Consider the following 72089-nt stretch of genomic DNA (forward strand, 5'->3'; position numbering starts at 1 on the left):
ATGGCATCACTGAGGACTGCAGAAGATGATCGGGAGTAAAGCTGAAATTTCAGTCGCAGCAGAACGTGCAAATAGCCTTTCAATAAATCTAATTTGGTCAGAAATAAATCAGCCCTGACCCTATATGTGCAGTATTCCATTCTAGGAAAAGAGTCTGGTTTCATAATGGAATTAACTTTTCTGTAGTTTGTGCAAAATCTACTGGTGCCATCAGGTTTGTGTACTAGTAGAAAAGGAGAACTCCCACGGGAGTTAGTCTAGGGGTTAGGGGCTAAACCATTCTCTAATAAATACTGAACTTCTTTTTACACTTACTGACATTTAGTGGGGTTTGGGACATTGAAAAACAAGGAATTATAGTCATTGATTGACTTAATCTGTAGTATAATTCTAATATATCATATATTCATACTGAACTACAGTTTGTGAATTAATTTTAAACATTTTGTGCTCTGTTCTAAACCCACAGTCATGACTTATATGTAGTGTTAGTGCACTATGTAGGGAATGGGGAATGATTTGAGACACGCCCTAACGTGCAGCTAAATAAAAGCTCCTCACGAACTCTAAGGACGGTTACAGCTAGAGGTGGGCGATACCGGGAGTTTTGGTATTGATTCGATACCAAGTAAATACAGGGCCAGTATCGCTGAAATTGATACAGATACCAGCGATGTGTAGGTGCAGAGCACGAATATTGGGGGGGGGGGGTGGCTTTTTCCACGAGTATTTATTAATATTATATCAATATTCAGTGTTGGTATTGATATTATTGATATTTGGATCAATCCGCCCACCTCTAGTTACAGTTGAATTTCCGATGGCTTCCTCTCCACTGCTCTGTTCTGTCTTCATTTTTCTTGTTTTTGTTCTTAACCTGGCTTCGTCTCAAGTCATTTAATTAATGTCTTATTTTGTATGTGCTTAATTAAACGGTCTTTAGTGCCAGTCACTGCCCTCAATCTCCATTATATTTCAAGTTGATCTTTAGAGTTAAATGTGTTAATAACAGTGATTGAGGGTAATTGGTACGTGATTTATTTTTTTTATTTGTACTGCAGTAAACTTAAGACAGTTAATTGGTGTGAAACATGAAGTGAAGCTAATTTAACGATGAAAATGTGAAAACGACAGCTGAGCTGCAGCGTAGAGTTGTTAGTAACAGCATTCAGCCACCCTTTTAGCTTTGTGTGGTGAACAGCTGGTGGTTCCAGACTTGTAATTTTCACCTTCTGTGTCATCATTTTTTTATTTTATAAGATATATACAAGATGAAGGTGTCGTGTGAAATCTGGAACTGTTTTCTTTCACTGGAGTGGTGTAATTTATATAAAAATAGAGACAAATATTGAGGAATCTGTCTCAAGCAAACCACGTGCAATCCTTTTTTTCATAAACATTGTTCATCTGTATTATAAGGAGAATTGTACATCATGCGATACCTTTTAACGGCCACAAGACGGCACCATTGCCTTTCTTATTCAAGGTATTGGAGCACTGTTTGAAAACAATGTTTGACACTTTGGACATTTATTACCCCAACTTTTCAAAATAAAACACTGTTACACACCTAGTGAGTCCATTATTGCTTTTCAGAACCTAATATCACACAATACGCCTCGTCACGTCCCAAACATAATCCATTCCATGTGTATTTGTGGTAATTCATAAAACAGTGTTTATTTGTTTGTTTTGTTTGTTTGTTTGTTTTTCACCAAAGAACAATTTGAGGCCCAAAAGAAACACTGTGAGACATCACATGTGATCCTCTCTTTTGACTTGAATAAAAATCAAATAAATCAATTTAGAAAACTCAAAACCTTTTCTGGCAAAGTTCTACATATAAATCCACATCTGTGGATCCCAGCTGACCTGGATCACACTTAAATAGGCCTTACTTCCTCCCACAGCTAAATCAGTATGAGCCACAGGGGACCAGTGCTAAATAGTCAATTAAAAAAACATAATAAAAAACAAGATAATTTACGCCACAACACACACTCGTCCACTACTGGTCCATAACTATTCTCACAGTCATGAAGTAGACTGACTATGACAGACTCGTGAAGATAAAAATGTTTCTTTGGACCGTTCTCAAAGTATTTAAAATTTATCAACTCATGAGAAAATAACAAAAAAGGTCCAAAATACACTCTCCCTCTTCGGGGGAGGCATGTCCGTCACGAGAGAGTCGCAGACACCAGTCGAGTGAAGTTCAAAGCAAATCAAAGTATTTATTTACCAAAATACTGGATCCAGGAGAACTTACACATTGAGAACAGTCTAATACCCCTCCCAAGTGAAAATTCTGACCTCCCATGATCTGACTCCAAGTTATACCCCAGATGACGTATAGCCTGTGGTGAGGCGTTTCTGGCTGATTAGCGTATATTAATATGCATAATTTCACGTGTTAGTACTCAGCTCTTCACCTGCAATATTCAGGTGCCTGTTGTGACCCTGAAGACATTCTTTATCTGGTCAGGCTGACCATGGGCCTCTCTTCTCAGCACTTTTTCCCAAGAGACTAAAATTTAGGGAGTCAGAAATACACTTCAAGGCCACAAACAGAAGCTACAGATCAGTGCCTCCGTGCCCAACACTATGATGTCAGTGTGTTACAATCCTGGAGTGCACATCTGTTCAAGGTTAGACGTTAAGAATTAAAAATGTGTAAATATCAAGTTATCATGCCATATAGTGAAGTTAGCTTATAATATGTCTTTAGGAGTAATTATCATATGAGTTAGTAGTGCAGAATCAAGCAAAAATGTTTAACTACATGTGTAAGTAATACATAATGTAAATGCTGGTTAGTCATTCATATAAATGCATATAGGGTACAGGATTTCACACAATTATAAATGCTTAATTTTAACTAATCATTTAAGGATATTTGTCCACTAACACAAAGTAATAAAATTATTTTTCACAACAATTCCCCCTTTTGACCTGTCCAACTGACAGGTCAATACATTTAGATAAATGGTAAGCAATTAATGTTAGATTGGTCTGCCTAGGTCACCCCCGGGTTGGCGAGTGACTTAGGTAGAGCGTGATGGCAGATTGTGGTGGTAGCGGGCAATTACACCACTCCTGTTGGGAGTGGACACCTCTGTCCTACCACTCACCCTCTGGACTAAGAGATTACAATGAGCCCTATATGTGTATATGTTAAAGTGTATTCTTCATCCGTTGGTAGGGATCTGCGCTGGGGGCAAGTATAGACTTTCCTTGTCGTGCCCCTGCCTCAGGGGATTATTCTGCCCCTATGTTGGTTGAGGCTGCTTGATCAGCCTCTTCTGAGGTGTTGTTTTTCCTTCAGTGAATGTTTGATGTTAGGTGTCGGTGCGGCTCTGCACTGTGTGAGGTGATACCACTATAAGCCTTTACCCTTCAGCCGGACTACACAACTGGTTCTCTCTGTCACCTGGTAGGGTCCTGTCCAGCGAGGTTCGTACCACTTCCGCTTGATGACCTTCAGGAGGACCCAGGGTGAGACTGTCACTTCTGGATCCTTCTCCTCCGTTTTTTCTCCTTCTCTTCTTTCCTGCATCTGTATAGAGAAATCTTTACAAACAGCTTTTAGTTCTTCATATAGCTGTCAGTACTCTGCTTGAGGTGGTTTCTGTGGGGACGCAAGCGCATTGTTGGGGCCCGGAAAAGGCATGCCTCTCACTAATTCAAAAGGAGTAAATCCTATCGTTCTATTTACTGAACTACATACACTAATTAAAGCAATTGGAAGGGCCTCAAGCCAATTCATGCCCATGGCCAGTTTGATTTTTGCTAATTTGGTTTTCAAAGTTTGATTCATCCTCTCCACCTGACCTTGTGAGGCAGGATGATACACACAACCATAGCTATGGCGCAGCCCCAACGACTGCTCCACCCACTGCAGTGTTTTACTCGTGAAATGACTCCCGTTATCTGAAAAAAAAATTCCTAGGAAACCCGTGGTTCGGAATCCAACAATTAATCAGAAACTTACAGACTGATTTTACATCTTCCCTCAGAGTGGGGAGTGCCTCCACCCACCCCGAGAATCTATCTACAACGACCAGGAGATATCTATATCTCCTAATGGGGTCAATCATATCTGTGTAATCCATTTGAATCTCATGTCCATGAGAATCTGGCAATGGAAACCTTTCTGGAGCTAATCTAAATGTTTTTGCTACGTTCTGAGCGTTACAAATCTGACATTTAGTGATGTAATCAACCACTAATGCTGACATGTATGGGTGCCACCATTGTTTTAGATTCCAGTGTCTGTTTTCTTCCCACGTGTGCCACTGAGTGTGCTTCTTCTAAGACCGCTTCTGCTAATGACATTGGTAAAACTACTTGTCCTTCTTGTGACGTCCACACCTGACTGTTTGGGCTAGCCCTCTTTGCTATAAGATAGCAAAGCGGATAAGGCTTGTTTAACATCTATAAACGCCTGTTCTGACTCCACCGTCCAAGTGAGCTTACCAGACAAATTTCTCATCCCTAGAGATTTCACCATGTCCCTAAGAGGTTATGTACGTTCGACAAAGTCAAGAATCTATTGTCTGCTGTAACCAGTCAGTCCTAAAAATGCTAACATGTCTTACACAGTCTCTGGTTTTGTGTTTATATTGGTGAATCCAAATTGGTTGTGTAATATTCATACAAAAAGAGACAGGTGTCTGATTAATGTATCGTACATCATCTGGTCCTGTGGACCACAATGTGTCAGGTAGTGATGCTAATAATGCCTCCGTCTGTGGATGATCAGAGTCCTCACAACCATGGTGTCTAGGCAGCAATTGATGGTGCAATGTGACTTGGATTGATGAGTTATCAGTGATGTGGTATGTCTGTGTTGACTTTGAAAACATGACACCAGGCAGCTATGTCCGGACCCAATCCGTGGCCTCATTTGCTCTTTTTACCATAGGACCCAACTGCTTGGCCTCGTGTCCCGGATGGAGAGCTAGTGAAATGTGTGGTGCCGCCATGTCAGACAGTTTGTACCAATAATGTTGTTGTGGTGTTATTGAGACAGGAGATGCCACTCCTTCAGGACCCACATAAATCCCTGTGGTATCAACCGACCACTGTATGCCCTCTAATTCTGTTTGAAAAGCTTCATAGTAAGTTAAATCTCCCCCTACATCATAGAACAGGGTGACATGGAATGGGTCCGGCGGAGGGATGTAGGGTGCCATTGCTGTAATCCAAGGCGACCACTGTTGGAACAAGTCAATTAGTGGTGGTGACGGGTCCGTCTGTCCAGTCACTAAACCCCAGTAAATGTCTACCGACTCATCCTGTTGAGGTCTCATCAGGTGTGCGGGTAATACTGTGTTGATGGCTGACCATGTGGCTCCCGTGTCTGCCAGAAAAGTGATTTTGGAGGCCCCCACAGTTAACAACAGCATGGGTTCTGCCCTGGCCCTGCTGTCCTGGTGCTCCTCTGGGCCCCGTCAATGTCCACCCCACGGCTCCATGCTGTATTGGCCAGCAGGAAGATGTGATAGCTCCGGTTTTGGTGCCGCCTGTGGGTGTAGTACCTGGTGTGGATAGCTGGTGTCAGTAAAGATTGGTGCCCTCCATTGTGCTGCCCAGTGATCCAAAGCTCCACATCTGAGGCACGCCCCGGTCTGGTGGTGGACCCTGCCCCTCCACCTACCATTACCCCGCCACCTGCCCCCTGAGTAGGGCTGATATGGGAAATATGAAATTAGTCCATAATTATACGGTGGGTTTTGTGGTGGCCCTGTTTGGGTTGGCATATATGTTTGTGTGTTCATGTATGTTTGTGGTGGTTGAATGTTTGGTTGTGGTACTGCAGTCATAGGCATCATGGTGTCAGACTCCGTTTGCTTTTTATTATCATTAATAGATTTCCTGGCTTCTGCTAGTTGAACAGTTAGTAGGTCCCTTTGTAACTTAACGGTCTCCTTGTCTTTATTATCTAATTTTTAATGGTACATATTTATATGTTCCTGTACTAGTGGCCACTAATGGAAGCATAGTGCCGACATTAGTGTCAGTCTTATATCTGTCAGGCGGGTGTCGGGGTCTAGTGCTTCTTCTCAAAATGTCCGTTTTGTCTGAGGTGTGCATGTGCGTTCTAAAGTCTGTTGTTTTAATTCCAATTGTCTCTTTTCTTCTAATATGAGGTTTTCCATGATACACAATGTATGGTTCAAATCAGTCATCCGTCTATCACCACATCGTCCGTTTGCACTGTCCTCATCATCTGCTATATGTCCGTCATCATGGTCACAATCATCAACGGTTGTGACATGGCCCTCTAAATCTGCTTTAATCCTGATGTTTTGTTTAGTTTTTTGTGGCATTTGGTTCTTAAATGGTGTTTTTCAGTGTTTGTTTATGGTGAAGGCGCGGTTTATCCTTTTCTATATAATTTCCCGTGGTATCTATAATGTCAGAACAGTCGGTGTTAATAGTTGTGTGTGCAATTAAAATTGACTCTCGTGGCCTCCGCAATTCAAAAAGATTTTATGTGTATGCGTTTGTGTGTTTGTATCTGTGTGCTGCCTGCTCACAGAGCCCCTCCCGTCTGTGTCTGCGTTTGTGTGTGTGACTCTGTAAACTCACTGTGCCCGAGTCTACACTGAAGACAGGCAGGATGGTGTCAGCTGGTGGGATGTGGCCTAAGTTGTATGGCGGAGGCGGGGCAGTAGGCCCCTCCCCCTTGTGTTTTGTATACTTACTTTCCACTTCCGCGTTCTCGGCAGTAAGTGTTACAGCCGTCGAGTTTGACGGAGCTGGTGTTTTCAATGTAACAAGCTGTGTTGTCATGCTCAGAAAGACCAATAGTTTGAAGCTCCGCAAGGTCAGTTTTAGCTATTTTTAAACTTTTCTTTGCTTTAGCTCTTTGGAAAAGGCTAGCCCTACTAACCTCTGCTTCAGCCTGACTTAATATTTGCTCCTTTTCTCTTTTCAACTGATTAATACAGGTTATCAAAGAAGCAGTGTCCCCTGTGTGTGTTTTAACCCACGTTTCAAATCTCTGGAGCACACTTTTGTGCACAATATCCCGCTTTTTCAAATTTATTACTCCCCGTTTCAATCCCTAGTGAATCAAAACAGTTTCCCAGGGTCTCCCCCACAGAGCGCCCACGCAACACTTAGCGCTTTCCGGCTCAGTTTATATAAAAAAAGAAAAGAAAAGTTTTAAAGTCAAGTTTTCAAGCTCAGCCAAGAAAAGCAGAACCACCTCAGCCCTGTGAAGAATTTCACAGGCTGATAAGAAACGTAGTGCGTGTCTTCAAACACAGTATTGAATTAGAAGCAAGCCAAGCCTAATGTACATTAATTATCAAACCGACCCACGAACCGAAAAAGCTCTTTAGTCAGACGCAAATAACACACCAATATATGAAATAGAATTTGTAATCAACAGAAAAAACCAAAGACTATAGTTTAGATAACTGAACACGCTTATCAGTCAACAAGCCACCATCGTGCCTATTATGTAGAGTATCAATTTCCAACCGAACAAAACAAACATCATCAGCACACCATCAATAAGCAGTCAAATTACAAGATATATTATAAAAAGTCAAAACAAAATTTTGAGAACTACAAAATTAGCAAGCAAGTTACAAAATATGTTATGATGAACGAAAAGTTCAAACCGAGGCAGAAAATAAATTTTTAACACCAACTACCACAGTCAAAAAAAAAATGCAAACTGAACTGGAAAAAAAATTATTCTTAGGACAATAAGCAGTAAACAAAATACCAAATATATATTTTATCCACTACCAGTCTAAATTAATCCCAATAACAAAGAAACCAGATTCAAAATTAGAGCAAGTGTTCAAGTAACAATTTTCCCTTTAAATCCCATGTTTAAACCTTACAGTTTCCCCAATGTACCCTATTAATTCCTCAGCTTTACACCTAGCTCACCTTTCTCCTATTCTCAACCTCTAAAAACGTCTTTCTGGAGCTCATTGTCTATATTTTCTTAATGTATAGTCTCCAAGAAAGCTCATTTATTTTTACTTTATATGTTTTTACTTTAAAAACGTCTTCCGTTCAGGCTCATTGTCATAAATAAACAAACCCCTCATTTTATTGAGGTTCATATTCTTTAAATAACTGTCCTTGAACGAAGCTCATAATTTTTACCATTACAAATATCTTTCCCTATTAATTTCTAAATCTGTCATTCTTTATCACCTTTCCCCACTTTTTCTTTAAACACTCTCGAAACACTTACGAAAAGTCTCTCTCTGACACTCTCTAGGCAGAGATGTCCTTTCCCCACTTTTCTTTAAACACACCCACAAAAAATTCATGGCTTTTTCCAGCACATGGAGAAACTAGTTCTCCCCACACACAAGCAACCACAAAAGAAAGGGGGTTGATCAGTCCCCTACTTTCTCCTTTTTCTCCCCCCAAAAAAAAAAATTTTCTTTCAGCTGACACACACACAGTTACAGACAAGGGACAAAGTTATAAGATGGAAAAAGGGAGGGGGTGAGACACACACACTCAGCTGACACATACACATACACACACACAGCAAGACACTCCTCTATCGCCCTCTAGCGAGCAAAAAACATACACAACAGTCATGTAAACAGCCTCTAAGAATAACACAAGCTCTCAGAACAGACATAAAACATGAATACACAATAAAATTCCATTAAAATACACACCAAAACCAGGTGGGAACAACTTCCACCTTTATAAAACCTGCGGGAACAACATCCGCATCCGATATACCATAAATTTCATTTAAATCCACAATAACCCATGGTGGGAACAACTTCCACCTTTATAAAACCTGCGGGAAAAACATCCGCTTCCGATACACCATAAATTTTATTTAAATCCACAATAACCCATGGTGGGAACAACATCCACCTTTATAAAACCTGCGAGAATATGATTATACTTCAGGGCAGACCACGCCCACGGACGGCCTTTCCGACCGAGCAATTATCTCGACACCTCGTCAGGTCCGAGGGGGGCACGCCAGCTCCCAGTCCCAGTTTTTTAAATTCCATAATTAATTTTCCAAACAAGCAACCCCAAATGTATAAACTGATAAAAATTATAAAAACATATTTAAAATAAATTGATTTGCTCAATACCCCACTCCGGACCACCGTCGGGGCTCCACACCACTCCAATTTAAAAAGTCCAATATGCAGAATTTGAATAAAACAGGGTCTGCACACCCACCTTAGTATGTTGCGGCCGCGAGTGGAAAGAAGTCCTAAGTTGTCCGGTCTGGACCTCCCGCACGTTAGGGGTCACCAATTTGAAGATAAAAATGTTTCTTTGGACCGTTCTCAAAGTATTTAAAATTTACCAACTCATGAGAAAATAACAAAAAAGGTCCAAAATACACTCTCCCTCTTCGGGGGAGGCATGTCCGTCACGAGAGAGTCGCAGACACCAGTCGAGTGAAGTTCAAAGCAAATCAAAGTATTTATTTACCAAAATACTGGATCCAGGAGAACTTACACATTGAGAACAGTCTAATACCCCTCCCAAGTGAAAATTCTGACCTCCCATGATCTGACTCCAAGTTATACCCCAGATGACGTATAGCCTGTGGTGAGGCGTTTCTGGCTGATTAGCGTATATTAATATGCATAATTTCACATGTTAGTACTCAGCTCTTCACGTGCAATATTCAGGTGCCTGTTGTGACCCTGAAGACATTCTTTATCTGGTCAGGCTGACCATGGGCCTCTCTTCTCAGCACTTTTTCCCAAGAGACTAAAATTTAGGGAGTCAGAAATACACTTCAAGGCCACAAACAGAAGCTACAGATCAGTGCCTCCGTGCCCAACACTATGATGTCAGTGTGTTACAATCCTGGAGTGCACATCTGTTCAAGGTTAGACGTTAAGAATTAAAAATGTGTAAATCTCAAGTTATCATGCCATATAGTGAAGTTAGCTTATAATATGTCTTTAGGAGTAATTATCATATGAGTTAGTAGTGCAGAATCAAGCAAAAATGTTTAACTACATGTGTAAGGTCAATTTGACCTTCTGGATCCTATGAGTTAAAAAGTCCAAAATGCAACCAATTAAACTAGAGTCCAGTGCAAAATTACCTGCCAGCCTCTCGGCCAGTACACTGGGCTGAATAGTATTAAAAGCTGATGAAAAATCTATGAATAGTAGTCTAGCATGTTTTTATGCCCATCAAGATGTTCAAATAAATAACGGAGTAAAGCTGCAGTAGCGTCCTCCACCCCCTGTTTACCCCCTGTCTGCAAACTGCAGTGGATCTAAGTGTCTCTCTGTCTTTGCTACTATTTTTCTCTTAATCAATTCCTCAAATGCTTCCATCACTAAAGATGTTAAAGCCACAGGTCTAAAATCACCAAAGTCTGAAGGCTTAGGCACCTTAGGTAGTGGAATGAATATTGATTGCTTCCGTAAACTAGGCACACATTGTAAAATCAAGGACTGCTTAAAAAATCAAAAAAAGTCCTTTGCACAGAAATGTAACAATTTACCCCCAATTTTATCTGGACCTGAACTCTTCCTTATTTTAGTCTGTTGGAACACCCTTTCTACACATGACACGTTAAAAAACACTTGAGCTTCCGCTCTAAATGTAATTTTCTGCTCCTCTGTCCCTTCTTTGAGATCCTCGTCTACAAATCTTTAATAAAACCTATTAAAATCATTAGCCAACTCTCGATCACTTTTACCACTATCAAGTAAAATACGTCTTCCTGCTATACCAACGACACCCGCCATCATGTTCAAACCCTTCCACATAGATACTATATTATTCTTTTGCAATTCCATTTCTATTCTATCCTTATACCTTTTTTAGCAACTCTAATTTCTCTCTGTACCAGTTTACACATCTCGATTTGTTCTAATCTCGCTCCCTGTTTAAAGGCTAAATACTTTTTGTATATAAGAGCCTTCAACTCTTTTGTAATCCATGGCTTATTGTTAGGATATACTCTTATTTGTTTCACTGGTAGAACACTTTCTTCACAAAAAGCCACGTAATCACTAACCACTTCTGTCAACTCATTAATATCCTTAAATGAATCTAAAAACACATCCCAATCTGTACATGAGAAACCACCTTTCAACACCAGAACTGAATTTTCATCCCACAACCGAACTTGTTTTCTAACTACCTTCTCCCTTTTCAGCACTGATCTATAAGCTGGGACTAAATAAATGCAGTTATGATCTGCTAAGCCAAGTGGGGGTTTAACAAAAGACTTATACACATCCTTAATTGAACCATAACACAAGTCCAATGTTCTCTGTCTACGAGTAGGACATGTAACATACTGATAAAAAGTCTTTAATTTAGGCTTTAATGAAATATTATTAAAATACCCCAAAATAAAATTAGGAGCCTCAGGAGATATTGACTGCAACTTCTGTACTACCCTCTAAATTATATCAGTTGCTACATTACCAACAGCTTTAGGATGGACGTAATCAACTGTTAAAAAAGTTGTGGAAATTCTCTTGGCAAATACATTGGACGCAGTGAAACAGATAACAGTTCAATGTCCTTAGTGCAAATGCGTTCTCTCACTAGTATAGTTTTACACCACTGCCGGTTTATATAGAGACAAACTTCGCCCCCTTGCTTCTTCCCAGTTGATTCACAGTCTCTGTCCAAGCGAATCGGTTCACCGAATCCCACTTTTGACAAATCAGAGTCTGAGTCTCTTTCAGTCAGCCATGTTTCTGAAAAGGCCAACACACAGGTGTCCCTAAATTCATGTAGAAAATGCACATTTGCATGCAATTCATCGATTTTATTCCGTAATGACTGAACATTGGCCAGAAGAATCGACGGTAGGGCAAATCATGTAGTCCGCGTCCACTTTTTCAGTCTCTCACGTAACCCTCCCTGCTTCCCTCGCTTCCTCTGCTTCCTTGGTGAAAAACTTGCTGGTTTTCCCACAGTCTCGGCAACATAATACACTGTGGCACACTGTAGTCCTGAACACCAGTCAGTGAGTTTAGCCCTAGCAAAAACTCCCATCTGTATTGCAGCCGAACTGGCTTGCTCAGCTGTTCATGGTGCAGAAGACCCGCTGCCACCAGAATCAAGCATAGAATCACCAAAAGAACGTGAGAATTAGCCCCCAAACTAAACTCTTGCAGGTCAGATGGTTTGGTTCACTTCAGCTATCACAGCTTTGTAAACCTGCTCAGAGTTCATCATCAGCACCAGTGGCACATGGTTTATTGACCTAGTATTAACTATATACATATTAATAATTTTATTTTTAGTAAGAACAATGACATAGTTCTATGAAAAATAATTATGACTATTGTCTTAATGTTCTAATGAAGAAAAAAATGGTCTAACAGTGTTAATGGTGTTAATCAACAACTTAATACTATGTATCTCTTAAGGAACATTGCCAGATTAGGGGTAGAACGTTGGCAAATGTGTTAAAACATCTCTGACAGTTAACCAGTGTCTCAATATCAGGTGAGTAAATCAATATATATTTTATATTATCAATGAAATGTCCTGTAAAATCCCTGAGCACATTATTTATTAATGCTTAGAATACAGAGGGGGCGTTAGTGAGGCATAATGGCATCACTCTATACTTATAGTCTTCCATACATTTCTCTTTTTAATTCTAACCAAGCTGTAGGCACTGTGGTCTAATTTAGTGAATATTGTGACTCCTTTGAATTACTCTACGAGTTCATTATGCAGAAAGCTGGCCTCCATTTGAATGGGTTGTTATTGTGTGACTAATCTGTTTTTCCACTGGATCACCATCTAGAGCTGAAACACCCACTGGGATAGGTAACGGGAAATGTACATTTACATTTACAGCATTTAGCAGACCCTCTTATCCAGAGTGACCCACAAAAGCGCTTAGTCTTCAAACAGAATGTTTATCCTAGCTAGTACAAATAGGTTCCAGTCCAATCCCCTTTGAGCTTGAGCACGACCAGAACAAGGGCCAGTGCTGATACCTAGAAAGAACTAAACATAGTAAGTGCAATACACAGCATCTAGTCAGGGCCTGTAGTCTCTGGAGTATTCTCCTCAAAATGAAGTTACCTTCAAATCCAGAATCAATTAAGACTGAAAGAGACAGAAACATGGTGGTGGGATACTTGTATTGGAATCAGCACTGATTTATGAATCATATGGCCTGCACTGGGGGCGGCATGGTGGCGCAGCAGGTAGTGTTGCAGTCACACAGCTCCAGGGGCCTGGAGGTTGTGGGTTCGATTCCCGCTCCGGGTGACTGTCTGTGAGGTTTCCTCCGGGTGCTCCGGTTTCCTCCCACAGTCCAAAAACACACGTTGCAGGTGGATTGGCGACTCGAAAGTGTCCGTAGGTGTGAATGTGTGTGTGTCTGTGAAGGACTGGCGTCCCCTCCAGGGTGTATTCCCGCCTTGCGCCCAATGATTCCAGGTAGGCTCTGGACCCCCCCGCGACCCTAAAATTGGATAAGCGGTTACAGATAATGGATGGATGGCCTGCACTATTATGCACAGTATTAGTGCATGGATCTCTTTCCAGGTGCTTTCACCCAAAACAGCCTGATTGCCTTGTGACGAATGGAGCAGTTCTGAATGTGATTTCCTGACACCCTGTAGCAGAGGCTAAGAAACCTTTTTCACCTCCTTTGCTGCTCTGCCAGAGAAAGATGAAATGAATCACACTTCATTGTTTCTGTCTCCTCCTCAGATGTCCCAATAACTGTGGGAATTAGTCTTGAACGACAATGTTGAGAGTGACTGTGCAATAAATTATTGATGCAAATAACTAGGTTTATTAAAGCTTCAGGTCCGAAACCTTCATCTTAACAAGCCAACTCGGACACAATATCACCTTTATGAAGTGCTACTATGAGTGAAGGTTCATTCCAGCTACTTTCAGCAGCCAGAGTGGGAAATTCCAGGCCATAGTCTATTATGAGATACTTTCAATGCCTAATTTTTCTTAAATCATCAAATCAAATTTATTTGTATAGCGCTTTTTACAGCTGGAGACTTTGCTCAGTGTCAGGCTCAACTGACAGACTGAGGAAGTCATTTGTTCCCAGGGCTATTGAGCTGTTCAATGCTTCACTCAAGGGGAGAGGAGAGATGGACTTCTCTGCATAGTCTGTCTGCCCCTCCAACTCCTCCATATTTGTACATGTGTACCTAACTGGACAATAGACAAGTCAACCACTGAACAAGTCAGCCATCTCATCTACCTCATGTGTACTTTAACCTGACAGCTAAAATAGTAGTTTTATACGTAATACAGGAACATTGCACTGAACTGCCTTGCACTATTTATTTTACTATATTTATTTCTAATTCTGATACTGCACTGATATTGCACATTCCATACACTTTGCACTATCCACACTTTTTCAACTTTTAAACTATATACTGCACTCAAGAGATCATCTTCAGCTGCTCACTGTATCACAGATTCTTGCCAGGGTATGTTTGATCATTCTTAAGCACACAATGTTAACTTTTTGGTATTTGATTATTTGATATTTTCATATATGACTCAGCCTACATAGTATTTCAGACACTCTGGTGTAGTCTGACATGCCTTGATTGTTTTACAAATTGTACGCATCTGAAATTATTTTTTTCTCAAAGTGTTACACATGCATTTTTCAGAACTATCTCTGCAACAACAATGTTGAAATAGTAAGAGTGTCATACATCTATATTTTGATTAAATTTACTCTAAACTTAGACTTTCCAAAAACCTATTTTCAGAAGTGCTGATATATTGTGAAAAAACACATTCTAAACATTTCTCGCCGGGACCTTTGAGGTAAAAACTTTGTGAACACGGGTCTTGGCAACACACTGCTGATTCTACTTTTCATAAATTGTATGTAATTTTATACTTAGGTGCGAAAACCGAGGTCCCCACTGCCAAATGAATGGCCCATTAACTGTCAAAAGAGAAGAGACCAGAGGCAGATGGTCACAGTTTATTGCAAAAAAAGAACTAAACAAGCAATAAAAACAAAAAAATAAATAACTGGCATGAATTAAAATAAATGGAAAATGTGTTCACATGTAAAGATAGTGATAATATACTAAAGATAGTCATACTCTATATCCTTGTGTGTGTATATATGTATGAGTCAGTGCAACAAAAGATGCCAGTCTCTAAAACTGTTTCTGTCTGGCTGCATGCAAAGGTAGACATCACACTGTTCACACTTCCATGGGGTTTTTGTTTGCTTTTCCCTGTGCTTCCTGCAGTATGCACAGGTCTTTCGGCCAGCAGTAGCTTTTATACTTTGGTTAGTGACATCACTCCCAGGAATCGGCAAATGAAGACCACTGGAAATACTACTGGACCACTTTGCAGGGGGCTCATTTTCCATACCACACAGCTGTTCAACAAGCTCTTCCATGAATGCCTTGTGGGTCAGTTACAAACACAGTGTCTGACCCTATATGTGCAGTCTTCCATTCTAGACCAAGGAAAAGAGTCTGGTCTCATAATTGAATTAACTTTTCTGTAGTTTGTACAAAATTTACTGGTGCCATCAGGTTTGGGTACTAGTAGAAAAGGAGAACTCCCAGATCTCCTAGGGGATAGGGGCTAAACCATTCTCTAATAAATACTGAATTTCTTTTTGCATTTGCTGACATTTACATATGTGTGACTAGGTGAGTGTGTGAAACTCGCCACATTGTGAGTGTGTGTGTGACTGGGTAAGTGTGTGTGTGACTGGGTGAGTGTGTGAAACTGTCCACAGATGTGAGCGTGTGTGACTGGGTGAGTGTGTGAAACTGTCCACAGATGTGAGTGTGCGGGGACTGATGGTGCACTGCTGCTGGATTTAACAGAGCGCTCTGCAGAGACAACTTTAAGGTCTATAGAGATGATACAGGTTTATGGTTCATTATCTGAACTGTCTCTCTGTTCAGTTCACTATCGATATCTATTCTTTAATTTTTATGTGTTTGTGCAACATTTTAGAACCCCGTACTCTTCCTGAACCTGTGCAGGAGCTGCGTGCATTTGGCTCCTTGGACACTGGAGTATTACAGAGATTAAATTTTAAGCCCTCAATCATCCAAACATCATCCCAGGAATTGTAAGGTGTGTTATAATTGATGCACTGTAACTGGTGCAAGGGTGTATTCAGTATAGTCTCATGTGTTTACTCTGTGGCCTGTCGCTGTGCATGGTCGTGCACCTCCAAAGTTTTTATAACTAGTTTCATACAAAACCAACACATTTAAAGGAACTTCTACAAATCAAAACCAATTCCACAGGCATTTATCCCTCTATGAGAGACCACAGAGAGAGAGTCAAATGGCCCAAAACTTATAGAAGGAGCTTGTGTGAAGAATAAAACGCCTTTAGTTTCTGTGCAGCTTCCCCCACCAGAATTGTGCAGGGCTAACTACAGTGAACGTGCAGCACTGTGTAAATGTCTTAGGCTCTGACGGATCTAAATGACTAAAACATTGACTTCATTATTAAATATGGAATTACATCAATTAAAATAATAATAATAATGTTTAAAGTAAATACTATAATTAATAATGATGAAAGTGTAAAGCTGGTTTTCTCTGAGAGAGTTGGTCTGTGTGCTCTGTGAGGCCTGAGAAAGCTTATCAGAGACACTGAAGAAGCCCACTGTAGTTCAGCAGAATTCTGGTAAACATTACACAGACACTATTAGGTGAACAGAGGCTCTTACAAAAACTGAGTCTTATCATCAAAACACCTGCCGGATCCAAAGGCAGGGGTCTGAGACAGTGATAGTTTTAAACTTTTAATATCAATGTGTTTTATTAGCACACGGGGAAACTGTGAGAAAGGACCAGCTCAAGGTCTGAGACCTGAAGCCTGAAGTTGTTATTTGGTGAAACTTGGCTGGAAAATAATGAAAGCATTGTCTATACAGCAACCTAAAATATCATGTAGTTTGGAAATAATAATGAAGGGCTGTGATGTATTTGGGAGGACAGGGAGAAGCTAGAGGAGGATGTGAAAAAACAGAAACAATGAATGGGGAGAAAAAGGAGGATGGGAAAGAGTAAAATGGCCTTGAGTAGAGATAAGAACCTTTTCTAAGAAGCACACAAACTTTCTTTTAAACCGAATAGTAAACAATTTGAGTGAACCGGAAGTAGAAGTCCTTATATGTACTTGGGCAATAAGGTACCTTTTGATTGTAATGATCCAACTCAGCCTATGGAGTGTGTGAAAAAGGTGAAGGAATATCCTCATCACGTCTGAATACTGTATACAAATGAGAGCTTCACGTGCTTTTTTGTTTGTCTTCTTAGACTTTTCCAGGTTAATGTGTGTAAATCTTACCCTGTTTCATTAATGCTTTTTGGTGTCTCTGTTTAGACTTACCCGGGTTGATGTGATTATACTTTAACCTGTTTAAATAAAGTAATGAACCTGTTCTCTTTTAAACCTCAAACCTGTGTCTGTGACAGTTTTAGTTATTGATTTTTATAGAAATAGTGATTTTTAAATGAGGCACATACAACGCTAAGTCAGGCTTTAAAGGAGAAAGCCTTTGTGACCCGACAGCTCCTAAAATGATCATTATTTAAAATATCTTCAATGAGTGGTGCTTGTGTACAATTATAAATATAAAATAGGGGATTATTTTCTAAAACTGTGTTGTTAGCGAATGTGAAGAAAGGAGACGTTAAAGTTTAAACTGATACATTAACACACAGAATATCACTCTGTACGCAACAATGTTTGTGTTTGTTATCTGTTTTTATTTTTATTTCTTACTGCTCAGATAATAGCCTCATTTCTGCACAGTACTATGTAACTCAGCTTTAAGGCATAATCTGTCTAATGCCTCGCAATAAACTTTCCCATAAGTGAGTAAAAAATATACAGAGAATGAAACTGAAAAGTGCAGATTTGAATGCTCTTCAATAAAATTGATCTTGGCTCAGATCAGTTGTTTTCTTTCGCTTTTCTCTGTAGATTTTTAAGGCTTTTTGCTGTGGATCCTCAGTCCTAGCGCTTCCTTAAAAGGCGGTCATTTGAAATTCATGGGCGGAGCTTATGGTAATGGCATGTTAATTGTGAAGAAACCTGACTCTAAAGTATCACTACAATAGCCGCTAGGGGCGCAATTCATATTTCACAACTTGTAAAGTAAACATCTAATTCTGATTTGCTGTGTGTGTAAATTAAACGTGATCCGTGTTATACTCTGCACCCAGTCTGTTCACTTTGCAGTTACAACTGTGGTAAAAAAAAACAAAAAAAACAACAGTATTTCTTAATTGTGTAGATGTGTGAATATTGTACTTCTCCAAATAGTCTCTGAATTTTTATCCAGTCCCCAACAAATAAGTTAAAATGCAAATTTAATGAAGTGTAGGTGAATCATTAAAAGATATTACTTTCAACCGCGACCCTGAAATGGATTAAATGTCAAAGATGATGATGATGAAAATGATGATATTACTTTCAGAAAACCTGTTGCTGAAATATGTGATGTGATGAAATATGTGATGAATCCATGTGCGCAGAGCTCAGTGCTCTCTTAGGGGACAATATTATTTTGGCAGAGTTTCGTCAGTTAATGCGCCACCTAGGTGTGCAGTTGCACCAAAATGGCAATCATGTCTCCGACCCCCATAAGGAATGTGTGTGAAGTTTTGTAAAATTTGGGGAAAGCTTTCCTGAGTAACAGATTTATTTGTGTGATGTTTGGAAATAAAGCTCCGCCCATGTCCCATGTTAAATGAGCAGAGCCCACAACCCACTGCATTAAAATCCCAAGACTTTTCTGATAATCATTAAATTTGAGGTTCGTGGGATTCTCCTGAAGCCACATGTGTCCTTATTGGGTAAAAAACAGAGACCTATTCACGCTCAAAAGTGTGAGATTTTTGAAATCAGATCAAAATTGAAGGGGGGCAGATTAACACTGCTATAACACTTAAAAATGTCAGCATCTAATCGAGCAGCTCCTCACTCCATTTTGTTTTCCTGCCCTTATGTAGAAGTCCTTCACTTCAGTAAAATTTAAAGCAGTATGTTCTTATTTTTAACTTCAGTTTGCACAGAAGGTATTCAGAAGACTGTGGACTGGTTTGTGCACCTTATTTACAGCGAGGAGTAAGTCATGCTTTTAATCAGGTGTTTATTTAACCAGAAAAACATGTAAACAGTAGTGAACTGACACCTGAGTCACAGTTTACTGTGGGAATGACTTGTTACACTCCAGTAAACCACTGACAGTTTCAGACTGTAATTTACACATTCACCACTTCATAACTTTCATATTGTATAAGATTTAACACAAGATGAAGGTACCATATGAAAGCTGGGACTGTCCTCTCTCCACTGGAGTGGTGTAATTAACACTAATGAGGAATCTGTCTCAAAAACGCCATGTGCTCAATAATAAAAGAAAGAAATATGTAATGTGCTGGCCTGGCTGGAAGGTGGGCCCAAGTTGTCTTCACTTGTCTGCTGCTTTCTTTTGGACTATTGAGGCGGCCCGGAGGGCAATTCTGTTTTTCTGCCATGTCCGACGGCATCGTCGAACAAATTGCTCAGCAGCTGGGACTCCTGCATCAACCTCCTGCTCTGGAAAAATTGGAGGGTCATAACCAAACTGGCACTCAAAAGGAGACATACGCAGGGAAGTGTGCCATAAGGTATTGTGGGCATACTCTGCCCAGATCAGGTGATCAGCCCAGGAAGACGGATTGAAGGAGACAAGCCACCAGAGGGTACGTTCTAGGTCTTGATTGACCCTTTCTGTTTGGCTGTTAGACTGCGGATGAAAACCCGATGATAGACTCACCGAGGCCCCTAGTAGTTGGCAAAAGGCCTTCCAAATCCTGCTAGCAAACTGGGGGCCCCGATCAGTGACCAAATCAGTGGGGAACCCATGGACCCGGACCACGTGCTGTAGCACCAGTTTGGCAGTTTCCTTGGCTGATGGGAGCTTGGGGAGTGCCACAAATATACAGGCCTTAGAGAACCTGTCGACTATGACTAATATCAGCGTTGCCCTGGGATTTGGGCAAACCTGTTATAAAAGTCCAAGGAGAGGTGGGACCATGGACATGAAGGTATAGGAAGTGGGTGGAGTAAGCCTGTCAGTCGTGTTCTGGGCTCTATTTCGGGCACACGTCTGACAGGTGGCCACATAGGACCGGACATCTCGTTCCATGTTAGGCCACCAAAATCATCTCTGCAAAAAGTTCAGGGTACGGATAACCCCTGGATATGCAGTGAAAGGAGACGCATGTCCCAATTGTAGAACCTCCGGCCGGACTGAAGTGGGGACAGAGCCACTCTGGGGGTCCCCTACCTGGATCTGGTTCATTCTGGAGGGCATTTTGTATTGCTGTCTCCAGTCCCCAGCATAGGGGAACAATGATGCGAGTCTCAGGGATCATTGGTTCAGTTGGCTGGACAGTGGATGGAGGGTCCCACTGGCAAGAGAGGGCATCAGGCTTAGTGTTTTTAGAACCTGGTCAATATGACAAAACAAAATCAAATCTGGCAAAAAACTATGTCCATCTGGCCTGACGGGAATTCAAACGCTTGGCTTGATGGATGTAAGCCAAGTTTTTGTGATCTGTCCAGACTAGAAACTGATGCTTTGCTCCCTCCAGCCAATGCCTCCATTCATCCAAGGCCAACTTCACAGCCAAGAGTTCCCTGTCACCCACAGCATAATTCCGCTCAGCGGGCATAAGGCGATGACAAAAGAATGCGCAAGGGTGCAGTTTTTGGTCAGCTCCAGGACACTGATAACACTGCCCCAACTCCTATATCCGAAGCATCTACTTCAACCAAAAAAGGGAGATCAGGATCTGGTAGTTGTAATACTGGAACAGTGACCAGGCGATGTTTAAGCGCTTCAAAATCCTTCTGTGCTGCTTCAGTCCATAGATACCTCCCTATGTCTTTTCTTGTTAGGGAGGTTAATGGGGCAGCCACAGTGCTAAAATTTCTGATGAAACAGCAAAAGAAATTAGTGAAGCCCAGAAAGCACTGAACTTGTTTGAGAGAAGCGGGGCGTGGCCATTCAGCAACTGCTTTGATCTTAGCTGGATCCATGTGTAGTTGGCCCTTGGATACAACAAATCCAAGGAAGGACACAGATGAAGCATGGAACAGAGACTTCTCGAGTTTCACATAGAGATGGTTCTCTAGGAGTAGCTGAAGGACTCTTCTCACATGAAGTGTGTGTTCTTCCATAGATTGGCGATAGATGAGAATGTCATCCAGGTACACAAAAGCATATTGGTCTAATGCCTCCCTCAAGACCTCATTGATGTAGTGTTGGAAGACAGCCAGAGCATTCATCAATCCAAACAGCATAACAAGGTACTCGTAGTGGCCTGATGGAGTGATGAAAGCCGTTTTCCACTCATCACCTTCTCTAATGCAGATGAGGTTGTAGGCGCTGCGCAAATCCAGTTTAGTGAAAACTGAGGCTTGTTGGAGTGCTTCAAAAGCAGAGGTCGAGGGGCAAGGGGTAGCAGTCTTTCACCGTAATTTAGTTCAGACCCCGGTAGTCTATACAGGGACAAAGGCACCCATCTTTCTTTGCCACAAAGAACAACCCAGTGCCTGCTGGGGAGGTGGAAGGCCGGATGAAGCCTAGAGCTAATGCCTCTTGGATATATTCCTCCATAGCTGTCCGCTCAGGGCGGGAGAGAGAAAACAATCTTCCCCAAGGAGGACTGGTACCTGGGAGGAGGTTAATGGCACAATCATACCACCAATGAGCGGGCAGAATCTGGGCCTTTTGCTTGCTAAATACTTCCTTTAAGTTGAGGTACTCAAAAGGAACTCGAGATAGACCTGGAATGTCCGAGAGTGATGAAGTGAATCCAGGACAAGTGGGTGCTTTTGCAAACAGGAACCCTGGCACTGAGGTCCCCAGGCTGTTACTGACTGAGTTGCCCAGTCAATGCGAGGGTTATGACGCTGCAGCCAGGAAAACCCCAGTACCAGCTGCAAATGCGGGGCACTGATTAAGAACAAAGTGATCGGTTCAGTGTGTTGGCTAATTTGCAAAAAGAGTGGTCGTGTCTGTTGTGAAATGACCCCAGGCTCAAGAGACTGCCCATCAATTGCTGAAATGGGTAGAGGATGTTCTAAAGATACCAGTGGCAATTTTAAGGCTGTAGCTAAGCCAGAGTCTATAAAGTAATCTATAAATGCTCTAAGGTGTTTCTCATGGTTCTGTCCCCAGGACACTGTTGCATTAAAAAACACCCCAGAGATAGCAGGAGAAGAATTTTGGCCCATCACAGATCTCCTGTCTTGTGATGAGCCCTGGCTTTTACTGACAGCTCTGGGCAAGTTGGACGCAAGTGTCCTGGTTGCCCACAGTATAGGCATCGTCCCTCTCGCATACAGGATTCTCGCTCCTGGTGAGATAGGCAAGCATGCCCCAACTGCATAGGTTGTTCACCCTCCTCAGGTGACTCTGGAAGAAGCAGAGAAGAAGAGGAGGGGGAGGGGGATACGTAGCCCCGTTGAAGAGGAACCCAGGTTTCTCGTCTCCGCCGACGCTCTCGTAACCGGTTACCTAATTTGAGGGCTACCACAATGAGACTCTCCAGAGAGGTAGGGAGATCTCTTGGTGCTTACTCATCTTTGAGTTGCTCACTCAGCCCCTGCAAAAAGGCTGCTGTTAGTGCTGATGTATTCCAACCACTTTCAGCAGCAAGAGTACGAAACTCAATTGCATAATTGGCCACGGATCTCTTTCCCTGACTTAAGCGTAGAAGACGGGGACCAGCTTCACCCCCACAGACAGGGTGATCAAAAACGTTACGAATAGTTGTGAACTCCTTTATGGAGGCACACACAGTAGGACAATTCTCCCATATGGGAGTGGCCCAAGCAAGAGCCTGGTCTGTTAGCAGTGAATTGATAAATACCACCTTAGACTTCTCTGTGGGGAAGAGAGAGGGATGCTGCTCAAAAGGCAAGATAACACTGAAGCAGAAAACCTCTGCATTGGCCTGGATCCTCATTATTCCTTTCCGGTGGTGGCAGGTGGGGCTCCCTCTGTGAAATGAGTGTTGGGTTTGGGGCTGGAGGGAGGGCAGGTGCAGCCCTTGTGGCCACAGATGGTTCAGCCTGAAGGACTGCAGTAAGACCCTGCAGCTGAGACAGAATTTGTTGAAGGGTCTGTTCATGTCTACCAATAGCAGCACCCTGACTCAAAGCAGTTTTGAACTGCTCTATGTCTGGTGACTCTGCTGAGTCCATGGTAATGGCTCAGTCTTTATGTAATGTGGCAGCTCACCCAGGGGTGGATTGAAACAGGGCAAGCCACCAACAGAGCACTAAACAAACAGGCCTCAAGTGCAGAGACACACAAACAACCCCTCTGGATGTTAGGAATACCCAGACAAAATGAAACACGAGAGGAAAACGTAAGATGTCAGGGGAAAACTGATCAGCCCAAAATTGAGCAAAAGAAAACAAAGGCAAGAGAGTTTCCCAAAACAAAAGGGAGGGACAAGATGAGACAAAAGAAATTAAAGATAGAACACAACTTATTTCTAATTCTATTTATACCAAAAAACGGTAAAGAAAAGAAAATATTGAATCCCAAGAGAAAAACCAAAGGGAAAGCTCTGGTGGAGAAGAAGAAGAAGATAGAGAGACCCAGGAGAAAACTCAAGAGCCTTTACCAAAATACCGGCCAGGCTTGCACAGCACTCTGAAAAGAGAAACCCAAGACTGAGCACTGAGGTGTGTGTTGGCTTCCCTTAAGTAGGAGTAGCCCAGGTGGAACCAATTGCCCCAAATTAAGAGTGTTTCTGTCTCCCTCTAGTGACTGGGGGTGGCTTAGCAGGCAGCCTCGCTCCAGCCCCAGGCAGACCTCTTACAAAATATGAAAGAATATGAACATTGTTCATTTGTAGAAATAATATAAAGAATAAATGATGCAGTAAATGAAAGGCCAGGTCTCAGGATTATGAATTGTGAATTGTGTTTGTGTTAGGTTTTGTTCATGTGTTCTCTTGCTCGTTCTGTTTCCCAAATGTTTTCGTAGTCTTTGTTTCTCTAGCTCGTTTCTCGTTGTCTCCTGCCTGTTTCATGCCCCAGTCTAGTAGTGTTATTTCGTGTTTCTACTCTAGTTCGTTTGTTTTGTCATCTCTTTATTAAATTCTGTGTTGTAGCGAGTGTGTCCACCTCCCTAAATCTACTCATCACACCCCCGTGACAACTTTATTGTGAAGGATGTCAGCAGCAGGGCCCTGTGTCTATTTTTCCCTGAGAGGGTTTGTGAAATCCTTTCCATGGTCCAGGGTTATTTCAACAGGAAAATGCCAGGGTTCTCCACGTGCTCCAACAGCGTGTCTTCGTAGACACAGAGTGTGTGAGTGTGAGCGGCCTGTGACTGAGAATAATCTCCATTGATGTGTTTGAGAATATAAATGAGTTCTGCAGGAGAGGGAGAGGGTATTTGTAGGTGTGTTTCACACTGGATTACTCCCAGAAGTAATGACAGTGCTGTTTTTAGAAACTGTAGAATCTGCCGTTTCTAACGATGTGTGGATTACACCGATGTGTTCAGACATTCCTGAGTTATAAAGCTGAGAAGACGAGGTGTGCTTTTACCCACAAAATGCAGGACTCAGGGTCGTCTCTGGTGCGTCGACTTCAAGTGAAACTTGAAAAAGAAATCCACAATCTGAAATCCACACTGATCACATACTCACAAGCTCAGACAGAAACTGCACAGTGTTCGGGGCGTAGTCTTCGTCACAGCATTGATTTCAGCTGCTGCTGTGTTTCTTTAATGAAGTGACTCTACCTGAACTGATTCAGTCTGACAGAGCTCTACACTGGGAGCACTTTCAGAGGAGATTCTTCACCGCGAACAAAATAGAACGGCAGAAGAGTCTCAGTGAATGTTTGTGTGAAAGTGTGTAAGTGTGTTAGTGAGAGGATCAGAGAATGAGAGTTTTCCTCCGTTCCAGTCCAGCTTCACTCTGACCCTCTGCACCTTCTGTGACACTGAGAGGAGAGTGTCTGTCTGTGGGGTTGACCGAGCACAGTATTTACCCCTGCAATACCTCACATATCACACTCCATTCCTGGAGAATATGTTTCCTTTCCTCTGAGCCAACTCTGTCATCACTCCCACATCCCAGCGTGTATTGTCTCCAACGTCAACCCCCCAGCAGTGTGTTCCTGAGTTTAACCCCTCAGAGCCCAGGACACACGCATAATTATCAAATCTCTCTCGAAAATCAGGGAGCTGCTGATACTCATTTTGTCTCACACTGGTCAGATCATCAGACACGGTGAGAAGAGGATGAGCAGTGTTGGGGTCCAGAGTCACAGGAGCTGGAGATAAAACACACACACACACACAGTATTTACATATTATTAAACACACACACACACACACACACACACAATATTTACATAGAATTAAATACACACACACACAGTATTTACTTATGCTTAAATACACACACACACACACACACACACAATATTTACATAGAATGAAACACACACACACAATATTTACATAGAATGAAACACACACACACATTATTTACATATAATTAAACACACACACACACACACACACACACACACACACAATATTTACATATAATTAAACACACACACACACACAGTGAGACTCACTAAAGCTGATGATCTCCTGCATCTTCTCCCAGACGGTGAACTTCAGGTTGCTCAGGTGGTTGCTCACATGGAGCAGTGCTCCTGATAACCTCTCTGGATCCTGCAGTGTTCACTGAGCTCTGGAAGAACATTCAGGAGTCAGTGCTGCTGTGGCTTTGAGTTCAGAACCACAGAAAAGAGAGAGACAGGAGACACAGCACTCACCTCTCCAGAGTGGACTTGTACTTCTGTAAAACAATGAGGCCAGTGTGGGTCACTGTGGTCATTTTATTCAGAAAGAAATAGAGAATAACGTCTGTGGACAAACCCTGACTAAAGTGTCCTCACCGGCAAGAAGGAGACGTCCTCAGCGTTCATCTGCTCTTCTACGGCTCTGACCGTGTCTGAAAGAGACGAGATCTCTCTGCTGATCTTCTCGATCTTCTCCTTCATCCTCTGACTCTTCTGCTCCTCTTCCTCCCTCAGTGCAGTGATCCTGGCTGCCTCTTCATCCCGGAGAAACTGGTGGAGCTCCTCAAACTCCTCCTTAATCTGCCTCTCTGTGAGCCGAGCCTGAGTCTGGAGTCAAGGAGGAGATGGAGTGAGAGAGGATTGATGATGTGATGATGTTGACCATCGTAATCTCTGTAGTGTTTGATTCTCACCTTTATATGTTCTGCAGTCTGAACCCAGTTCAGTTTACACTCTTTAAACAGATCCAGTTTCTCCTGCAGGGGCTACAGAGCAAACCTGAGTTCCTCCTGAAACACATCAACACACACTGGATAAAGACTGTGTTAATATTTCTCCATCAACAGGAATCAGTCGCTGTGAGACAGTGTTCACTGTGTGTTATTTTATCTCCAGATGATTTAAACAGACATTCTGTGATCAAATCTCATTGATCAGAGTGATCAGCCCTTATTGATCAGAGCTGTGTAAATAAGAGCTCATATCTGACCACACTGATTTACACTGATTCTAAAAGCGTGTTCAGTCATTGGTTACTTTTAAGAACAAGGGCCATCATCCACAGAAAAGGGTGTGATATTAGTAGCTGTAAATGTACTGAAAGTCACTGTAAAGAAAACTCCTGACTCCATCTTCATAGTCTCTGCAGAACCGGAGCGGTAGAACCACTGAAGCACAACATTCCTAAGATATATTTGTTGGTTACAGCGTGTGAAGGGGAATGTGCCCTTACTCTCTTCCTTTTAAAACTGCTCAGGCTTTGGGTTCATATTTCAAATGGAAATAATCTGAATATAATCTGAACAGCACAATGTACCCCACTGTGTTATATCTACTACACTGTAATAACAGCTCTCTCACAGAAATAGATCTTCAGGTGGACTCATGAACTGCATGGTGTAGTAATAAAGAGAAGTGAGCAATAAAACACAAGAGGGAGTGGTAGACACAAGGGCACAGGCAGTGTTGAAGATCAGTCACTGGCGCCAGTATCTTATGTTACAGCATGATCCTACTGCGATTACACCACAGTTCTGTTCTCACTGTTTACTGTTAGGTTGAAGGAAAATACAATAGTTTTTAATCACCATTCTGCAAAGTAAAAGAGTTCCTGCTCAGCTTTTGAAAGAGAGCAGTGGAGAAACGTAAAAAAGCTACTCCCTGTTTTTATTTCTATGTGATTTTCTCGTTTCCAAATCAGAAAGGTTCCCTGCACACTAGCGCTGGGCGTATGATTCAATATTATATCGGTGTCAAGGTATTTGACGTGTTTTCCCCTGTTCATGACGTGTTAACCTCATTGATTGTGAGAGGAATTTCTGCAGTAGAGTGGTTAAGAGCACCCTACTCCACCGTCATGAGAATTGTACATTGTACAAAATAAACATTTCCACATTAGTTTTACATGTAATACAGGTTTGTACGGCCCCACAGTCATCATCAGTTTTCAGAGGGTGGCACTAAATTAGTGAAGGATCCTGTGGCAGGAGAGCTCCAGTGAAAATGTAGAACCTTTTATTGAACACATTTCTCAGACTACTTCAAAACTAAAGGCTAATGTTCACAACTTCTGTAACCACCTTCACTCTGTTAATGTTATCAATCTGTCACCAGTTTATTGTTGTTTTATAAACTTTACCTTCATTAAATTACAACATTTTTAAACAAATAAGAGGTATTTAGATATAAAGTAGCCAGGGCTTGTCAATGGTTGTATTGCACTGAAGAAGTCCCACATATCTTCATTAAATAACAATATTTAAACAAATAAATAATAACAATAATCAAAAATAGCAACAATGTACAACTCCCAGGATTAACACCACTACTGATACTTCAGCTCCACAGCAGTAAGTAAGTGTTTGTTTGGTCCACGTCTGATCTTTTAAACCCAAAGCACCTCCAGACAACAGACACGGCTCCTTTTTTCTGCAACGGTTCTTCTGGGTCATTATCTACTACTTCAAAGTCTGGTACAACTTCTGGTTCAGAACTTCCCCTGTCCTTTTCACCGCGATCAACAACTGCACTAATACTAGCCCTCTGTTCCATAGGTGTTTAGTGGTGCAGCAATGAAAAATGTCCCCTGTGAAACATTTTACCACCGCGCTGTGTTCTGGACATGGTTAGGCTTTTTAAAGGGGTGTGGCCTCTATATGAAACATTCATATCATACAAAAATAAAAACGTTTTTCAGTGTGAACCAGTATACCGCCCAGCACAGCTACACACTCACTCTCCTCTGTGCTCTTTCTTGAGCTCCACACGTTGATGGATGTTGTCATGGTTTGTGTTCAAGTAGCTACTATTCTTTGGTTCCAGGTGGGAACAGATAATTCTGGTTCTGAAACCTGTGCATTTTGATTGTGATGCTCAGAACCTCTTAAAATGAGGAGTGTGAACTTGAACCCAGTGAGTTACAGGTTGGTGGAAAAGGGCAATCATACCCCCCCCCCCCCACCACCTCTTTATAGTAAACAGAAAGTAATAATAATCTGACCTCAGAAGTGTGGAATAATCACAGTAAAACACTAGGGGTTTGTGCTGTAACATGAGACATTGGCTCTGGTGAGTGATATTCACCTCAGGGCTATGACCACAGTGCACCAGCTTCAATATCTCACATTATAGCACTCCCTCTCATGTGTTGTTTAATAACACACTCTAATGAACAATAACCTGACTTTTCATGTTCAAATCCATTCATGTACACAGTGTGTTTACCTTGCAGTCTGTAACAGCTTCATCCACGGGGCAGAGCTTGTGCTTGGTGTGTTTTCTGGATTTCTCACACACCACACACACCGGCTGCTGATCGTCCAGACAGAAGAGTTTGAGTTTCTCACTGTGCAGACTGCAGAGTGTTTCAGACCCTGCTGCAGCTCTCTGACTTCTCTCCTGTAAATAACACTCACACAGCTTCTTTAAAGCCAGGTTTAGAGGAGGATCCAGTGAAGATCTTCTTCTACAAACTGGACACTCTCTGGATTCTTTGGTTTCCCAGAACCTCTGCAGACAGACTTTACACACACTGTGACTACAGCGCAGAAGAACAGGATCCTTGAAGATATCACAGCACACAGGACACGAGAGATCCTCCTCTGAGAAAGGTTTGGAAGCCATTTTCTTCAGCTGTGGTTCCTTCAGTCAGAACTCTCACTCTTTCACTTTCAGTTCTGTGGAAATAACCCCACTCTGAGTTCAGATGAGTTTGAGGTTAAACAGGAGTCTTTCTAGCTGCAGTTAGTCACCAATTAGTTTCAGAACTGAAAATGTGCCTCAGAATTCTCCATAAAGCTCTTTATAAAACTAACCTGAGCACAGTGCAGTCTGTCTGTACAGGACGGGAGACACCTCACACTCAGCACTTCCTCAGTAGGAGGAACTTTAAATCATTAATAACTACTGCTCAAATTAATCTCACGCGTAACAGGAAACACAGGAGTTTAATCAGGGATTCATTAAGCAAAATCGAAGTCAATTTATTTATAAACACATTTAAAAACAAGTGTTGACCAAAGTGCTGTCCAACAAAATATAGTATAAGCAAAACACAAGACATAGATCACAGATAAAACACATACATAGCATAGCATAGCATAAAAAGGAGTACATAGCAGTGAAAGGAATTTTTCTTAAGATGGATCCTAAGGGGATCATATACAGTGAACTTAAAACTTACCCTGGAATGGAACCCTGGGGGATCCCACATGAAAGAGGTGCTAGGGAAAAAATAATAACACCAAGGCCTACAGAAGAACATCTCTCTGACAAATAAGACCTAAGCCCCTCCAGAGCAGTACCTTTATTGTCTACACAGTGCTCCAAACGAGAGATAAGGATGCTGTGGTCTACGGTGAATTAATAACACATTATTAGGACTGCAACAAGTAATTGACCACATTCAAAAAGGGTGTCCCATGCAAAACGCAGTAGTTGAATTTGGTAACATTCATGCGGTGAAGTGTTGCCAACGAAGGAAAAAAAAAGACAACGTGACAGTTCAGTTATTAAAAATAGAGCACTACACGAAAGAACAACATTTTTTCATTGTTGAGCAATACTTTAAAAATAATGATGGTTTGGCAGCAATAGTTCAGAATTTTTGTACAAAATATGGTCAGAATAGTGATTTAAATACATTGACTGTGAGGAGATTAATTAAAAATTCAGGGAAACTGGATCAATTGGTGATCTTAGACACACTGGCTTCTCCTTCAACAACTCGTTCGGCACAAAACATCAAAGCAGTTCGTGAGAGTGTTCCTAAGAGTCCAGGAACATCAATTCAGCACCATGGTCAAGAATGGAACATTTCCAGAACAGTGCCGGATGCTGGTCTTTCAAGGAGGGGAAGCTCAATTTCGGCCTACATCATAAAATGTGTCGGTTTATTTATACGTAAATTCTACCCTCCGTTCCTTTTCAAGAAAATGATCTGTGACCCTGTCGTACCAACAAGGCGTTTTTCCAGGGACTTGACTAGTGTCCTCTCAATGGCCAGCAGAGCTAACCTGCTTAAACGGCCTTGACCCATGTGAAGTGTCCGCCTTTGCTCCCACGGATCTTTACACCAAAGGATCGCTGATTGGTTCATTTCGCTGTCAATCAAAAAGGGATTCAGCCTCAGACAGATCATCCAATCATCATGCAGAAGCTGAGAGTCCGGGCCAGCCGAGGCCAGCCCACTGCCCCATAGACCCCCAGAGACGCTGAGCGTCCGATGGGTGTGACAAAGCCCAGCATTTGTTCAATGACTTGTCTCGTTTCGCTGCACTTCGCTGCTTCGCTATTGAACTCTGTGGATGCTCAGCGTCCACACTGTTTAAAGCACCTTGAGGCTGTGGGAATGATTGAGAGGAAAGACACGTCTTTATCAGTGATAAGAAGCTGATACAAAAGTTGAACAAAAGTTGAACAAAAGTTGAGCGCGTTGTAATGCATATTTATTCAGTGACATGGACACACAACAGTATACATTTGATCACTTATTTTTATTCCCTTGCAGTCTTAGAGCAATCGCCCCTGTTCCAGAAGCTCTCTACAGTGTATTCTCACGAAAGATTTGCACCTCCATGATCACGAAGTTCAATTGAGTTAAGAACTGAAACCTACTGAATGGATTTTGGAACAACAACAAGTGGATGCAGTATGATGGCATTCATACCTGTCAAAATTTTCGCATTTAGGGTTCAGAAAATCCACTAGTGATCGTCGAGAAACAAATGCATCCACAACGTGTCCCTGGTGTCACTGTTTGCAAATTTTGGGCTGGAGGCATCATCAGACCGTTCTTCTTTGTAAATGTGGCTGGTCAGGCAATAACAGTTAATGGTGCTCGTTATAGCGACGAGATAAACCAGCTTTTTGTGCCCAAATTGCAAAATATGGATGTGACATGTGGTTTCAACAAGACGGTGCCACAAGACGGTTTCCTTGAAGGAGGAAACTGAGCGCTCTATCAATGAAATTCAGCCACATTTATGCAAAACGATCATGGAAAATTTTGACAGAAGAGTGCATATGTGCCAGCAAAGTCATGAAGGCCATTTACTCGGCATACTATTTCATACATAACCCTATACTGTATACTTTATGAATTAATAAAATTTTTATTAAAAACGTGTTGTTGTTTTTTTCAGAATTACTTTTTATATAAATTTTGGGACACCCTTTAAAATATTGATTATAAAAATTTTTGGCTAAAACTGTACAGCAAAAGACAAGAAAAATAAAATAACTTAAAGTATAAAAGAAAGTATAAAAACAGTTAAAAGTCGTGTGTGTGTGTGGTGTAAAGTGTGAGCTGGATGAAGTCTGGGTTCTGTCTATTTGTCTGTCACTCTGGGCCTGTGCAGCTGTTTTGACCTGGTTCTCCAAAAGTGGGAGGTGTAAACAGACAGAGACTGGGGCTGGTACTAACGTCACTACTGTGGGCTTTCAGCGACGTGGTTGGGGGCAAGATGCCCATCCCCCTATAAATATTAATGTCTACTAACTGTAACCCTAAAACAGGCAGCGTGCACCAGGAGATAACACCTTTAATCCTGTAGGAGGCATGAGTGAATGTTTTTAACCAAATATTCTATCATTTATCAACTGTAAATATACACAGATGTAAAATATGAGATGCAAATTCATTAGAGCTTCACATAGGACCCACCCCACTCTCTTCCTACCTGCAACCACAACATTCCTGTTATCATCAATTGTCCTGTTCAACATTTAAATCTTACTCCTAACCAATAGGTTTGCTGTGGCCATTTATGATCCGATCAGCAACCAGCTACGACTAACACCTCACTGGGCCCAGCCCATATGTACCCAACAGAACCACTGCATCGCCAGGTCTTCACAGATGTCATCAGGTAGGTACCTGGTGTTTCACTGGATTAATCCCACAACACCTTAGAAAATCTGAGTAGTTAAGACCCAGCTCTCTCCAAGATGACTTTACAGCATGTGGTAGGGTTTCTCGAGTGGTAGGGAGTTATCTTATTGGATTTGGTGGTATAAAGTAGTAGGCAGGACAATAGTGGTGTGATTCCACAGTGAGATTTTATTTACTACAAACATATTTACAAATAAATGACAACAAATAAACAAAAACTACACATAATAATATTTAAACTAGTTTACAGGGCCTGGTGGCACAGTGAGTGATCAATCACTCCCACTATGCACTCTGCTTCACAAAAAGCTAATGAGCTTCCAGATAAAACTTGGTGTGAAGAATTCTCTCTCCCTTTATCACCAGGTTTCTTTTCACTTCTGTTCTTTTCCTTTTCACATTTACACTTGGATCACACTGAAATAGGCCTTAGTTCCTCCCACAGCTAAATCAATATGAGCCATAGGGGACCAGTGCTAAATAGTCAATTAAAAAAACATAAAAGATAATTTGCGTACGCTATTAACAAGTCAATACGCAGGCATGCTTTGATGTTAAAAGTAGGTATACTTAAATGACATAAATTGTATTAAACTTAACCTTGTGAGTTGTAGCTCCAGAACCCCTCTCCCACACCATGACACACTACTTAAAGACCACTGCACCACTAGTCACTTTGTTATAGCCTTGTTCATAACCCTTCACATCCTCTCTACAGCTTAGACTTCCCTGTCAAATGTGATCTATAAATGCTATTAATAGCCTTCAGAAGTTCAGCCTTTAGTCCACAACTTGCTCTGTGTCATTTACAGCTTCACTGTACCATCTACCTAAACTTTTGTAGGTCGGATGGCTTGGTTCACTTCACCTATCACAGGTTTGTAAACTTGCTCATCATCAGCACCAGTGGCATGTGGTTTATTCACCTAGTATTAACTATATAAATATTAACAATTTTATTTTTAGTAAGAACAATGACATAGTTCTATAAAAATAAGACTATTGTCTTAATATTCTCATGAAAACAAAAATGGTCTAACAGTGTTCATGGCTCTTGAGATACATTGCCAGATTAGAGGTAGAAAATTAGCAAATGTGTTAAAAACAACTCTGACAGTTAACCAGTGTCTCAATATCAGGTGAGTAAATCAAGATATATTTTATATTATCAATGATAAAATGTCCTGTAAAATCCCTGAGCATGTTATTTATTAATGCTTGGAATACAGAGGGAGTTAGTGAGGCCAAAGGGCATCACTCTAAACTTATAGTCTTCCATTCATTTCTCTTTTTATTTCTAACCAAGCTGTAGGGACTTTGGTATAATTTAGTGAAGACTGTGGCTCCTTTTAATTACTCTATGGCTGTGGGGATAAGGGGCAATAGATAAGGATATGTTTTCTTAATCACATTAAGACCTAGCTAATCTATACAGGGCCAAAGTCCCTCATATTTCCATTTTAAACATAAAAAACCTAAGGCCACAGGAGATGTCTAAGGCCAAATAATACCCTGTTGTAAAGCCTCCTGAATGTACTCCTACAATATATTTTCTTATGCCTGTGTTAATGGATATGCCCTTGCCTTGGGTAGATTAGCACCCTTAATCACATCAATGGTACAATCATGTGTTCTGTGTGAGGGTAACTTGATTTGCATTTGTCTTATTAACAACCTCAATGAAATGTTTGTATTCCTCAGGTACTTTAACAGCAATATTGCTTTCAGTGTCTTCAACAGACATGGAGTTTATAGGACTTATAATATAAACATGAGTTTAAGTGGCTTAAGACAATGTTGAAAGAAATGAAGAGACCAAGAAACTAATACTTTGTTGGAACAATATATAATAGGTACATGAGACTTCAACTATAGATCATCCCAAAATTACTGAATCAAATTCAGAGGAGTCTAAAAAAAGAAATGAGTTCATTGTGCAGAAAGCTGGCCTCTACTTGAATGGGTTGTTATTGTGTGACTAATCTCTTATTCCATTGGATCACCATCTAGAGCTGAAACACCCACTGGGAGAGGTAACGGGGAACATACATTTACATCATTTAGCAGACGCTCTTATCCAGAAAAGTTCTTAGTGTTCAAACAGAACGTTTATCCTAGCTAGTACAAATAGGTTCTTGTCCAATCTATTTTGAGCTTGAGCACTGCCATAAAAAGGGCCAGTGCTGATACCTAGAAAGAACTAAACATAGTAAGTGCAACACACAGCATCTAGTCAGGGCTTGTCTCTGGAGCATTCTCGTCAAAATGAAGTTACCTTCAAATCCAGAATCAATTAAGGCTGAAAGAGACAGAAACATGGTAGTGGGATACTTGTATTGGAATCAGCACTGATTTATGAATCATTTGGCCTGCCATATTATGCACAGCATTAGTGCATGGATTTCTTTCCAGGTGCTTTCTCCCAAGACAGTCTGATTGCCTTGTGACGAACGGAGCAGTTCTGAATGTGATTTCCTGACTCCCTGTAGTAGAGGCTAAGAAACCTTTTTCTCCTCCGTTGCTGCTCTGTCAGAGAAAGACGAAATGAATCACACTTCATTGTTTCTGTCTCCTCCTCAGATGTTCCAATAACTGTGGGAATTAGTCTGGAATGACAATGTCGAGACTGACTGTGCAATAAATTGTCGATTCAAATAACTAGGTTTATTAAAGCTTCAGGTCCGAGACCTTCATCTTTACAAGCAAACTCAGACACAATATCAACTTTATGAAGTGCTACTATGAATGCAGGTTCATTCCAGCTACCTTCAGCAGCCAGAGTGGGAAATTCCAGGCCATAGTGTATCATGGCACATTTTTCTTTCCTAATTTGTCTTAAATCATCAAATCAAATCAAATTTATTTGTATAGTGCTTTTTACAACTGATGATGTCATAAAGCAGCTTCACAGAATTCCAGTAAAGACAAAGTGTTGACATGAAATGTAAAAATGTAAAGAATGTAAAAATCCCACAGGTGACAGGGAATGGGGGCGGCAGTGGAAATGAAACACTCCCTCAGAGCTGAGGAAGAAACCTTGAGAGGAACCAAGGCTCACACTAGGGACCTACCCTCCTCTGGTCAATCTACTGATAATAATTCAGGACCCTGGCTGCAGCATTTTGAACTAGTGGTTGTTTACATAAATCTCTGCTGGTGTGTCCTGACAGTAGTATGTTACAATAGTCAAGCCTAGAATTAATAAAGACATGTTTCTGTGTCCTGCAGGGAGAAGGCATTCCTAATCGATGCTGTGAAGATATAAAAAAGCTGTCCTAGTGATTACTGCCGATTAATGCTATTTTTTGCAGCTGAACCAGGTTTAATTGGAAATTCAGCGAGATTTAAGATTAAATCTGATCATGTATTTCTTGCCAATTTTGGACCCAGAAGTAGGACCTCTGTTTTGTTGCTGTTTAGAAGGAGGAAGGTACGCGGACATCCAGCCTTTCACGTCTTTTACACAGTCCTCTATTTTCTTTAATCTGTGTTTCTCACTGGGCTAGGGCTAGGGCATGTTTAGGGTGAACAGTTAACCACAATTTCTGCCCTGAGAAGAATGTTCAAAAATGGTAGTGAATTTTCAGAAATTGGTCATAAGTCATGTTTTCAATGTGTGACCACACAGCTGTGGACCGTTCAAATGCTCTATCACTCTATCAGTCTATGGATTACAACCTCAACTGGAAGTAAAGGTGTGTCAGGAAGAGAAGGAGAAAACAACAAACAAACAAAGCTAACATAAATATAAAAAACTAACTTACCCACCAAACAAAAGAAAACCAAAATACAGGAAACAATAACTCCCTAACTAAAGCAAACAGGGAGTAAACAAACAGTAAACAAAACAAAGCCTTTTTATCTCCATAGAGGATTCATACAAAACAGTAAACTAACCCACAATATCAAGAGAGCATCCACACCAACTGCACAAACACAGTTTATCACCAGCTAAGCTGAAACATTTAGAAACAACTATAGGAACAAATAACCTTGAAACAAACAAGGCTGAAAACCAGGAACACACAGTGGCCATGTTGGAAGCAAAGCACCATCACATTTGAGATAAAATACTAATGGTTTATGGTGTGTGTAGACAACTACAGGCAGAATGTTAGAACCTAACTAAACTTTGAAATGTTACAAAGACAATAAAAGAGCTTAGGCCTTATTTTGATTGCACTATAACAGTCTGGATATTTGTTAAATTATTTTAATATTTGCTCAAGCGATCAACACCTTGACAATCTTCTGGCAGGAAAACAGCCCCAGCTCCAGATTCACTTGCATCAGCCTCTAGTTTGAAGTGTTTGGAAAAGTCAGGAGCCTTTAGGGCCAGAGAACTACAAAGAAGGGACTTAAAAGAAGTAAAAGCATAATAACCTTGTTAAGTCCAAACCATTGTTTGATGCTGTTTAAGTAAATCTCTTAAAGTGATAGTGACACTGGCACTGTTTCTACCAACCCACGATGCTGTCTAGTCATACCTAGGGGATGTCTGAACTCATGCTGTGTTTTTGGCACAGGGATTTCAGTTACTGGCTTCAAGAGGATGTATTTAACCTTGGCCGACCTGTTTACCCAAATATGATACTCATGTTTAACACACTCACATTCACCAAAGTAAAGTGTAAGTTACGTTTCCTGGAGCTGGTTAAGAACATTTCTGATGTGTGTTAAACGTTCAGTTCAACTCTGTGAATACACTACAGTGTCGCTCAAATACGCTTCATAATTCTCTACATTTGCCAAGACATGGTAGGAACACCTCCAGCACCATCACACTGAACACTGGAGCCTCCCAGGGCTGCGTGCTCAGTGCACTGCTGTTCACACTTCTGACCCATGACTATGCAGCGATGCACAGCTCAAATCATATAATCAAGTTCGCTGATGACACGGCTGTGGTGGGTCAGCATACAGAGAGGAGGTGCAGCGGCTAACTGACTGGTGTGAAGTCAACAACCTGTCTCTGAACGTGGACAAAACCAAAGAGATGGTTGTAGACTTCAGAAAAACAAAGGGTGAGCACTCGCCGCTGAACATCGACAACTCTGCTGTGGAGATTGTCAAGAATATATAATTCCTTGGTGTTTACCTAGCGGATGATCTCACCTGGTCCACTAACACCAGTAAAATCAGAAAGAAAGCCCAGCAATGCCTCTACTTCCTGCGAAGGCTGAAGAAGGTTCATCTACCAGCTCCTATCCTCACCACTTTCTACAGAGGAGTCATCGAGAGCATCATGACCAGCTGCATAACTGTCTGGTTTGGGAACTGCACTGTGGCAGATCGCAAGTCCCTCCAGCGGATCGTGAGGACAGCTGAGAAGACTATCGGTGTGTCTCTTCCCTCCATCACAGACATTTACACCACTCGCTGCACCTGCAAAGCACTCAGCGTTGTAGGAGATCACACACACACCCTTCACACACACTCTTCAACTTACTGCCATCTGGAAAAAGGTATTGAAGCATTTGAGCCCTCACATCCAGACTCCGTAACAGCTTCTTCCCTCATGCTATCAGATTCCCAAACACCTAGAGACTGTGACTGGGCTGAAGAAGCGCACCCACACACCTTCACAAAACGGTGGTTTGTTGGACTGAAAATGAAAACAAGGAAGACAAGGAAAACAAGTGTACTGTTTACACATATCCTGTTTACATCATGGTTACATCCAGTTACTGTTTACAGCACAAATACACTTTAAATTGCAGTGTCTCTCCCCCTCAGCCCCCCCGTCTTGTATTGTATTGTATTGTATGGATATTTTTGTGTATTTTCTTAACCATGTCTTTTGCACTTTAATGTGTATGCACTAGCTTTGCAGTAGTTGCACTTTAATGTTGTGTATTGTTTTATGTAGCACCTTGGTCCTGGAGGAACGCTATTTTGTTTCACTGTGTACTGTAAACACTGTATACTGCTGAAATGACAATAAACTTCTTGAACTTGAACTTTCCTCATCAGCCTTTGGAATGGTGCAGGTGCATGTTGTAACCCAAATGGCATCACTGAGGACTGCAGAAGATGATTGGGAGTAGAGCTGAAATTTCAGCAGCAGCAGAACGTGCCAATAGCCTTTCAATAAATCTAATTTGGTCAGAAATAAATCAGCCCTGACCCTATATGTGCAGTCGTCCATTCTAGACAAAGGAAAAGAGTCTGGTTTCATAATGGAATTAACCTTTCTGTAGTTTGTACAAAATCTACTGGTACATCAGGTTTGGGTACTAGTAGAAAAGGAGAACTCCCAGATCCCCTAGGGGTTAGGGGCTAAACCATTCTCTAATAAATACTGAACTTCTTTTTACATTTGCTGACATTTAGTGGGGTTTACACTGTATACACACTGCTTCATAGATTAATGTGTCTTTTAATCTAAACATGTTTCAGGTGGAGAGTCAAATCACTTAAAATCACAGAATATAGCAGTCTGGGAATAAAAAGAGGACCACCGTAAAAAGGGAGCAGTTCTGAATGCAGCATTAGAGATAATAAATAGCTTCAGATGCTTCCCTCCAGATTTCTAAATGTTTTTCTCTGTAAAATCACATCTAACCTCATCCCCAGTCACCTGTATCTGAGAGTGAATTGCGGGTCTCTGCTGCATAACATTTTCAGTGCTTCTGAGCTCAGGGATATTCAGTAAATATTAGAATGTGGAGTGTGGGGAGTGGTGACAGTTGTGTAGTTGTCATTCCGAAAATCTGCATCTGGAGCTTGCTGTAAACTCCCAAACTCCAGGCTGCGCTGTGTGTCACAGTGTGGCTTTAATAACTAGCCTCCCTCACTAACCTGTGCACACACTGCCACTAAGGGCACAGTGTGAGTGATCTGTGTTTGTGTGTTAGACTGTTACAGGCATCTTTCTTACAAGAACTTTCCTGTTGAGTGTTTAAGTTATCAATAATTTACATTTATACAATAAATTTACATGTATGCATTTGGCAGACGCTTTTATCCAAAGCGACTTACAAAAGAGGATTTAACATTCGAACTACAGCACAAATTATACAAATATAAATAAATTAATAAATAAAAAATGACATTAATGAAAAAATAATTAATTAATAAATAAATAAATATCTGAATCAAAAAAATTAGATCTAAATACACCACCAGTGAAAGAATATTTGAATACTTCAGGTGTAAAGAGGAGTGACTGGGTGAGTGTGTGTGTGTGTGACTGGGTGAGTGTGTGAAACTCTCCACATTGTGAGTGTGTGTGTGACTGGGTGAGTGTGTGAAACTCTCCACATTGTGAGTGTGTGTGTGACTGGGTGAGTGTGTGAAACTGTCCACAGATGTGAGTATTTCAGTGACTGGGTGAGTGTGTGGGGACTGATGGTGCACTGCTGCTGGATTTAACAGAGCGCTCTGCAGAGACAACTTTAAGAGTTCTTACATCTATAGAGATGATACAGGTTCATTATCTGAACTGTCTCTCTGTTTAGTTCACTATCGAGATCTATTCTTTATTTTTTTTGTGTTTGTGCAACATTTTAGAACCCCGTACTGTTCCTGAACCTGTTCAGGGGCTGCCTGCGATTGGCTCCTTGGACACTGGAGCATTACAGAGATGAAATTTTAAGCCCTCAATCATCCAAACATCATCCCAGGAATTCTAAGGTGTGTTATAATTGATGCTCTGTAACTGGCACGAGGGTGTATTCAGTGTAGTCTCATGTGTTTACTCTGTGGCCTGTCGCTGTGCGCGGTCGTGCACCTCCGAAGTTTTATAACTAGCTTCATACAAAACCAACACATTTAAAGGAACTTCTACAAATCAAAACCCATCCCACAGGCATGAGAAACCACAGAGAGAGAGAGTCAAATGGCCCAAAACTTATAGAAGGAGCTCGTGTGAAGAATAAACTCCTTTAGCTTCTGTGCAGCTTCCCCCACCAGAATTGTGCAGGGCTAACTACAGTGAACGTGCAGCACTGTGTAAGTGTCTTAGGCTCTGACGGATCTAAATGACTAAAACATTGACTTCATTATTAAATATGGAATTACATCAATTAAAAGAATAATGATGTTTGAAGTAAAATACTATAATTAATAATGATGAAAGTGTAAAGCTGGTTCTCTCTGAGACAGTTGGTCTGTGTGCTCTGTGAGGCCTGAGAAAGCTTATCAGAGACACTGAAGAAGCCCACTGTAGTTCAGCAGAATTCTGGTAAACATTACACAGACACTATTAGGTGAACAGAGTTACAAAAACTTATCAGTTTTACAAGAGTCTTATCATCAAAACACCTGCTGGATCCAAAGGCAGGGGCCTGAGACAGTGATCGTTTTAAACTTTTAATATCAATGTGTTTTATTAGCACACAGGGAAACTGTGAGAAAGGACCAGCTCAAGGTCTGAGACCTGAAGCCTGAGGTTGTTATTTGGTGAAACTTGGCTGGAAAATAATGAAAGCATTGTCTGTACAGCAAACTAAAATATCATTCATTCATTCATTCATTATCTGTAACCGCTTATCCAATTCAGGGTCGCGGGGGGTCCAGAGCCTACCTGGAATCATTGGGCGCAAGGCGGGAATACACCCTGGAGGGGTCGCCAGTCCTTCACAGGGCAACACAGACACACACACACATTCACTCACACACTCACACCCACGGACACTTTTTTGAGTCGCCTATCCACCTACCATCGTGAGTTTTTGGACTGTGGGAGGAAACCGGAGCACCCGGAGGAAACCCATGCGGACACGGGGAGAACACACCAACTCCTCACAGACAGTCACCCGGAGCGGGAATTGAACCCACAACTTCCAGGTCCCTGGAGCTGTGTGATTGTGACAATACCTGCTGCGCGACCGTGCCGCCCTCCTAAAATATCATGTAGTTTGGAAATAATAATGAAGGGCTGTGATGTATTTGGGAGGACAGGGAGAAGCTAGAGGAGGATGTGAAAAAACAGAAACAATGAATGGGGAGAAAAAGGAGGATGGGAAAGAGTAAAATGGCCTTGAGTAGAGATAAGAACCTTTTCTAAGAAGCACACAAACTTTCTTTTAAACCGAATAGTAAACCATTTCTGAGTGAACCGGAAGTAGAAGTCCTTATATGTACTTGGGGAATAAGGTAACTTTTGATTGTAATGGGATCCAACTCAGCCAATGGAGTGTGTGAAAAAGGTGGGGGAATATCCTCATCACGTCTGAATACTGTATAAAAATGAGAGCTTCACATGTGATTTTTTGTTTGTCTTCTTAGACTTTTCCAGGTTAATGTGTGTAAACCTTACCCTGTTTCATTAATGCTTTTTGGTGTCTTTTTTTAGACTTACCCGGGTTGATCTGATTATACTTTAACCTGTTTAAATAAAGTAATGAACCTGTCCTCTTTTAAACCTCAAACCCGTGTCTGTGACAGTTTTAGCTATTGATTTTTATAGAAATAGTGATTTTTAATGAGGCACATACAAAGCTAAGTCAGGCTTTTAAGGCGAAAGCCTTTTTGACCCGACAGCTCCTAAAATGATCATTATTTAAAATATCTTCTAAATATGAGTGGTGCTTGTGTACAATTATAAATATAAAATAGGGGAATATTTTCTAAAACTGTGTTGTCAGCGAATGTGAAGAAAAAGGTTTGTTTCCAGATGATTTTTTTTCTTGATTCGTATGAATTTGTGAAATCAACAGCAGACTTTATTTAACAAAATGAAGTGTGACAACCTCAAACAAAACTGCACAGCCACAAGGAGACGTAAAAGTTTAAACTGATACATTAACACACAGAATATCACTCTGTACGCAACAACGTTTGTTTTTATTGTTATTTGTTTTTATTTTTATTTCTTACTGCTCAGATAATAGCCTCATTTCTGCACAGTACTATGTAACTCAGCTTTAAGGCATGATCCGTCTAATGCCTCACAATAAACTTTCCCATAAGTGAGTAAAAAATATACAGAGAATGAAACTGAAAAGTGCAGATTTGAATGCTCTTCAATAAAATTGATCTTGGCTCTTCTTTGTTTTCTTTTGCTTTTCTCTGTAGATTTCTGTAGATTTTGCCTTTGTTTAAGGCTTTTTGCTGTGGATCCTCAGTCCTAGCGCTTCCTTAAAAGGCGGTCATTTGAAATTCATGGGCGGAGCTTATGGTAATGGGATGTTAATTGTGAAGAAACCTGCACATCCTCTCAGTTTATGAGCATTTGGTGTTCACTTACACACACATGTTCTACTAAAACATCTGGTGTTTACGCAGTGTTCGTGAATCTGGAGGGAAGTTTTCAGGAATGTCAATTTCTTCATAAATTACAAGCAGTTTGCTCCTGTTTTTTATGAAGGTTTATGAGTGAGGCCCATTGTGCAGAAGAGACCATAGATCATACACACATCAAACTTGGAGGGGAGATGTACCATGTGTGTATCGCAGCAGGCCAAAAGTCACAATCACAGTCCAGCAGGTGTTTGACAGGTATTTGGCAGGTCCATGTCCTAATAGACTCTGAAGTATCACTACAATAGCCGCTAGGGGGCGCAATTAATATTTCACAACTTGAAAAGTAAACATCTAATTCTCATTTGCTGTGTGTGTAAATTAAACGTGATCCGTGTTATACTCTGCCCCCAGTCTGTTCACTTTGCAGTTACAACTGTGGTAAAAAAAGAATTTTTTTTTAATTGTGTAGTTGTGTGAATATTGTACTTCTCCAAATAGTCTCTGAATTTTTATCCAGTCCCCAACAAATAAGTTAAAATGCAAATTTAATGAAGTGTAGGTGAATCATTAAAAGATATTACTTTCAACCGCGACCCTGAAATGGATTAAATGGCAAAGAAGATGATGATGATGACATTACTTTCAGAAAACCTGTTGCTGAAACATGTGATGAATCCATGTGCGCAGAGCTCAGTGCACTCTTAGGGGACAATATTATTTTGGCAGAGTTTCGTCAGTTAAAGCGCCACCTAGGTGTGCAGTTGCACCAAAATGGACATCATGTCTCCAACCCCCATAAGGAATGTGTGTGAAGTTTTGTAAAATTTGGGGAAATCTTTCCTGAGTAACAGATTTATTTGTGTGATGTTTGGAAACAACATGTTAAATGAGCAGAGCCCACAACCCACTGCATTAAAATCCCAAGACTTTTCTGAAAATTATTAAATTTGAGGTTCATGGGATTCTCCTGAAGCCACGTGTCCTTATTGGGTAAAAAACAGAGACCTGTTCATGCTCAAAAATGTGTGAAATTTGTGTGAGATTTTTGAAATCAGATCAGAATTGAAGGGTGGCAGATTAACACTGCTATAACACTTAAAAATGTCAGCATCTAATCGAGCAGCTCCTGACTCCATTTTGTTTTCCTGCCCTTATGTAGAAGTCCTTCACTTCAGTAAAATTTAAAGCAGTATGTTCTTATTTTTAACTTCAGTTTGAACAGAAATAAAGTATTTAACACACAGAATGTATTCAGAAGACTGTGGACTGGTTTGTGCACCTTATTTACAGCGAGGAGTAAGTCGTGCTTTTAATCAGGTTTTTAATTACCCAGAAAAACATGAAAACAGTAGTGAACTGACACCTGAGTCACAGTTTACTGTGGGAATGACTTGTTACACTCCAGTAAACCACTGACAGTTTCAGACTGTAATTTACACATTCACCACTTCATAACTTTCATATTGTATAAGATTTAACACAAGATGAAGGTATCATATGAAAGCTGGGACTCTCCTCTCTCCACTGGAGTGGTGTAATTAACACTAATGAGGAATCTGTCCCAAAAACACCATGTGCTCAGTAATAAAAGAAAGAAATATGTAATGTGCTGGCCTGGCCGGAAGGTGGGCCCAAGTTGTCTTCTCTTGTCTGCTGCTTTCTTTTGGACTGTTGAGGCGGCCCGGAGGGCAATTCTGTTTTTCTGCCATGTCCGACGGCATCGTCGAACAAATTGCACAGCAGCTGGGACTCCTGCATCAACATCCTGCTCTGGAAATATTGGAGGGTCATAACCAAACTGGCACTCAAAAGGAGACATACACAGGGAAGTGTGCCATAAGGTATTGTGGGCGTACTCTGCCCAGATCAGGTGATCAGCCCAGGAAGACGGATTGGATGAGACCAGGCACCAGAGGGTACGTTCTAGGTCTTGATTGACCCTGTTTGGCCGTTAGACTGCGGATGAAAACCCGATGATAGACTCACCGAGGCCCCTAGTAGTTGGCAAAAGGCCTTCCAAATCCTGCTAGCAAACTGGGGGTCCCGATCAGAGACCAAATCAGTGGGGAACCCATGGACCCTGACCACGTGCTGTAGCACCAGTTTGGCAGTTTCCTTGGCTGATGGGAGCTTGGGGAGTGCCACAAATTTACAGGCCTTAGAGAACCTGTCGACTATGACTAATATCACAGTGTTGCCCTGGGATTTGGGCAAACCTGTTATAAAGTCCAAGGAGAGGTGGGACCATGGACGTGAAGGTATAGGAAGTGGGTGGAGTATGCCTGTCAGTCGTGTTCTGGGCTCTTTATTTTGGGCACACGTCTGACAGGCGGCCACATAGGACCGGACATCTCGTTCCATGTCAGGCCACCAAAATCATCTCTGCAAAAACTTCAGGGTACGGATAACCCCTGGATATGCAGTAAAAGGAGACGCATGTCCCCATTGTAGAACCTCCGGCCGGACTGAAGTGGGGACATAGAGCCGCTCTGGGGGCCCCTACCTGGATCTGGTTCATTCTGGAGGGCATTTTGTATTGCTGTCTCCAGTCCCCAGCATAGGGGAACAATGATGCGAGTCTCGGGGATCATTGGTTCAGTTGGTTGGACAGTGGATGGAGGGTCCCACTGGCAAGAGAGGGCATCAGGCTTAGTGTTTTTAGAATCTGGTCAATACGACAAAACAAAATCAAATCTGGCAAAAAACAATGTCCATCTGGCCTGACGGGAATTCAGACGCTTGGCTTGATGGATGTAAACCAAGTTTTTGTGATCTGTCCAGACTAGAAGCTGATGCTTTGCTCCCTCCAGCCAATGCCTCTATTCCTCCAAGGCCAACTTCACAGCCAAGAGTTCCCTGTCACCCACAGCATAATTCCGCTCAGCAGGCATAAGGCGATGACAAAAGAATGCGCAAGGGTGAAGTTTTTGGTCAGCTCCAGGACACTGATAACACTGCCCCAACTCCTATATCCGAAGCATCTACTTCAACCAAAAAAGGGAGATCAGGATCTGGTAGTTGTAATACTGGAGCAGTGACCAGACAATGTTTAAGCGCCTCAAAAGCCTTCTGTGCTGCTTCAGTCCATAGATACCTCCCTATGTCTTTTCTTGTTAGGGAGGTTAATGGGGCAGCCACAGTGCTAAAATTTCTGATGAAACAGCAAAAGAAATTAGTGAAGCCCAGAAAGCGCTGAACTTGTTTGAGAGAAGTGGGGCGTGGCCATTCAGCAACTGCTTTGATCTTAGCTGGATCCATGCGTAGTTGGCCCTTGGATACAACAAATCCGAGGAAGGACACAGATGAAGCATGGAACAGAGACTTCTCGAGTTTCACTTAGAGATGGTTCTCTAGGAGTAGCTGAAGGACTCTTCTCACATGAAGTGTGTGTTCATCCATAGATTGGCAATAGATGAGAATGTCATCCAGGTACACAAAAGAATATTGGTCTAATGCCTCCCTCAAGACCTCATTGATGTAGTGTTGGAAGACAGCCAGAGCATTCATCAATCCAAACGCCATAACAAGGTACTCGTAGTGGCCTGATGGAGTAATGAAAGCCGTTTCCACTCATCACCTTCTCTAATGCGGATGAGGTTGTAGGCGATGTGCAAATCCTGTTTAGTGAAAACTGAGGCTTGTTGGAGTGCTTCAAAAGCAGAGGTCATGAGGGGCAAGGGGTAGCGGTCTTTCACCGTAATTTTGTTCAGACCCCGGTAGTCTATACAGGGACAAAGGCACCCATCTTTCTTTGCCACAAAGAAGAACCCAGCCCCTGCTGGGGAGGTGGAAGGCCGGATGAAGCCTAAAGCTAATGCCTCTTGGATATATTCCTCCATATCTGTCCGCTCAGGGTGGGAGAGAGAAAACAATCTTCCCCAAGGAGGACTGGTACCTGGGAGGAGGTTAATGGCATAATCATACGACCAATGAGCGGGCAGAATCTGGGCCTTTTGCTTGCTAAATACTTCCTTTAAGTTGAGGTACTCAAAAGGAACGAGATAGACTTGTAATGTCCAAGAGTGATGAAGTGAATCCAGGACAAGTGGGGTGCTTTTGCAAACAGGAGGTCCCCAGGCTGTTACTGACTGAGTTGCCCAGTCAATGCGAGGGTTATGACGCTGCAGCCAGGGAAACCCCAGTACCAGCTGCAAATGTGGGGCACTGATTAAGAACAAAGTGATCAGTTCAGTGTGTTGGCTAATTTGCAAAGAGAGTGGTCGTGTCTGTTGTGAAATGACCCCAGGCTCAAGAGACCGCCCATCAATTACTGAAAGGATTTGAGGATGTTCTAAAGATACCAGTGGCAATTTTAAGGCTGTAGCTAAGCCAGAGTCGATAAAGTTGCCAGCTGCCCCGGAATCTATAAATGCTCTAAAGTGTTTCTCATGGTTCTGTCCCCACGACACTGTTGCATTAAAAAACACCCCAGAGATAACAGGAGAAGGATTTTGGCCCATCACAGATCTCCTGTCTTGTGATGAGCCCTGGCTTTTACTGACAGCTCTGGGCAAGTTGGACGCAAGTGTCCTGGTTGCCCACAGTATAGGCATCGGCCCTCTCGCATACGGGATTCTCACTCCTGGCCTATCTCCAGATAGGCAAGCATGCCCCAACTGCATAGGTTGTTCACCCTCCTCAGGTGACTCTGGAAGAAGCAGAGAAGAAGAAGAGGAGGGGGAGGGGGATACGTAGCCCCGTTGTAGAGGAACCCAGGTTTCTCGTCTCCGCCGACGCTCTCGTAACCGGTTACCTAATTTGAGGGCTACCTCAATGAGACTCTCCAGAGAGGTAGAGAGATCTCTTGGTGGTGCTAACTCATCTTTGAGTTGCTCACTCAGGCCCAGCAAAAAGGCTGCTGTTAGTGCTGATGTATTCCAGCCACTTTCAGCAGCAAGAGTACGGAACTCAATTGCATAACCGGCCACGGATCTCTTTCCCTGACTTAAGCGTAGAAAACGGGGACCAGATTCACCCCCACAGACAGGGTGATCAAAAACGTTACGCATAGTTGTTGTGAACTCCTTTATGGAAGCACACACAGTAGGACAATTCTCCCATATGGGAGTGGCCCAAGCAAGAGCCCGGTCTGTTAGCAGTGAATTGATAAATGCCACCTTAGACTTCTCTGTGGGGAGGAGAGAGGGTTGCTGCTCAAAAGGCAAGATAACACTGAAGCAGAAAACCTCTGCAGCGGCCTGGATCCTCATTATACCTTTCCGGTGGTGGCAGGTGGGGCTCCCTCTGTGAAATGGGTGTTGGGTTTGGGGCTGGAGGGAGGGCAGGTGCAGCCCTTGTGGCCACAGATGGTTCAGCCTGAAGGACTGCAGTAAGACCCTGCAGCTGAGACAGAATTTGTTGAAGGGCCTGTTCATGTCTACGAATGGCAGCACCCTGACTCATCAAAGCAGTTTTGAACTGCTCTATGTCTGGTGACTATGCTGAGTCCATGGTAATGGCTCAGTCTTGCTGTAATGTGGCAGCTCACCCAGGGGTGGATTGAAACAGGGCAAGCCACCAACAGAGCACTAAACAAACAGGCCTCAAGTGCAGAGACACACAAACAACCCCTCTGGATGTTAGGAATACCCAGACAAAATGAAACACGAGAGGAAAACGTAAGATGTCAGGGGAAAACTGATCAGCCCAAAATTGAGCAAAAGAAAACAAAGGCAAGAGAGTTTCCCAAAACAAAAGGGAGGGACAAGATGAGACAAAAGAAATTAAAGATAGAACACAACTTATTTCTAATTCTATTTATACCAAAAAACGGTAAAGAAAAGAAAATATTGAATCCCAAGAGAAAAACCAAAGGGAAAGCTCTGGTGGAGAAGAAGAAGAAGATAGAGAGACCCAGGAGAAAACTCAAGAGCCTTTACCAAAATACCGGCCAGGCTTGCACAGCACTCTGAAAAGAGAAACCCAAGACTGAGCACTGAGGTGTGTGTTGGCTTCCCTTAAGTAGGAGTAGCCCAGGTGGAACCAATTGCCCCAAATTAAGAGTGTTTCTGTCTCCCTCTAGTGACTGGGGGTGGCTTAGCAGGCAGCCTCGCCCCAGCCCCAGGCAGACCTCTTACAAAATATGAAAGAATATGAACATTGTTAATTTGTAGAAATAATATAAAGAATAAATGATGCAGTAAATGAAAGGCCAGGTCTCAGGATTATGAATTGGTGAAGGGTAAAACAGTCAAGTGTTCAGATTTCTATTCACTGGATGAAATATAACCGTTGATTTCTAAATTGAAATAAATATTTTTCACTTGAACTAAAACATGTCTATGGTTATAGAGGTTGTATAAACCAGGCATCACTGAATTCCTGAGATTCTCCTGAAATTTACAAGCCCTTTTTGTCTGTCTACAATCTTCCTGTCAAATATAATTCACAATATTTATCAGTAATTAAATAAACCTATAAATGTGGATCTTATTTGGACAGAGCCTCAACCAAAATTAAATGACATAAATCATGTGATACCTTACATCGGCCACAAGAGGCAGTCTAAGATTTAATTTAGCGCCTTATTCAAAGTAATGGAGCACTGTTTGACACCATTTTTAACACTTTGGGGATTTATTTCCACAATTTTACAAAAAGGACAAATAGTTCCACACCTAGTGAGTCCATTATTGCTTTTCAGAACCTAATATCACCCAATACACCTCGTCACGTCCCAAACATAATCCATTCAATGTTTATTTGTAGTAATTCATAAAACATAGTGTTTATTTAACCAAAAAACCCTGAAAGTACCCAAAGAACACTTTGAGACCCCACTGTGATCCTATATTTAAACCTGAATAAATATCAAATAAATAAAGCTGGAAAACTCAAAGCCTTTTCTGGTGAAGGTTTACATTTAGAAATCCACATCTGAGCCACAAACTGGATCCAGACGATGTCTCTACTGTCACATGAAGTGTAAAAAATTACCTTTGGCATTCAGGAGTAAATTGGAAGCTTATGGAAACATTGTTATGATCAAAACCCACATATTTTTCTACCTTAAAGTGTTCTTTTAGAAATAACACAAACTTTCTTCATTGATTCAGAGCAGTTAGAAAGTAATAATCATTCAAATGTGGCTGTGTAAGTTCAGACAGAAATTCAGAAAATAACCCTAGTAGCTTTATTAAGCTGTTCCCAGGTCAGTTGTTCCTACCCATTAAACATCTTCTACACAGTCCTCACTTTATTGTGAAGGATGTCAGCAGCAGGGCCCTGTGTCTATTTCTCCCTGAGAGGGTTTGTGAAATCCTTTCCATGGTCCAGGGTTATTTCAACAGGAAAATGCCAGGGTTCTCCACGTGCTCCAACAGCGTGTCTTCATAGACACAGAGTGTGTGAGTGTGAGCGGCCTGTGACTGAGAATAATCTCCATTGATGTGTTTGAGAATAAAAAGGAGTTCTGCAGGAGAGGGAGAGGGTATTTTTAGGTGTGTTTCACACTGGATTACTCCCAGAGGTGATGACAGTGCTGTTTTTAGAAACTGTAGAATCTGCCGTTTCTAACGACGTGTGGATTACACCGATGTGTTCAGACATTCCTGAGTTATAAAGTTGAGAAGACGAGGTGTGCTTTTACCCACAAAATGCAGGACTCAGGGTCGTCTCTGGTGCGTCGACTTCAAGTGAAACTCCAAGGATGGAGTAAAAAGAAATCCACACTCACTGATCACACACTCCACAGATTTATTTCTCTTTATTTAACAAAGTAACTGAGAAGCTCAGACAGAAACTGCACAGTGTTCGGGGCGTAGTCTTCGTCACAGCATGGATTTCAGCTGCTGCTGTGTTTCTTTAATGAAGTGACTCTAACTGAACTGATTCAGTCTGAAAGAGCTCTGCACTGGGAGCAACTTCAGAGAAGACTCTTTGCAAACACCAAAGTACGGCAGAAGTGTGTCAGTGAATGTGTGTGTGAAAGTGTGTATGTGTGTGTTAGTGAGAGCATCAGAGAATGAGAGTTTTCCTTCATCCCAGTCCAGCTTCACTCTGACGCTCTGCACCTTCTGTGACACTGAGAGGACAGTAGATGTCTGTGGTGTTGACGTGGCCCAGTATTTACTCCTGCAATACGCTACACACCACACTCCATTCCTGAAGGATATGTCTCCCTTTCTCTGAGCCAACTCTGTCATCACTCCCACACCCCAGTGTATACTGTCTCCAACATCAACCTCCCAGCAGTGTGTTCCTGAATTTAACCCCTCAGAGCCCAGGACACACTCACATTTATCAAATCTCTCTGGAAGACCAGAGAGCTGCTGTTTCTCACTGCGTCTCACACTGGTCAGATCATCGGACACAGTGAGATCATGATGAGCAGTGTTGGGGTCCAGAGTCACAGGAGCTGGAGATAAAACACACACACACACACACACACACAGCATTTACATATAATTAAACACACACACTCACACACACACACAGTATTTACATATAATTAAACACACACACACACACACACACAGACACACACACACACACACACACACACACACACACACACACACATACAAACACACAGTGAGACTCACTAAAGCTGATGATCTCCTGCATCTTCTCCCAGACGGTGAACTTCAGGTTTCTCAGGTGGTTGCTCACAAGGAGCAGTGCTCCTGAAAGCCTCTCTGGATCCTGCAGTGTGCACCGAGCTCTGGAAGAACATTCAGGAGTCAGTGCTGCTGTGGCTTTGAGTTCAGAACCACAGAAAAGAGAGAGACAGGAGACACAGCACTCACCTCTCCAGAGTGGACTTGTACTTCTGTAAAACAATGAAGCCAGTGTGGGTCACTGTGGTCATTTTAATCAGAAAGAAATAGAGAATAACGTCTGTGGACAAACCCTGACTAAAGTGTCCTCACCTGTAAGAAGGAGACGTCCTCGGCGCTCATCTGCTCTTCTACGGCTCTGACCGTGTCTGAAAGGGACGAGATCTCTCTGCTGATCTTCTCGATCTTCTCCTTCATCCTCTGACTCTTCTGCTCCTCTTCCTCCCTCAGTGCAGCAATCCTGGCTGCCTCTTCATCTCGGAGAAACTGGTGGAGCTCCTCAAACTCCTTCTTAATCTGCCTCTCTGTGAGCCGAGCCTGAGTCTGGAGTCAAGGAGGAGATGGAGTGAGAAAGGATTGATGAAGTGGTTGACTCAACTCGGGCCGGGTGAGAGAGGAGTGGTGTGTTTTGGCTGCTGCTTCTCCCCCCGGAAAGTAAATTTCTCTCCGGAAAGTAATGTTTTCGATAAGTTATAACTATTGGATTAAAAGCTCACTTGGATCTTCTTCTGCTGTTCGCTGTGAAGGATTATTTGACCGTAAACTCACAGGGTCTGGATTGGTCATTGGAAGTGATAGCGTTGCTGCTCGGTGCCCGGGTTAATTCTCGTCCCAACGTGTGACAAACTACACTTCCACGGCCAAACAATAATCTCCTTCTGATAAATGCAGCTTTGGATTCCAACGTTTCTGTTTCATCTGTTCCTGCCTTCCACTGCTGTTTCTACCATGATTTTCTGCTCCACGTCTCTTCAGCTACGCCGACTATTCCACTCCACGCCTCCTTCCAAGGATATCATTACAGAAATAAAACACTTTGGATTACTACGCTACATCCACAGAGGCTCCCTTCGTAATTTCATCTACAATTTTACATCCATCGACAGTGTCCCAACAGTGTGGACCGACATCTACTCCACTTCCACGTCCTGTCTCCACAACAACATCATACGTCTTCAGAACACCCAGCAAGTCAACACTTTCAACCTCTGCTCCGTCCCCGCCTCTTCAAACACCCCTTCAGAAGAAACCCCTCTAAAATTCACACTACTCAACACAAGATCAATCAACAACAAAAGCTCAATACTCAATGAATTCATAACGGATTCTCAACTGGACCTACTCTGTTTGACTGAAACATGGCATAAACCCCAGGACTATTTCATCCTCAACCAAGCCACCCTTCTGGAATTTCATATTTGGACAAACCACTCTCTGTGGGACATGGGGGGGGGGGGGGTATTGCTGCTATTCATCGGCAATCCCACAAACCCCTGCCCATCCCCATTTCTGCTGTTCCCTCTTTTTAACACTTATCATTCAATCTCCCTGGCTCCACTCCTTTGATTATTTCTATCATTTATCGCCCTCCCAAACCCAATCCATCTTTCCTTTCAGACCTTACAGAATTTATTACACAACTCTGCTCCTTGTCCACATTCATATTTCTCACTGGAGACTTCAATATCCACATCCACTCTCCTACTGATAAACTTTTTGCTGATTTCTTGGACGTTTTAAATAGTTTCTATTTCACCCAGTATGTCAACTTTCCTATCTTGGACCTACTCCGCTCCACTGGCATCCACATTGACACCCTCTCACACATGGACCTCGCTATCTCAGACCACCTGGCCATAACCTTTCATATTAACATCCCTAGCCCCCACCATAATCAATTCCGTACCATATCTTACCGCAAACTTAACTCTCTCTGTCCCACCACCCTTTCTACCTACATATCTAATGCCATTTCTACATCCATCCTCCCTGAAGAACCAACCACTCATGACCTGGTAACACATTACAATCGCACACTGTCCTCCTGCCTCGACCAACTTACTCCTATTACTACTGCATCTGTCTCCTTCACCCGTCCAGCTCCCTGCTACACCTCTGAATTACACTCACTCAAAAAACAACACAGACAATTGGAACACCTTTACAAGAAAACCAGACTCACAGTTCACAAACAAGCCCTCAATGACCATACTGATCTCTACAGAGCTGCACTTACCTCAGCCGGCACATCTTTTTACTCACCCTATTCTCTACTATTAACAAACTACTCCACCCTATAGATGTGGTAACACTATCATTCACTACAGACAAATGCATAACTTCATGAACTTTTTAAAACTTAAAATAAACAATATTCATCTACAGCTTTCCTCTAAACCTACTGCCAACGCTGATCAACCATCTGTTTCTACTGGTTTCCCTCTTAATTCTCTTGCCTCCCTATCACCCATATCAGCCACTGACCTCAGTAAACATTTTTCCAAAATCAAACTCTCCACCTGCCCCTTGGACCAGATTACTTCTGGTACTGTCCCCCTGCCCTCAAACTAGCCACCATCACCCCTATACTCAAAAAACCTGGACTGGACCTTAACAACCTCAGCAATTTTCACCCCATCTCCAACCTTCCATTCATTTCTAAAATCCTGAAACGGTCAGTATCTCTACAATCAAAACACCATCTCCACTCTAACCAGCTTTATGATACCTTTCAATCTGGATTTCTCACGAACCACAGTACAGAAACAGCCCTCATAAAAGTAACAAATGACCTCCAGCTTGCCACAGACTCTGGTTCCCTATCCATCCTCCTCCTCCTGGATCTTAGTGCAGCCTTTGACACAATAGATCATTCCATTCTCTTCCACCGTTTACAGATGCACACTGGTATCACTGGTTCAGCTCTTTCCTGGTTCACATCCTACTTCTCCAACAGATTCCAGTATATCTCCATAAACAACTGTACAACTCACACCACTGCAGTAACCTATGGAGTCCCTCAAGGCTCAGTGCTTGGTCCCCTCCTTTACATCCTCTACATGTTACCCCTTTGACATATCATTCACCATCATGGACTTCAATTTCACTCTTACGCCGATGACATACCATTTTATTTATCCACTAAAACCATCCCCCCTGCCACAGTCTCTACCCTCACCAACTGTCTCACTGCAATAAAATCATGAATATATATATATATCTGCTGCAGAAACCCTAATCCATGCCTTCATCTCCTCCAGACTTGATTATTGCAATAGCCTCCTCTACGGTCTTCTTTCACCCTTTGCCAGAACTGCTCCCACCCTCTGGAATTCTCTCCCTTCACACATCCGTGCTTCAGACTCACTACAAACATTTAATAAACAATTAAAAACGTATCTCTTTAAGCAAACTTTCAGTCTCCACTAACATCCCTCCTTTCTGTTATTGTTTGTGTTGTTGTATGAGTTTTATTTTCTTAAGTGTCTTTGAGTTGTTGAAAAGCGCTACAAAAAACTGATGTATTATTATAATTCTTATTATTATTATGTATCTTTACACTTATATATCATCTTTCTAGACACCCAAGGACGCTTTACAATCCACACTGCTCAGAATACTCAATCCGCATACACACTGGTGAGAAACGGCAGCGAAACGCGCACAGTGTACTCTCGACCAGGAATGACCGTATACCTGGAGGACTGCATCGGGCACTAGGGTTTCACCCAGGACAGAGTGCCAATCCATATCTGGGCTCACACACATTTACTCAAACAAACAAACATTCATTCACATACACACTCTTTCACTCACACCAGGACAGTTATGAGAGAAGCCAGTTCACCTACCCTCCATGTTTCTGGACTGTGGGAGGAAACCGGAGGCCCCGGAGGAAACCCACGTAGACACGGGTAGAACATGGAAACTCCACCCAGATGGGACTTGAACCCAAGATCCCAGCGCTGAGAGGTGAACGTGCTAACCATTCTTATAATATTATTATGTTGACCGTGGTAATCTCGTTAGTGTTTGATTCTCACCTTTATATGTCCTGCAGTCTGATCCCAGTTAAGTTTACACTCTTTAAACTGCTCCAGTTTCTCCTGCAGGGGCTTAAGAGCAGACTTGAGTCTCTCCTGAAAAAAATGGGAGACCTGAACCAGACAATTTAAACAGACACTGCCCCCTATAGACCAGAGTAACTCATATCTGACTGCACTGAATTAGATAAGAATTAATTATTTATATATATTTATTATAATAATTATATATTGATTAAAATGTTGTTTACAATGATTTTATGGTCACTATAAGAACAAAGAACATCAGTCATTTACTGAAAGTCACTGTAAAGAAAACTCCTGACTCCATCTTCATAGTCTCTGCAGAACTGGAGTGGTAGAACCAGTAAAGAACAACATTCCTAAGATGTATTTGTTGGTTACAGCGTGTGAAGGAGAATGTGCCCTTACTCTCTTCCTGTTTAAACCCTGTAGGTTTGAGTTCATATTTCAGATGAAAGTGATCTAAATGTAATCTGATCAGCACAACTAACCACACTGTGTTACATCTACTACACTGTAATAACAGCTCTATAACAGAAAGGGCTCTTTAGCTGGACTCTAAACTTCATGATTTGATAATCCCTCAAAACCCTCATTATCAGAGCCCTGACTTTTCATGTTTAAATCCATTCATGTACACAGTGTGTTTACCTTGCAGTCTGTAACAACTTCATCCACGGGGCAGAGCTTGTGGTTGGTGTGTTTTCTGGAAGTCTGACACACCCAACACACCAGCTGCTGATCGTCCAGACAGAAGAGTTTGAGTTTCTCACTGTGCAGACTGCAGAGTGTTTCGGACCGTGCTGCAGCTCTCTGACTTCTCTCCTGTAAATAACTCTCACACAGGTTCTTTAAAGCCATGTTTAGAGGAGGATCACTCAGTGAAGATCTTCTTCTACAAACTGGACACTCTCTGGATCCTTTGGTTTCCCAGAACCTCTGCAGACAGACTTTACACACACTGTGACTACAGAGCAGAAGAACAGGATCCTTGAAGATATCACAGCACACAGGACATGAGAGATCCTCCTCTGAGAAAGGTTTAGAAGCCATTTCCTTCAGGTGTGGTTCCTTCCAATCAGAACTCTCACTCTTTCACTTTCAGTTCTCTGGAAATAATTCCCAGCTGCATTTAGTCACCAGTTTGTTTCAGAGCTGAAAATGTGCCTCAGAATTCTCCATAAAGCTCTTTATAAAACTAGACTCACCAGCACATTCCAGTCTGTCTGTACAGGATGGGAGACGCCTCACACTCAGCACTTCCTCAGTAGGAGGAGCTTTAAACAAGGAAGATCATTGCTCACATTCATCAGACACAACAAGAAAAACTAGATTTTTATCATAACTTTTTCTGATATTTTCTGACTGATAACTGCCCTTAGTTTTAGGCTCCTAACACTGAACTGCAGAAGCTGAGATGTGACAGACTTCACTACAAATCCTATAACACCTATCTCCACTGGCCTTACCTGTGCCTGACTTCTGTGTACAAACAGTGTTAGTCAGCAGAAGTGTTTGGTCGTGAAGAGGAGAAATGCAGGTGTTTGGCTCTGCCTCGGTCTCTCCATCCTGAAAGGATTTGTTTAATCATCCTGTTGCAGATTCTCAAAATTAGAAACAAAATACAGAACCATTGAATAGAATATATGAATACTTCAGGTGTAAAGTTGAGTGACTGGGTGAGTGTGTGAAACTGTCCCAAGATGGAGGGTCAATGTATATGGTGTCAGCATGATCTCAGCAGGTCAAAGGTCACGATCAGAATCCAGCAGGTGTTTGCAGGTGATCACTATGTCCATGCTCTAATAGACTGAAGTATCACTACAATAGCCCCTAGCAGCTCAATTCATATTTCACAACTTGGAAAGTGTCCTAATTGGGTAGTTGTTTGAATAGTGTACTTCTTGAAATAGTCCCTGGCTTTTCCTCCAGTCCCAAAAATAAGTTAAAATGCAAAGTTTATAAAGTGTAAGTAAATATTACATTTAGACGCACTGTAACTCAAATTTTGCTGCATTCAAATAAAAAACTTGGCAGACTTATGTACATCTATAATCTGAAGACAACATTCCAAAACCATGAAATCAGGGCACTACAAGAAGACAATATTATTATGCATGAAAGTTTATTTTCAGTTAAAGCGGCACCTAGGTGTGCAGTTGCACCAAAACTTAAAGCGTCTCAGATTCCCTTAAAGAACGTGTGTGACGTTTTGGGGAATTTTGTTTTTTTTATTTGTGTGATTTTTGGAAATAAAGCTTCAAGCCCATGTTCCATGTTAAACGAGCAGAGCCCACAACCCACTGTATTAAAATCCAAAAACATTTGTGATATTTATTAAATTTGAGGTTCTAGGGATTCTCCTGATGCCACATATATCTTTATTGGGTAAAAACCCAGAGACTAGTTCATGCTGAAAAAATTCACTCAAAATTTTAGAGGTGCAGGTTAACACTGCTATAACACTTAAAAACTATGCCTTCGTCCCCTTATGTAAAAGTTCTAGGCTGTCACAAGTGGATTGAGTGACGGAGATGAACGCACACACTAAAACACTGACTTTTATTTAAACAAAATATAACAAAAGAAAGACAGACAGACTTGAGCAAAAACAAAGCGAGGAACAGATGATACAAATAGACTTGGGCAAAAATGAAGTGAGGAACAGCGGAGACAGACAAGCAAACATGGAGTAATACCGAAATGAGGAACAGCAGAGACAAATGACTACGGTGGAACAGCAGAGACAGACAGACTGGAGTGAACAACACGATGACGGTGGAATGTTTGACAAACATACACAGAGACAAAGGGACTTATATTCACAACACAGACAAGGGACACCTGGAATAGATAACGAGGGGGCAGGATTACAAATGATACTGATGAGGACACTAATGAGGAGGAGGAACTAAGGCGGAACTAGGGCAGAGGCAAAAACTGCTGTGAAAGTTACTGGGCTGCTCCATCTCTAGGAGCAAGGGAGTGGAGCAGAGAGCTCTTGCAGCTCCGTTTGTAAGAGAAGAGGAGGCATGGAGAGAGAGCTGTGTCTCCTGCTGCATGGTTTCTGGGAGCAGAGAAGTCTCAGCTGTGTCTCCTACTCACAGTCAGTCTCACAGTTGTAATGGGTTTTGCAAGCAGTGATTATCTTCTATAAGAAGTATAAAAGATTTGTGCTGAAAGTCAATAGATTTGGTGCTAGTCTGTTGTTTTAAATAACTCACCCAAAAGCCTGAAAAGTTGTTAAATCTATCAGGAAAATCACTAAATTGGCCATACTGAGCAGCGTTTTGGACCCGGACATGACATTTCACCAGGTTGATATGTCAAGTCTTAACTAGCGGATTGGGGTGGTGTGGGTGGACTTTGAGAAGTATTGTTATGCATTGTTTCTTGAATACTGCGTGTTTTTATTTTCTGCTACATGTGTATTGATTTTATGTTTTCCTTTCCAGTGCCATTCCAGTGGCATAGAGGGAATTGAAAAATGGAAGGGTGATCTAGAGAAATGACAGGTGAGTCAAATAAGTCAGGATGGTAAGAAGAGTGAGACAGAGAGAAGGCAGATTGTCGCATGGGAGCAAAATCTGAAAGAGACTAATTCTGAAAGATGCTGAGGAGCTCAAGCTGTGTCCAAGGAATTGTTGGACAAAAGAGCATTAGGCTGAAATTTACTGGCTAGGAGCTGAGTGGCTGCATAGAAGAGAGGTCAGGTTGAAGGCCCACAGCAGCTGGAGGAGGCAGTGCGAACTGCACCATAGGAGACAGGGTGTGGTGCAGTCACTAGAGGAGAGATATGAACTAAGGTAGTCAGTGAAACACACTGGAAAGTTAGAAGTTGAGAGTAGCGTGGCTGTGTGGAGAGGATGTGATGAAGGTCAACAGCAGTACCTGAAGACTGAGTGAGGGCTGAAAAAGGGGACGTTGGGAGTGGTGTAGCCAAAAAGAGGGGTTGGGCAGAGGCTCTGTGGAAGAAGAAAATGCAAGCTGCAAATTTATGGCTGGGAGCAGCATAACTGCAAGCAGAGGGGCAGAAAGTAAGATCCAACAGGAGGGAGTGTGGGCCATACAGTTGACACAGGGTGCTGCTTGTTTGTGAAGGGGGGATTGTTTGCATAGGAATGAGAGGCAATGGCAGCCTCTGAGAAGAGAACACAAGCTGCCAGTCTGAGGCAGGGGTCATGTGGCTGCTGGACAAAGGTCTGTGGTATGAAAGAGGATGGGCTATAAAGAAAGAGGCAGGGTGCAGCAGGAAAGGCGCAAAGGGAAAGTGATTAGGATGAAGGTCCATGGCAGCACCTGAAAAAAGAAAGAGCTGGGAAGTCAAAGACTGGTAGTACCACAGCAGCAAAAAGGTATGGGGAGCAGGGATAGGATGAAGGTCTACAGTAGCACCAGAAAAGGGAGCTTGGAAAATGGAGAGTGTGAACATCACAGCAGCAGAAGGGGTATTCAGGATGAGGGTAAGTAGCAGCGCCTGAAAAGAGAAAGTGAGAGTTGTAAAGTTAAAAACTGCGTATGGCACAGCCACAAAGTAAAGTGGTTGGGATGAACAACCACAAAGCACACAAGCTGTCTAGAAGGTGGGGGGATGAGGGGAGAGTGGGATGATAAAATGAGTGCGCATCTACAACCAGGAGGCCATGCAGCAAGTAGACTGTGTTGAGTGACCAGAGGAAGCAGGCCTGCAGCACCTGTGGAGGGTGTACCAGCTGTAACGTTTGAGGCATGGAGCAGCAGTTGCCACAGGGGGAGAGGGTGGGATGATAAAATAAGGAGTGGGATAATGAAGGAGGGGTGGGATGATAAGGTGAGAGTGAATCAGCAACAAGGAAGCCATGCAGTTAAGGGACTGCATTGGGCGCTCATATTACTGTGCAGGAGGCAGGCCTGCAGCAGCACCTGTGGAGGGGTGCAAGTTAGAAAATACCAGCTGCTGCAATGGTAGAGAGTGGGATGATGAAGGGAGTGGGTGGTGGGATGGTAAAGACAGGGGGTTAGGATGACAAGTAGAGACAGATGAGGAGGAGAAAAAGAGGAGGAGAAAGGGGTTGTGGGATAATAAAGAGAGGGTTGGATGATAAAAGGAGGGGTTTGTGATGACAAAGGGAGGTGTTGGGTTAATAAAGGGAGGGGGTTGGGATGATAAGTAGAGACAGAAGGTGAGTGGAGAAGAGAGGAACAGGAGAGGAGGGAGAACAGAAAGAGACTGTGCTGCCGGCAGAGGTAGAGGTGGGGTTACACTCTGGACGCTGCTTGTAGCAGGAGGAGAAACAGGAGAAGCTGTGTCTGTGCTACAGAACTTGTAGCAGATGAAGATGTGGGGGTTCACTCAGGAGGCTCATTGCAGTGGGAAGAAAAGCAGAAGAGAGCACAGGCTGCTTGCACATCCAGAGTAAGAAAGACCGGTATGCACTGCAGAGTTTAAAGCTTTCGGAATGGGAAGCAGGCATGACACTGCTGAACGCAGCTCCAAATACCAGGCAGTCCCGTAGCTGTTTAGGCAGAGAAGGAGGTAATAGGAGGCTCATGGGCTTGATGACGGCTGAACGAGGCTCCAAATATGACACAGAGGATGAACATAAATGAATCCAGAGCAGAGGAGATTTCACATTGTAAAGCAGTTGAGTCAGACTCTGATATGATGTGAGTTTGCAGGGTATATATATATATATATATATATATATATATATATATATACTCTCAAAATTACATGTAATATGCTATTACATATTTTTTATTATTAATAGTATATATTATTAAATAGTTGTTCAAGTTAACACAATCAGTTAAAATATATTCAAATAATTGACAAAATATTTCAGTATTGTTTTTTTGGGCTATTGTTCTTTCCATAGTAACATGGATAAATAGTCAGTCCATCTGTCTCTCTGAGCATATCCAGCTGTTTTGATGTGGTAGTCCAAAGGTGGGAGGTATAAACAGACAGAGATTTTAGCTGGGCCACCCCCCCCCCTCTTTTAAATTTTCAACATTACGTATTTACTGTATATATCTTTTTACGAGTTGTATTAGGGGTGTAAATAATAACCGATCTGAATTGGATATCCAGTGACTTAAACAATGTAAATACATCAGTACACAGACCCCTGAATCTGTCTATTTGTAGTTTGAATTTGTTGCTGATGTACTTCTCTAACTGCTCATTTTCTGCATCTCTCTTTCTCTCTCTCTCTCACAATACTCATCAGTCATCTCTGAAAGACAAGATTGTCTGACGCTATCTGCAATTGTTCATATTGTATATGAATATTTACAATTTGCCACTTTATGTTCTTTTTCAGTATTCCCAAAGGATGTCTTGTGAGATTTTATGTTCTACCTCAGTAGCGCACCCTCCTTCGTGCATGACAATTTTATTCCTAATTTACACATTAGGTCCCTAAAAGATTCACAGGGCAGTTTGATGATAGAAGGAAAGCATGTTTTAGGGTTGTGTCACTTTCTGCATGGTGACACCAAAGCTCGTCAGTGTAAGAGTCCATCAAAGGAACTCCACCCGCCCTCAATATAGATGTTTTCCTCCCTGATAAACGTGGTTCGGAGTGTAAGGCCCCTGTTTTTAAAACAGAAAATGTAGCCCCAGTGTCAACTAAAAAAGTTGTAAGGCAGAGGGTTTTATTAGAAGCATTTGATAATTTAAAATAATTTTTACCAATATCCAGATGTGTGTGTGGTGTTTGTTCTGATCCCTGCATGATTCATGCCTCTCCATGAAACTGTGTGTCTCTTACCGGCTGGTTCTTAGAACAATTAACAGCAATGTGTCCCATTTCATTACAGTTGTAACACTTGTATTGAGAGAAGGCTCTGAAACCAGTGCCACCTCTTCCTCTGCAACACACTGCAGCTGGTGCTGCTCCTTTTCTCTCTTCTGTTGTCCTTTCTTCACTTTCTCATTCAGTCTTTTTTCAACATTCTAAGGCCAGGACGGTCTGTAGTCTTCCTGTGTCCACTTCCACACAATCATCTCTCAACTTTCTCTGAATGTCAGATTTCAAACCACTTAAGAAGTGTTCTTTAAGTAGCTTTCCCACGGGCTCATGTCGTTTCCGGGATAGTCAGCGGGTTTCTGAAGTCCAGAGTGAGCTTTGTGGATTTGTTCCAGTTCATGTAAATAATCAACGACAGTCGGTCCTTCTTTCTGCTTGCACTGAGACAGTTTGTCCAGATTCAGTCTGACTGGAAACGCTGCTTCAATTCCTATATAGAGGGCAGTCACTGCGACTTGGCAGGGTGATCCAGGGTGCCCCCCATACTGTATGTCTTTGGGAAAAGGAAGATTCCCTTGTACTTTAGTCCATTCCAGTTTCTTTTTGTGTGCACATACTTTTGTCAGTTCATTCACAGAAGCTTTCCACCCATTCAAAAAAAGCTTCAGCTTGACTACAAATTTCAGTCCTCCCTCTGAAATCGGAGGGAGATCTTCACACACAGTCTTTGTCTTCCATTGTTCATGGTCTGAAAACATAATCTTCCCCATTACGCCCCATCACCTGGATACTCTGCATTTGAAGCGAGGTGCTCTGTCCCTCTGGACTTTCCTGAGGCGGTGCAGTGGGAGAAGGTCTTGCTGCTTTCTTTTTTCTGCTTCTTTCCTCCAACTCTCTGATTTGCTCCTCCAGGACTTAAGCACGTTGCTGCAAACATTCCAACTCTTCATTCTTTTGCTGACAGAGGAAGATTCCTCTTGTCTTCATCCCTTCTACCACTTTGGTGTTGGGTTGAGCTTGTGGTGGCTGGGGAGTAACTGAGATTAGTGGAGGGTTGATAACAACTTCATTGCCAGCATTCTCTTCTCCCTCTTCTGCTGTTTCATCTGCATCATTATTTGGCTTGGGAGGAGGAGGAGGAGGAGGAGGCCAATCATTCAAGGATTCTTTCTGCAAATTAAGGAGGTCCTGACTTACACAGGGGTGTGATTATTTTCAGCCTATCTCATCCCAATGCTGAGGTATGAGAACTTACGTAACTGGGATTTTCTCTCAATAGGTTTATTGGTGTTGAATATTGCAATGGTGAGGCTTTTTCTGACATCCCTAAGTCTCACATTTTATATCTTCTTTAATTTATTAGAAGTGAGACCCCCAGGCAAAACACAGTATAAATGTAGGATATATTGGACTGAGCAGGCTTTTCTGATTGCAGCCCTCTACTCATGTGTTTACCTACCTTCACTGGAAATAGGAATCCCATATTGACATATGCAGTTATACATTTTATGGACTAGAAGAGGTCCCCATATCTCTGCTTTGGGATGTGGTAGAGTGAAAATAACCACACCACTCTCTTCACCAGGACCTCCCTGACACACTGTGTGGGTTTGAAAAATATCTGAAGAGGTCACCTTTTTCACCCAAAAAAATACTAAGAGGTACCCCTTTGTGTTTTTTTAGACTAAATTTTTGCCCGACTCAGATTTCCTCTAAACGTTGTTGATTAAGGAGGTCCTGACTTATACAGGGGTGTGATTATTTGCAGCCTATCTCATCCCAAATTACATCAATGGTACAATCATGTGTTCTGTGTGAGGGTGACTTGGTTTGCATTTGTCTTATTAACAATCTCAATAAATTGTTTGTATTCCTCAGGTACTTTAATAGCAATATTGCTTTCAGTGCCTTGAACAGACATTGAGTTTATAGGACTTATAATATAAACATGAGTTTAAGTGGCTTAAGACATTGTTGAATGAAATGAAGAGACCAAGAAACTAATACTTTGTTGGAACAATATATAATAGGTACATGAGATTTCAACTATAGATAATCCCAAAATTACATCAAATTCAGAGGAGTCTAAAATAAGAAATGAGTTCATTGTGCAGAAAGCTGGCCTCCACTTGAATGGGTTGTTATTGTGTGACTAATCTCTTTTTCCACCATTTAGAGCTGAAAAATCCACTGGGAGAGGTAACGAGGAACTTACATTTACAGCATTTAGCAGACGCTCTTATCCAGAAATGTTCTTAGTGTTCAAACAGAATGTTTATCCTAGCTAGTACAAACAGGTTCTTGTCCAATCTATTTTGAGGTTGAGCACTGCCATAAAAAGGGCCAGTGCTGATACTTATAAAGAACTAAACATAGTAAGTGCAACACACAGCATCTAGTCAAGGCTTGTCTCTGGAGTATTCTCCTCAAAATGAAGTTACCTTCAAATTCAGAATCAATTAAGGCTGAAAGAGACAGAAACGTGGTGGTGGGACACTTGTATTGGTATCAGCACTGATTTATGAATCGTATGGCCTGCCATATTATGCACAGCATTAGTGCATGGATTTCTTTCCAGGTGCTTTCGCCCAAAAACAGCCTGATTGCCTTGTGATGAACGAAGCAGTTCTGAATGTGATTTCCTGACTCCCTGTAGTAGAGGTTAAGAAACCTTTTTCACCTCCTTTGCTGCTCTGTCAGAGAAAGACGAAATGAATCAGACCTCATTGTTTCTGTCTCCTCCTCAGATGTCCCAATAACTGTGGGAATTAGTCTGGAACGACAATGTTGAGAGTGACTGTGCAATAAATTATCGATGCAAATAACTAGGTTTATTAAAGCTTCAGTTCCAAGACCTTCATCTTTACAAGCCAACTCAGACACAATATCACCTTTATGAAATGCTACTATGAGCGCAGGTTCATTCCAGCTACCTTCAGGAGCCAGAGTGGGGAATTCCAGGCCATAATCTATTATGGCACATTTTTTCTTGCCTAATTTGTCTAAAATCATCAAATCAAAACAAATTTATTTTATAGCACTTTTTACAGCTGATGATGTCACAAAGCAGCTTCACAGAATTCCAGTAAAAACAAAGATTTGACATGAAATGTAAAAATGTAAAGAATGTAAAAAGGTTGTAACCCAAATGGCATGACTGAGGACTGCAGAAGATCATCGGGAGTAAAGCTGAAATTTCAGTCGCAGCAGAACGTGCCAATAGCCTTTCAATAAATCTAATTTGTTCAGAAATAAATCAATAAGGCCTGGTACAGACTGATGTTTTTTAAAAACAGGTGTTTACCTCCTTTATGTTTTAAAATAATCCCCTACACACAGGTGTTTATTTAATGAAAAACAAGTTTAAAGTATGTTCCCGAGACTAAGTTCCATATTATTTATTTATTTATTTATTTTGAGCTCGTAAAATGATCACTTGTACAATTCTGAACATCGAAAGCATTTATTTTTTTCTTTTTCCTTCGTCGAGTTTGTTTTCCTACAGTGAGGTGAGTCTGAGGTTAAACCTTAGCGTGTAATACCAGTTGTGACCAGCAGATGGAGGCAGATATTTATTTTCAGTAACTCCTCAGGGATTCAGAGAAACGAGAGGAAATATCGGTGCTAAAATTAGCATGCTGTTCCTGCTTTGACCACAAGAGGGCCCTGCTCCAACTCAATACACTGTCCACAACCAAAACACGAGCAAACTGTCCCTCAGACAGCCGCCGGAGAAATAATTCCGCTGTTGTTAATTATTTATAGTTTATACATTTATAATAAAGGACAAATAAACAGTTTCTCGCTCCTGTGGCTATGTGAGGGCCACTTTGGTCGTGTTTCGCTCACAAATAAGAGATAACTGCACTAAATAAAGCAGTGTAGTGTATTTATAAATAGCACAAAGACACTTCATATGGTCACTGTCCAGTTTAAAAACATGTATCTCCCAAAATAGTAACTTTACAGGAGAACTTCTTAAAGTTCAGTGGAAGTCAATGGAGATGTAAAAAGATGTTAATGATCATCAGTTCATTCAGCGGCAGACTGCTGTCCCAGTCCTGCTCCACAGACAGATTCAGGACGTGTTTTGTTCCTCAGACCATTAGACTGTTTACTATCAGCACAAATAACAATCCTGTGACTCTGATACACTTTGGACGACTGTACAGACCCCTCTCTACATTTGACTGCTCCATCACACTCACATTATTCTACTTCAGTTTTCATATTTTATCTTTTATATTTCTACTTGTGATTTTATTTTCTACATTCACTTTATTTTTCTAGTTTTGTTTTCATTATTTTATATTTTACTCTTTTATGTGGAACAGCTACTGGACACAAATTTCCCTCTGGGATCAATAGCTTATTTAAATCTATCATGAGATTTACACACACACACACACACACACACACACAGTGAAGTCTTTCAGGACTGAAGATGGAGAGGGGAGCACTACTCTGTGAAAGAGCATATGGTGTAATTTTCTTCAAAGTAAAACAACAAAGAACTTATGAAATTTGTGGATTTCATCAAAAAGAAGAACAACACATTTATTGATCCTTTGGGGAAACTGCTTCTCTGCATTTCACCCGTCTGTGGCAGTGAACACACACCAGGGGCAGGGGGCTGTGACCACCTCGGCGCCCAGGGGCTTCTCTAACCTCAGAGCCACGGCTGACCATTATCTACATCACATCATCAACTGATTAAAGGAAACTGTGTGTGTGTGTGTGTGTGTGTGTGTGTGTGTGTGTGTGTGCGCGCATGGCACAGGGTCCTAAACCTATACTGAACATCTGTGACCTTCTAACCCTCAGACAGCACTGCACTGGCTCAGGAACACTTCTCAAATCCACGGTCTGTGAACACACTCCCACAGGTTAAACCCAAAAAAGAACCCAGAAATAAAAAAGCTCTAAGAATGTGGTCACCTTCTTTGGGCCAGAGCTCACTTTAAAAGGTAAATAAAAATCCAATGACATCACTGTTTACTTTGTGTTTTTCACATATTGCAAAATATGGATGTGAACGATATGTGGTTTCAACAAGACGGTGCCACAAGACGGTTTCCTTGAAGGAGGAAACTGAGCATTCTATCAACAAAATTCAGCCACATTTATGCAAAACGATCATGGAAATTTTCGACAGAAGAGTGCATATGTGCCAGCAAAGTCATGAAAGCCATTTACTCGGCATACTATTCCATACATAACCCTATACTATATACTTTATGAATTAATAATTTTTTTATTAAAACGTGTTGTTGTTTTTCAGAATTACTTCTTATATGAATTTTGGGACACCCTTTAAAATATTGATTATAAAAATATTTGGCTAAAGCTGTACAGCAAAAGACAAGAAAAATAAAATAACAAAGTATAAAAGAAAGTATAAAAGCAGTTAACAGTCCTGTGTGTGTGGTATAAAGTGTGAGCTGCATGAAGTCTGGGTTCTGTCTATTTGTCTGTCACTCTGGGCCTGTGCAGCTGTTTTGACCTGGTTCTCCAAAAGTGGGAGGAGTAAACGGACAGAGACTGAGGCTGGTACTAACCTCACTACTGTGGGCTGTCAGTGACATTGTTGGGGGCAAGACGCCAATCCCCCTCTAGATATTAATGTCAGTGAATGTTTTTAACCAAATGTTCTATCATTTATCAACTGTAATTTTACACAGGATCAGATGTAAAATATGAGATGCTAATTCATTAGAGCTTCACATAGGACCCACCCCACTCTCTTCCTACCTGCAACCACAACATTCCTGTTATCATCAATTGTCCTGTTGAACATTTAAATCCTAATCCTAACTACATGGTTTTATGTGGCTGTTTATGATCTGATCAGCAACCAGCTACAACTAACACTTCACTGGGCCCAGCCCATATGTACCCAGCAGAACCACTGCATCTGCAAATATGTCATCAAGTAGGTACCTGGTGTTTCACTGGATTAATCCCACAACACCTTAGAAAATCTCAGTAGTTAAGACCCAGCTCTCTCCAAGATGACTTTAGAGCGTGTGGTAGGGTTTCTCGAGTGGTAGGAAGTTATCTTATTGGATTTGGTGGTATAAAGTAGTAGGTAGAACAATAGTGGTGTGATTCCCCAGTGAGATTTTATTTACTACAAACACATTTACAAAAAACAACAACAAATAAACAAAAACTACACATAATAATATTTAAACTAGTTTACAGGGCCTAGTGGCGCAGTGAGTGGTTAATCACTCCCACTATGCACTCTGCTTCACAAAAAGCTAATGAGCTACCAGATAAAACTTGGTGTGAAGAATTCTCTCTCCCTTTATCACCAGGTCTCTGTTCACTTCTGTTCTTTTCCTTTTCACATTTACACTTGGATCACACTGAAATAGGCCTTACTTCCTCACACAGCTAAATTAATATGGGCCATAGGGGACTAGTGCTAAATAGTCAATTAAAAAACATAAAAGATCATTTGCATACGCTATTAACAAGTCAATATGCAGGCATGCTTTGATGTTAAAAGTAGGTATACTTAAATGACATAATTTGTATTAAACTTAACCTTGTGAGTTGTAGCTCCAGAACCCCTCTCCCACACCATGCCACATTACTTAAAGACCACTGCACCACTCGTCACTTCCTTATAGCCTTGTACATAACCCTTCACATCCTCTCTACAGCTTAGACTTCCCTGTCAAATGTGATCTATAAATGCTATTAATAGCCTTCAGAAGTTCAGCCTTTAGTCCACAACTTGGTCTGTATCATTTACAGCTTCACTGTACCATCTACCTAAACTCTTGTAGGTCGGATGGCTTGGTTCACTTCACCTATCACAGCTTTGTAAACCTGCTCAGAGTTCATCCTCAGCACTGGTGGTACATGGTTTATTCACCTATATACATATTAATAATTGTATTTTTTAGTAAGAACAATAACATAGTTCTATAAATATAATTATGACTATTACCTTAATATTCTGATGAAGAATAAAATGGTCTAACAGTGTTCATGGCTCTTGAGATACATTGCCAGATTAGGGGTAGAACATTGGCAAATATGTTAAAAACAACTCTGACAGTTAACCAGTGTCTCAATATCAGGTGAGTAAATCAAGATATGTTTTATATTATCAATGATAAAATGTCCTGTAAAATCCCTGAACATCCCTGAGCATCACTCTATACTTATGGTCTTCCATTCATTTCTCTTTTTATTTCTAACCAAGCTGTAGGGACTTTGGTCTAATTTAGTGAACACTGTGGCTCCTTTTAATTACTCTATGGCTGTGGGGATAAGGGGCAATAGATAAGGATATGTTTTCTTAATCACATTAAGACCGAGCTAATCTATACAGGGCCCAAGTCCCTCATATTTCCATTTTACAAATTAAAAAGCTAAGGCCACAGGAGATGTCTAAGGCCAAATAAAGCCCTGTTGTAAAGCCTCCTGAATGTACTCCTACAATATATTTTCTTCTGCCTGTGTTAATGGATATGCTCTTGCCTTGGGTAGATTAGCACCCTTAATCTGAGGTATGAGAACTGACGTAACTGGGATTTTCTCTCAATAGGTTTATTGGTGTTGAATGTATTGCAATGGTGAGGCTTTTTCTGACATCCCTAAGTCTCACATTTTATATCTTCTTTAATTTATTAAAAGTGAGAACCCTGAGCCAAATACAAATTCAACGTAGGATATATTGGACTGAGCATGATTTTCTGATCGCAACCCTCTACTCATGTGTTTACCGAACTTCACTGGAAATAGGAATCCCATTTTGATATATGCAGTTATACAATTTATGGACTTGACTAGGTCCCCATATCTCAGCTTTGGGATGTGGTAGAGCAAAAATAACCACACCACTCTCTTCACCAGGACCTCCCTGACACACTGTGTGGGTTTGAAAAAGATCTGAAGAGGTCACCCTTTTCACCCAAAAAAATACTAAGGGGTACCCCTTTGTGTTTTTTTAGACACAATTTTTGCCCGACTCAGATTTCCTCTAAACTCACGTTGTTGATTAAGGCGGTCCTGACTTACACAGGGGTGTGATTATTTTCAACCTATCTCATCCCAAAGCTGAGGTATTAGGACTGACGTAACTGGGATTTTCTCTCAATAGGTTTATTGGTGTTGAATGTATTGCAATGGTGATGTTTTTTCTGACATCCCTAAGTCTCACATTTTATATCTTCTTTAATTTATTAGAAGTGAGACCCCCTGGCCAAATACAAATTCAACTTAGGATATATTGGACTGAGCAGGCTTTTCTGATCGCACCCCTCTACTCATGTGTTTACCGAACTTCACTGGAAATAGAAATACCATCTTGATATATGCAGTTATACATTTTATGGACTAGAAGAGGTCCCCATATCTCAGCTTTGGGATGTGTTAGAGCGAAAATAACCACACCACTCTCTTCACCAGGACCTCCCTGACACACTGTGTGGGTTTGAAAAAGATCTGAAGAGGTCACATTTTTCACCCAAAAAAATACTAAGGGATACCCCTTTGTGTTTTTTTAGACACAATTTTTGCCCGACTCAGATTTCCTCTAAACTCACGTTGTTGATTAAGGAGGTCCTGACTTACACAGGGGTGTGATTATTTTCAGCCTGTCTCATCCCAAAGCTGAGGTATGAGAACTGACGTAACTGGGATTTTCTCTCAATAGGTTTATTGGTGTTGAATATATTGCAATGGTGAGGCTTTTTCTGACATCCCTAAGTCTCACAGTTTATATCTTCTTTAATTTGTTAGAAGTGAGACCCCCTGGTCAAATACAAATTCAATGTAGGATATATTGGACTGAGCAGGTCTTTCTGATCACACCCGTCTACTCATGTGTTTACCTACCTTCACTGGAATCAGGAATCCCATATTGATATATGCAATTATACATTTTATGGACTAGAAGAGGTCCCCATATCTCAGCTTTGGGATGTGGTAGAGCGAAAATAACCACACCACTCTCTTCACCAGGACCTCCCTGACCCACTGTGTGGGTTTGAAAAAGATCTGAAGAGGTCACCCTTTTCACCTAAAAAAATACTTAGGGGTACCCCTTTGTGTTTTTTTAGACACTATTGCTGCCCGACTCAGATTTCCTCTAAACTCACGTTGTTGATTAAGGCGGTCCTGACTTACACAGGGGTGTGATTATTTTCAGCCTATCTCATCCCAAAGCTAAGGTATGAGAACTGACGTAACTGGGATTTTCTCTCAATAGGTTTATTGGTGTTGAATGTATTGCAATGGTGAGGCTTTTTCTGACATCCCCAAGTCTCACAGTTTATGTCTTCTTTAATTTATTAGAAGTGAGACCCCCTGGCCAAATACAAATTCAACTTAGGATATATTGGACTGAGCATGATTCTCTGATCGCAGCCCTCTACTCATGTGTTTACCTACCTTCACTGGAATCAGGAATCCCATATTGATATATGCAGTTATACATTTTATGGACTAGAAGAGGTCCCCATATCTCAGCTTTGGGATGTGGTAGAGCGAAAATAACCACACCACTCTCTTCACCAGGACCTCCCTGACACACTGTGTGGGTTTGAAAAAGATCTGAAGAGGTCACCTTTTTCACCCAAAAAAATACTAAGGGGTACCCCTTTGTGTTGTTTTAGACTAAATTTTTGCCCGACTCAGATTTCCTCTAAACTCACGTTGTTGATTAAGGAGGTCCTGACTTACACAGGGGTGTGATTATTTTCAGCCTATCTCATCCCAAAGCTAAGGTATGAGAACTGACGTAACTGGGATTTTCTCTCAATAGGTTTATTGGTGTTGAATGTATTGCAATGGTGAGGCTTTTTCTGACATCCCTAAGTCTCACAGTTTATGTCTTCTTTAATTTATTAGAAGTGAGACCCCCTGGCCAAATACAAATTCAACTTAGGATATATTGGACTGAGCATGATTCTCTGATCGCAGCCCTCTACTCATGTGTTTACCTACCTTCACTGGAATCAGGAATCCCATATTGATATATGCAGTTATACATTTTATGGACTAGAAGAGGTCCCCATATCTCAGCTTTGGGATGTGGTAGAGCGAAAAT

At 41.7% G+C, this 72089-nt stretch overlaps 1 protein-coding gene and 1 pseudogene across 1 annotated transcript; both read right to left on the bottom strand.

Moving 5' to 3' along the window:
• Positions 1-24810: 24810 nt before the first annotated feature.
• On the bottom strand, positions 24811-29205 carry LOC136709391 (E3 ubiquitin-protein ligase TRIM39-like; annotated as a pseudogene).
• Positions 29206-49277: 20072 nt separating this feature from the next.
• On the bottom strand, positions 49278-56470 carry LOC136709499 (E3 ubiquitin-protein ligase TRIM35-like). The gene is made up of 6 exons (XM_066684781.1): positions 55938-56470; positions 55263-55358; positions 51532-51762; positions 51409-51431; positions 51205-51323; positions 49278-51017 (listed from the first exon to the last, which is right to left on the bottom strand). Exons 1-6 carry the CDS (start codon positions 56337-56339, stop codon positions 50479-50481), a joined length of 1410 nt encoding a protein of 469 aa, XP_066540878.1. The 5' UTR covers positions 56340-56470; the 3' UTR covers positions 49278-50478.
• Positions 56471-72089: the final 15619 nt, after the last annotated feature.

The sequence above is a fragment of the Hoplias malabaricus genome, chromosome 11, assembly GCF_029633855.1.
Source record: "Hoplias malabaricus isolate fHopMal1 chromosome 11, fHopMal1.hap1, whole genome shotgun sequence".
Classification (NCBI taxonomy): Eukaryota; Metazoa; Chordata; class Actinopteri; order Characiformes; family Erythrinidae; genus Hoplias; species Hoplias malabaricus.

Excerpts from the sequence above, each read along its gene's own strand:
- LOC136709499 (XM_066684781.1), bottom strand. The coding sequence starts at position 56,339 with ATGGCTTCTAAACCTTTCTCAGAGGAGGATCTCTCATGTCCTGTGTGC. Across the intron at positions 51,763-55,262 it reads AGACTGCAGGACATATAAAG|ACTCAGGCTCGGCTCACAGA; the intron begins GTGAGAATCAAA and ends CCTTGACTCCAG. Across the intron at positions 51,432-51,531 it reads AGGACGTCTCCTTCTTACAG|AAGTACAAGTCCACTCTGGA; the intron begins GTGAGGACACTT and ends ATTGTTTTACAG.